The sequence below is a fragment of the Ictalurus furcatus genome, chromosome 29 (assembly GCF_023375685.1).
Source record: "Ictalurus furcatus strain D&B chromosome 29, Billie_1.0, whole genome shotgun sequence".
NCBI classification, from domain to species: domain Eukaryota; kingdom Metazoa; phylum Chordata; class Actinopteri; order Siluriformes; family Ictaluridae; genus Ictalurus; species Ictalurus furcatus.
In genome coordinates, this window is record NC_071283.1 from 7,537,433 (window position 1) to 7,609,521 (window position 72,089).

At 41.8% G+C, this 72,089-nt stretch overlaps 1 protein-coding gene and 1 pseudogene across 2 annotated transcripts; one reads left to right on the forward strand and one right to left on the reverse strand.

Moving 5' to 3' along the window:
• The first annotated feature begins 4,148 nt into the window (after positions 1 to 4,148).
• On the forward strand, positions 4,149 to 23,913 carry LOC128604020 (leucine-rich glioma-inactivated protein 1-like; annotated as a pseudogene).
• Positions 23,914 to 24,002: 89 nt separating this feature from the next.
• Positions 24,003 to 36,121, reverse strand: LOC128604353 (serine/threonine-protein kinase ICK-like). 2 transcript variants are annotated; one of them, XM_053619443.1, is made up of 10 exons: positions 35,999 to 36,121; positions 33,689 to 33,920; positions 32,005 to 32,059; positions 29,365 to 29,486; positions 29,172 to 29,251; positions 28,773 to 28,905; positions 28,369 to 28,540; positions 28,011 to 28,178; positions 26,559 to 26,818; positions 24,003 to 24,434 (listed from the first exon to the last, which is right to left on the reverse strand). In XM_053619443.1, the coding sequence occupies exons 2-10, from the start codon at positions 33,787 to 33,789 to the stop codon at positions 24,416 to 24,418; spliced, it is 1,110 nt and encodes a 369-aa protein (XP_053475418.1). In that variant the 5' UTR covers positions 33,790 to 33,920; positions 35,999 to 36,121; the 3' UTR covers positions 24,003 to 24,415. The 2 variants fall into 2 exon arrangements, with proteins under 2 accessions (XP_053475418.1, XP_053475417.1); XM_053619442.1 differs by lacking the exons at positions 33,689 to 33,920; positions 35,999 to 36,121 and adding an exon at positions 32,163 to 33,636.
• Positions 36,122 to 72,089: the final 35,968 nt, after the last annotated feature.

The following is a 72,089-nucleotide window of genomic DNA, read 5'->3' on the forward strand; positions in this document are numbered from 1 at the left end:
AAGGTTCGGAGGAACCGTATGACCTCCTGGTTAGCCCGGGGGTGGTACCCGGACGTGAGGTTAACGGAGACCCCCAGCTTCTCCATAAAACTGGCCCAGACGCGAGACGTGAATTGTGGACCCCTATCAGTCACAATCTCCTCTGGGATGCCAAAGTAGCGAAACACATGTTGGAACAGGAGTTCAGCTGTGGTAAAGGCGGCGGGAATGGCTGCTAGTGGAATGAGGTGCAGGGACTTCAAGAACCGATCAACGATCACTTGTATCACCGTATTACCCTGCGACTCAGGCAAGTCCGTTATGAAGTCCAGGGCCAGGTGGGACCACGGGCAGTCAGGCGTGAGTAGCGGTACCAACCTCCTGGCAGGTAGAGCGCGCGGCACCTTGGACTGAGCGCACGTAGAGCATAGTAGAGGATACAATGCGCTGTACCTCCCTAGGCATATGGGGCCACCAATACTTCTCTGCCGACAGATGGTAAGTGCGACAGGCTCCCAGATGACCCGTCGTTAGTGTCATGTGGGCCCATGTGATGAGTTCCTGACGGTACCTCTTCGTGACGAACTGCTTCCCGGGAGGACAGCCTGCCGGGATACTTGACCTGGGTATGCGGTCTAAGGCTCGATCTAGGGTCCACTCCAGGGCCCCAATGATACAGGACGGGGGCAAGCTATACCCTTCCTGGTCCTCCCGCCCCTCTGGGGAGTGGATGCGAGATAGGGCGTCGGCTTTTACGTTCTTTGTTCCGGGCCAATAGGACAGAGTAAACTGGAACCTGGAGAAGAACAGGGACCAGTGAGCCTGGCGGGGTGTGAGACATTTGGTGGTTCTCAGACACTCTAATTCTTGTGGTCGGTGTAGATAACAAATGGGTGTGCGGCTCCCTCCAGCCTAGGGCTAACTTAACAGCCAGAAGTTCTCGGTTCCCCACGTCATAGTTGCGTTCAGCGGATGACAACTTCTGAGAAAAGAATGCTACGGGATGCAACTTTGGCTTGTCTCCAAATCTCTGAGACAGGATGGCCCCCACTCCCATCTCAGATGCATCAACCTCTACGACGAACAGTCTGGAGGGATCTGGGTGCTTGAGGATGGGGGCTGTGGTAAAGGCCCGCTTAAGCTTCTCTAGAGCCTCCTGGGCACTTGGGGTCCAAAGGAGACACCAGGGTTTACCTCTCAGGAGGGATGTCAGGGGTTGTGCCACCTTACTAAAATTCCGGATAAATCGTCAGTAAAAATTTGCGAAGCCAAGAAAATGCTGCAACTCCCTCACGGTTCGAGGAGTGGGCCATTCCACGACTGCTTGAGTTTTGCGCTGGTCCATGGCGACTCCCTTCGGGCTAATGATATAACCGTGAAATGAGATCGTGTGTTGGTGGAATTCACACTTCTCGGCTTTCACGTAGAGCTGGTATCGCAATAGACAATGCAAGACCTGCCTTACATGCTCGATGTGCTTCTCTAGGGACATCGAATATACCAGAATGTCGTCGATATACGCGATGATGAACCTCCCCAGCATGTCCCTCAGGACATCATTGATTACATTCTGGAACACTGAGGGAGCGTTAACGAGCCGATACGGCATGACCAAGTATTCATAGTGTCCGGAGGTGGTACCAAAGGCTGTTTTCCACTCGTCCCCCTCCCTAATACGGATCAGGTTATATGTGCTACGCAAGTCCAGCTTCATAAAAATGATCGCAGACCGTAGCTGTTACAGGGCTGAGGGAACGAGAGGCAGGGGATACCTGTATTTCACTGTCACCTGGTTGAGACCCCGATAATCGATTCATGGGCGAAGGCCCCCTCCTTTCTTCTCTACAAAGAAGAAGCCGGCCGACGCGGGAGACCTGGAGGGTTGAATGTACCCCTGCTGGAGAGCTTCCTGGATGTATTCCTCCATGGCCCGCTGTTCAGCTTGAGAGAGGGGGTACACACGGCCCCGAGGTGGACTGGCCCCGGGTAGGATGTCGATTGCACAGTCGTAGGGTCTGTGAGGTGGTAAGTTACTGGCTCTCTCTTTACTGAACACCTCTTGGAGGTCACTATATTCAGGAGGGTCTTTAACCGGTACATGGGACAGGGGACTCTCCACCGTCGTCATGGCCACAGGGACCGTAGGACCCCTCAGACAATTGTGCAAGCAATACGGGGACCAGTGGGTAATTTGTTGGTCCGTCCAAGAAATTTGGGGATTGTGCAGTGCTAGCCAGGGTAGGCTGAGAATGACGGAATGACTGGTGGAAACAGTGAGGTATAAAACGATGGTTTCGTGGTGGAGGGCGCTGATTTGGATGTTGATCTGCCACGTGCTGTGGGATATCACTCCTCCACCGATGGGGGACCCGTCTATGGATTGCAGTTCTCGAGATCGGAGCAGGGGACATACGGGGAGGCCAAGCTTCTGCGCAATCCTCTCATCTATAAAGTTTTCGGCCGCTCCGGAGTCAACTAGTGCTGAAAGAACAAAAGACCGGCCTGACTGCTCTAGCACAATAGATAACGCAAATGTCTGAAAAGAATATGACTGGTTTAGACTCACCCGGTGACGCAGAGGTTGGCTGTCCTTACTCCCTTAGGTCGCTCGAGGCCTCTTGTGGGGGCACTAACGAATGATGTGGGTGTCCTTGCCACAGTAGAAGCACCATGATTCACGCCGGCGTCTCTCCCTCTCCTCCTCGCGAGTCCGGGCACGCCCCAGCTGCATGGGTTCGGCTGGCAGAACCGGCTCTATAGGCAGTGGATGGCCCAGCGTGTAGAGGTTGGTACAGCGGAGACGGTCCAGCCGTATTGCTAGCTCTATGAGCTCATCGAGTGTCATCTGTTCACCCCGACAGGCTAATTCTCGCACCAATTCAGGGTTCAGTCCCTGCTGGAAAGCAGTCTTAAGTGCTGGTTCATTCCAACTGCTCCGTGCAGCGATGGTGCAAAACTCTAGGGCATAATCCACCGCATCACGTGAGCCCTGCTTAATATGCAGGAGATCCTGGCCGGTCTCCCACCCATCAGGGGAATGGTCAAAGGCTCGCTGGAAACGGGAGAGGAGTTCAGTTAGCGAGGGTCTGACATCGCCTCCTCGCTCCCACTCCACCATAGCCAATGCCAGAGCGCGTCCGGTGAGCAACTCCATGAAATGCGTCAGCTTGCTGGCTTCCGGCATGTCCTGGTGACTCTGAAAGAACAGGGAGCACTGTAGTAGGAAGCCCTTACATCACTCCGGCTCCCCAGCATATCTCTCTGGTGTAGGCAGCGGTGGGTGATGCGCTGAGCCAGACTGACCCACTGATACAGGTTACCCCCACCCCTGTCATAAATTAGCTTACCTGCAGAAACATTGTCCAGGGAAGGACAGGGGCCATAAATCAGCACACACTACTTTGATTGACAGTTTGACAGAAAGATTATGATATAACTACTTATGTCTATTGGATACTATTAAGGACCAATAATGGTAATGGTTTTAATGGTTAGCTGATGGATTGAATGGTATTCGTTGTGGAAACCATTAGAATTTTTGTGATGGTTTCTTCTGTTTTTTTTCCCCAGCAGAAGGGAACAGTATCCAGCTGAGACTGTGCACAGACAGTGTTACATCCACAAAGACATGTTGGACACTGTTTATGAGCTTTCCATATGAGCTCCCACCAGTGTGGAGCAGAGGGTGGCAGTGCAGCGACTCATTTTGCAGTCCCCCGGTCACGCAGCCTAAAATGTGTTGAGAACAAAAACAACACAAAATCCCGGTGAATGCTTTATGTGCTGTAAGGACCGTCCCTTTCCTTACTGTCCTCCATTCCTCTGGAGAACCGTCTCAGAGCATCATTTGGACAGGTCTGTGCGTTACGCAGCAAACCCCCACCACGCAGGAGGGAACCCATTGTTAAATGCAAGGCGTGGCTGCGGGGGGGGTCAACAACTGTATCGAGGTCCACGCGCGCAAGGCTTTTTTTCTTCCATTTCATGAACAGGGATATCGTGCGCGCTTGTCGGAAGCTGGCTGACTCATTAACATGGATGTGGTTAGCGCGCGAACCACATCGAACCTCTCGCCCCTGCCCCGACGTTATCTCACTGTAAGTCCCTCACGAAAACATGGCTAGCTTTAGCTTTTTTTCTTTTTCTTCTCACTGAGGAAACATCAAATAATGAGATCTAGCAGGTAATAACGCATTTATTGGACCGTTTTGTTTTCACTTAAAGACATGAAGACTGACTGTACCCTGATAACAACCTCACTTTATCTGTTAAATGTGTATAAGAATAAGAATAAGAAGAATTCATGCTCATTTTTAATGACACTCGCTTTTAGGCTGTTGTTTAACATGTTTTTTTCTCTCTTATGCAATCCTTCATCTTTCCTAATTAATCAAATTATTTATTTCTTATTATTTTCAAGATCCTTTGTGAAGTCCAGCTTCAGTGAAATCCCCAAGGAGAGCTTCATTCACACCCCAGCACTCCACCTCCTGTAAGATCAATAATAATAATAATAATAATAATAATAATAATAATAACAATAATAATAATAATAATAACAACAATGTGTAATTAAAGTAAAAAAGAAAAATCATGTTAATTTCAATATCTTAAAGTGCATTCAGTCTTATGTAAATTGTACCCAAACAGTCCTACAGATTAGTGTAACAGTTGCCATGTTGTAGTAGGGACCCTACATGTGTTGGTAGGGACAATTCTGCCCTCCCAAAATATTGGTAGGGACATGTCCCTACCGTCCATATGCAAACCTACACCCTTGGTGTCCCCTGTCCCCTCCCTTGTTTCCCAAGTATACTGGGATAGGCTCCAGGCTCCCCTGTGAAGGATAAGTGAAACAGATAATGTATGGATGGATTAGATTTCAGTTTGCAGTTTGTAGAGATTTCCAGGTAAAAGATACACACTAAAGGTACAGCAGATGTACCATTGGGTGCACCACCCCAGTGACAAGAAAATTTACAGTTTATTAAAAATTGTTTTCTTTTTTCCTGACACTGCACAGGAATATACAAGGTATAATAAAAGCTGGGACATATAACTTATCAAACCTCAATTACTGAAAAACAATTACACATATACAGTTGGAATCAAAATTATTCAACCCCCATTGCAAATCAGGTTTATTGTAAAAATTTACAGACTTTCAGCTGTTTGCAATGAACAAATCAAACAAGCAATTCAAATAGTTCAACACAATGAATGCTTCAAGCGGTTTCCCCAAATTCAACTGAAAATGCAATTTATAATGACTTCTCCAGTTTCAAAATTATTCGACTCCTTCATGGCAAACATCTTTAGTACTTATTAGAGTACACTTTTGCTGTTATGACCTGCTACAAATAAGATTCATAACTTCTAGCAGCATTCCCGAGGAATGTTCTCCCTTTCGTCGTGAGCAATGACCTCCAGTTCAGTAATATTCTTGGGTTTGCATGCTGCAAGTGCCTTCTTCAAATCCCACCAGAGATCTTCTATAGGGTTCAAGTCAGAACTCTGTGATGGCCCTGTAGAATCTTCCAGGACTTTTTCTGCAACCAAGTCTTGGTGGAATTTGAGATATGCTTGGGATCATTGTCCTCTTGGAAGATGATGCCCAAGCTTCAGCTTCCTCACAGACGGCATGACGTTTTCTCCTAGGATTTCCTGATCCTTCAGTGAATCCATCTTGCCTTCCACACACTGCAGGTTTCCAGTGCCAGAGGATGCAAAGCAGCCCCTGAGCATCACCGAGCCACCACCATGCTTGACTGTGGACAGAGTGTTCGTTCTTCATTCTTCTTCCTCCAGACATACTGCTGATCCATCGTACTGAAAAGTTTTGTTTCATCGCTCACAGAACAGAATCCCAAAACTTACATGGCTTATTTATATGATTTTGAGCTGACTTTTCTTGTGCTTTTGGGTCAATAGTGGTGTACGTCTTAGAGTTCTGGCATGGAAACCTTCTGCATTTAGTACATGCCATTCTGTCACTGAAACCTCAGCCATCAAGTCTTGCTGCAGGTCGTGTGCGGTCACTCGAGGGTTTATCACACCCTGCCTTCTCAGAAATCTGGTGGGAGCTGTTGATGGCTTCCTTTTTTTGCCCGTCCAGGTATTTCATGAATTTTCTGTCTCTAGCCAGTTCAGGTATTTCATGTGTTCCAGCTCAAGCACACCTGGTGCAACTAATGAAGCCCTTGATTAGTTCCATCAGGTATGCTTGAGACAAAATCTGTTTTGCATATTTGTGCTGTTGTGAGGGTTTCTATTCAGGGAGTTGAACAATTTTGAAACTGGAGAAATCATTATAAGTAGGGATGTACCGAAATGAAAATTCTTGGCCGAAGCCGAAGCCAAATATAATGAAAAATTTGGCCGAAGGCCGAATACCGAACACATTTTTACACGTTTTTCAATTTATTTTTACCATTTTTTTCACCACTGCATAAATTAAATAGTAAATGTGCTTTTTACTATTTTGTCTTGCTTTTCAAAGAAAAAAAATCAATTACAAAAACTACAATTTCAAAATATTTATTTAACACTGAACATTTTTTTTCATTCCAGCAGGCATAGGCTACCAACAAGGCACAAATTAACTTTAAATAAATAAATTAGTAAAATAAAAATATTTTTATGTGGTCATATTTGAGCCCCCCTTGAATAGCCTATGTTAGGCCTATAACTGACTGCTGAAAGAATGTAACACTCTGAAGCCTACAACAAAAAAGTGCATTAAAAAGTGCATTGACAAGAGTGCAAAAAATCGTTATATTCGGGATATATACCGCTCGCGTCCCTGTACACCTTGCGGAGTATTATAGTAGATATAGTATAGTTATATACGTTGTTAGTAATGTTCCTTGATAGATTTAGTTAGTTTAAACTGTAGATTAGTTCATTTAGTCCCTGCTGGTTTTTCCGCTCCCAGTCCATAGTACTAGTTCATGTTTCTTGTTTTGTGTTTTGACCCTGTTTTCTGTGACCGTGACTTTGATTCCTGCTTTGCCCCGGTTATGCCTGTGATCGCCCGACCCTTTGCCTGTCTTGACTACATTTTTTGGATTACGATTTGAATTTGTCTGCCTGCCCTTAAATAAATAAGTCTTTACCTGCACCTGCTGCCATACTCTACTCCCTTATGTCTCGCGACGTGACAGAATACTCCGGAACAGAAACAAAACAAACGCACGTGTCCACAGTAAACAATGTCACGGTTGTCAACATACGACGAGCGTGTGCTTGCTGAGCACTCGTGCACCTAGATTGTGCCTGCGCGAGTCCCCTCTTCTCTCTGAGTGCGCTGCCAGAAGTGGAGGTTAGCGCGTCTCACTCTGGTTGCTAGGCTATTTGGTCGCGTCATCAAACACGTCATTGTTTGGTCAAATTTATTCGGCCTTTTCACTTATTCGGCCGAACACTGAAAGTGCTTTTTTTGCTATTTTCGGCCGAATAATTTCGGTTGCGGAACATTCGGTGCATCCCTAATTATAAGCTGCATTTTCAGTTGAATTTGGGAAAACCACTTGAAGCATTCATTGTGTTGAACTGTTTCAATTACTTTAGTTTTATTTGTTCATTGCAAACAGCTTAAAGTCTGTTAAATTTGCCAATAAACCTGATTTGCAATAGGGGTTGAATAATTTTGCTGGCAACTGTAAATAATGCCAACTTGGACCTAAAGTTCTGGCATAGAAACCATTGTAGTCCTAATAAATATACAAAATATTATTCTACACAAGTAAATGTGTACTGAGAGTGAATATATTTTACCTTTAATACATTCCTCAAGAGTTCTTTGGAGGTTTACAGTTCTTATTTCTTAATTTCCTACTTGGAACCATTTCCAATGATGGAACATATAAGGGTTTCCCAAGAAAGACAAACTGAGATGGACCTTTTTTTCCACCCCAAGTGTGTATATTTATATAAAATACAGTTAACACAGTATTGACTGTGCTCGGTTATACAGACTGAAATTTGTTTTGGATTATTTTAATGAAAGATGCACCGATGTATCGGCCAATAATCGTTATCAGTTAAACGCAATTTTTCATGCCATCAGCCATCAGCCGAAAGTTTAAAAACATCCCATGATCAGGGCCGATTATATCCCGTCAATCAAAAGAGGGCGGGAAAACACATGGAATTTGTGCTGTGTGTAAAGAAGATGTCTCTTGTGTGGAATTACTTTGAATTGGGTGACAATGACGACAAAACTGCAGTCTGTAAGCTCTGCGCTGCTAAAATTTTACACTGAACACTGCAGCAGTGAAGCAGGCGTTTCGGTGTCGAGTAAATTTTTTTTTGCTGCGCTGCTCGAGCTGCTCATGCTGAATTAAAGCACCAGTACACCGCTGAAAGATTTAAATGAAGATGAGTTGACAAAAAAGTATATATTGCACAGAAAAATATATTTGTAGAGTAGCATATTTCATATCCAGTTAATGTTAATATGAATTAATATCATCAAAAAAAAAGTTTATATTATATATTACCAGTTTGATGTTCAGTGATGAAGTAGAAATGTTTTTGTTTGTGGTGAGTGAATGTAAGACTATCAGGAGGTTTTTAGAATTCAGTCAATGTTAATATGAATTAATAACATTCAATAAGTTAAGAAATCTTACTTTAATCTTCAGAATTTAGTTCATGTGTTAATGTTAATGTGAGTAATGTGTTTTCTGTTTATGATACGTTACTGTGAAACAACTTGTGAAATGGAGAGAATAAAGTTTTTATTTGCATTTGCTTCAAAGTTGTGGGATTTATTATTATTCATTTAAAAGAAGGCATAAAAGGCAGAACTATCGGTCTCTGCTATCGGTATCAGCTGAGAAATTTTGTATCGGTGCATCTTTGATTTTAACCAAACATATGTTTATTATATTTATTTATTAAAACTAAGCTCTTTACACCATGTCTTTTGGTAAATGACATACTGCATATTGGTACTGCCAATGTTGGTATGTAGATGAATAGATGAACTAGATGAATAGAAAGACAATTACTAATGCACTAAAATACAAGGAAGTGAAATTTGTACATACCAAAAAACAAAACAAAACAAAACAAAAAAATAAATAAAATACCCACAAGCATGGTCTGAGCCAAATTTGAACTGGCTATTTAACTGCTGTAGCTTGTCATGACAAAGCCTGAGGAACTTTTACATTAAATGTATTTTGTAAATGATTCTACAGTGTCTGAAGCAACTTACAAGCATCAAACTAAACAGTAGTGGTTTAAAGGTCTTGTGTCTCTGTGGCAGTAACAGCCCTGGGATTTGATTTCACAAACTTACAGTTTAATACAGAATCTTAAAATGCTTTCAAACAGGAGGTTTAAAGCTCCTAAAGATGGCCATGTCAAATCTTTAATAGTGTTTGTCATTTCCGTTGTGTAAGACTTTTCACAGCCAACATGTTCAAATCCATAAATGAGGACGCCTTCCTTGGTCTTCCATAGTTGGAAGTGTTACTTGGTTTTGATTTGAAAGACTTTAGAAGTATTCTTTGGGATGCATGTTTGTATTCTGCTATCCAAATGTCCAGTGAGGTTATGTTTTGCTTCTTCTTTTACAGGTTTATTGAAAATAATCAAATCAAGTCTATATCACCTTTTGCCTATGGAGGTCTTAAGTCCTTAACACACTTGTGAGTATTGAAATGTGTATGAAGTAACTGTAAGCTCTTTTTTTCCTTTGAGGATTTTTATGGTTTTATTTCCAGAAATAACTGACAAGAGTGCTTAATTCGTTCCTGAGATGGTTTGAGATGAATTCTGTGGTCAGTTTTCATTTTCACAACTGAAACCGTAAGGCACAATAACAAGGCTTTTAATGCTTCCTAAGACGTTATGTAACCCAGGGGTAAAAGTTGGATATAAATACATTACATAAATAAATAAGTCAGAGTGAATATTAGTATCGTCCAATACGAGGTCAGGGTGCTGTTAGGACATCAGCCTGTAGGAGTGAGAGTTGCTACATTCCAGCCAATGGGATGGCTGAGCCCGCCTCTCAGCTAGCGAGGGAGATAGGAAGACATGCCATTAGTAACTGAGTCATCGTAGCGGTATGTTGATGCTGCTGTTACGGGTGTAAATTACTAACAGTGTAGAGTGCCACGAATGAGTCTAAGTTGGAAGGCACGCTAGAGTAATGTGCCGTTCTCTTGCACTGATGTTGATTGACCGCAGATACGGTGGAGTCCGACCCGTCTGCGAAGATTCTGGATAACCTCAGAGAAAATGTTCCATTAATGGATGGCGAGCCAACCCCACTTGGCCTAGAACCTGATTGCAGCTAGGAGGTTGCAATTTCAGCACACTACATCTGAGAGCTTTGATTTATTTTTCCCTTGGCCCAAGGGATCAAGTAGAACTGTGTGCACATTGATACTTGTTTCCCTTGGAGGAGGACACTCAGACTACACTGACTCGGTACTCGGTGAACCAAGGGACTGTGAACTCTTTCTCACCAAGACTCGAGTTTAGTTAAGTTAGTAGTTCAGTGTGATCTGATTTGAATACCACTTTGTTTGAAAGATGTTGTGTTAACTTAATAATTGTGCAGTGTAAATATACTGTGTTCTTCTGAAAATTGTTCTGATATAAGTTTGGGATTCTAATTTATTATTTCTATTATTTATTTTATTTCCTTACTGTTATATTTGTTCCTATTGGTTATTTTATACAATATACAAAGTTAACTTAATTTGTGTGTCTGGCGTATTACTTCACTGTCGTCATCCAAATCGTGGCTCCAGCGAGTGAATCTATATTCTTTTGATCTGGCCCAATTCCGACCATCTAGGTATCTCGACTACTCATTACGGTCATCACACGCTGTAATACCCCGGTAAGTGACCTGCCCTCGACGAGCGGGTTACATAGTAAATTGTGGCGAGCCCAGCCAGGAGCAAATAAGACATTGGATTACGACTGTGGAACGCCATACCTTGTGTCTTTTGATAATTTTCCATGTAACTTTCCACTGTTGCTGCATTATGGAGATAGTGGATAGGCTAGGGGTTAAGGTGCCCAATGCGGTAATAGTGAGTGGGTTAACTGGGTTAGATAAAGATGAGTCTATTGTTAGCAATCTAAAACAGTACGGTTCGATCGCTAGGTCTTTCATAAGAATTTCATAAGAGCCTCATAGTAGAGTACACCTCGGGAATAGCCCTACAAACTCTAGGACCTCTGTGCCCGTATGTTCATACTCTATCTGATGATCCCGAGTCTAAGTGTTGCGTACAGACATTAGCTGATATCTATGCACAGAAAGTAGGGGCCAATGCCACTGAACATTACTTAAATGAGATAAAGGGAGTAGCTAAGCTGAGTGGGAAGGACTTTGGGGAAGTGCTTAGAGAAGTTATGTCAAAGATAGTGGTCTCCCTCGATGCCATGGAGGCAAACACACTCTCCAGCCCTCTCCGGCTCGAAGCTTCCAACTCAACAGAGAAACCCTTTCGCGATGTTGACTCCCTGCAATCTGCAGGCGAGCGTTCTTTCCCTACCCGAGCTATTTTACTTGACACCGATCCCAAGTTGATGCTTCTCACCTCAATGCCAGAGAAGCCACAGACATTACAGCCCTGTGATCTCAATCCAAAAGAGTTGCAAAGGGTTGTAGTAGAACACATTGTTAAGAGCGAAGACAAGGGCAAGCATGCTCATTCCGCTATAAGACTAAGATCTTTTTCTGGGAAGACACCCAGACCGTACAGCGAAACTGAATTTGACACTTGGCCTTCTCATGTGGACTTGCTTATGCAAGACGATTCAATCTCTGATCTCGATAAGACAAGGAAAATACTAGAAAGTCTTCTTGCTCCAGCATCTGATCTTGTCATGCATCTTGATCCTGCCTCTCCATCTACAGATTACTTGTTATTGCTGGACTCTGCTTTCGGAACTATGGCTGATGGGGAGGAACTGTTTGTCGGTTTCATGAATACTTTACAGGATCATGGGAAGAAGCCTTCTGCTTATCTGCACCGGCTTCAGGTGGCCTTGAACCTCACTGTACGGAGAGGGGGAGTGCCAAGGGGTGAGGTGGACCGACATCTCCTTAAACAATTCTGCCGGGGTTGTTGGGACGAGGGTCTGCTCACTGATCTCCAGCTAGAGCGCAAGAAACTCAACCCTCCATCATTTGCAGGGCTGCTGATGCTGCTCCAGGCCGCAGAGGAATGACAAGAAACTAAAACCAACAGGATGTGGCGTAATCTGTCACTAGGCAAAACCTGTCACCCAAGCACAATCTGTACGTGAAGTCTGCGAACTCCATACCAGTCAGGATTCCAGAGAAATGAGTGTATTGAGAAAGCAAGTAGTTGACTTAAAGGATCAGATAGCCATGCTAGCAGGAGTTAGAAAACCTTTTATCAAAAGGGACTTACAGAGAAAGCCTGAATTTAAAAAACCTGACCAGGCAAACACAGTGATTACCACACCAACCACAGGTGACAATCTCACCCCAAAGCCAAAGCCTTGGTATTGTTTCCGATGCAGGGAGAATGGTCATCTGGCGGCCACGTGCGGGTCCGTTCCTAATTCCGATCTGGTAGATGCAAAAAGAAAAGAGCTTAGATTGCGACGCCAGAGGTGAGAAAGGCAAAACAGTAGTATAGTGCATTTAAACTGAAATCAGTTCCCATCGAGGGGCTGACAGGAACTGTAGCGAGTTGTAAATGAACCTATATTTAAGTTAACGGCCAAGAGACAAGCCTTACTAAAGACTCATACTAAAGTAAATTCCTTTAGATTACCAAGGGGATTGGTAGGTGCAAAGAGTACCGCTCAGATCAAAATAGGAGGGGAGAATGTCCATTGTTTATTAGATACAGGCTTCCAAGTCACTACAGTGCCCCAATCATTTTACCAGTCATTTGGCGAAGCATGAGATTAAACCACACTTCGAGTTGCTAGAGGTCGAAGGAGCATATGGGCAATCCGTGCCTTACCTTGGGTACATTGAGCTCAGTGTCAGTTTTCCAAGGGAGTTCCTGGGGGTAGAAGCTGAAGTGCCAACCCTTGCTCTAGTAGTTCCAGATATGAGTGCAGCTTCGCAGCCCCTGATGTTCAATTCAATTCAATTCAATTCAATTTTATTTGTATAGCGCTTTTTACAATAGACATTGTCTAAAAGCAGCTTTACAGAAATATCAACACGGTATACAGATATTAAAGGTGCGAATTTATCCCAACTGAGCAAGCCACTGTGTGGCGACAGTGGCAAGGAAAAACTCCCTAGGATGTTTTAAGAGGAAGAAACCTTGAGAGGAACCAGACTCAGAAGGGAACCCATCCTCATCTGGGTAACAACAGATATTGTGAAAAAGTTCATTATTGACTTATATGAAGTCTGTATGGCCTTAGAAGCAGCCGTAGTCCCAGTAGTCCGGAATTGGAGCAGATTAGAGCTCCATCCAGAGGCAGGACATCCAAAACGGATCAGGCAGGTCCAGAGATCAGAAAGTATCAGGATATCTAGTATCTCCATAAAATCGCGTGTGGCTCGGCAGAAGGAGAGAGGGAGAGAAAAGATTATTAGGACTGGGAATTAGCATAATAGAAAGTCTAGTTAGGGTAGGCTTGAGTAAACAAATATGTTTTAAGTCTAGACTTAAACACTGAGACTGTGTCTGAGTCCCGAACACTAATTGGAACACTGTTCCATAACAGTGGGGCTCTATAAGTGAAAGCTCTTCCCCCTGCTGTAGCCTTCACTATTCAAGGTACCGTCAAATAGCCTGCATCTTTTGATCTAAGTAGGCGTGGCGGATCATAGAAAACCAAAAGGTCACTTAGATACTGTGGTGCGAGACCGTTTAGTGCTTTATAGGTTAATAAAAGTATTTTATAATCAATGCGAGATTTCACTGGGAGCCAATGCAGTGTTGATAAGATTGGGGTAATATGGTCATATCTTCTGGTTCGAGTTAGGACTCTAGCAGCTGCATTCTGGACTAACTGGAATTTGTTTATGTTCCTACTGGAACATCCAGACAGTAAGGCATTACAGTAATCTAATCTAGAGGTGACGAATGCATGAACTAGTATTTCTGCATCATGTAGTGACAATATATTTCTTATCTTAGAAATATTTCTGAGATGAAAGAAGGCTGTCCTAGTAATATTATCTACACGAGCATCAAATGATAGGCTGGAGTCAATAATCACTCCAAGGTCTTTTACTGCTGTACATGATGAAACAGAAAGTCCATCCAGAGTAACCATGTGATCAGAAAGCTTATTTCTAGCTACACGTGATCCTAATAAAAGTATTTCTGTTTTATCAGAATTAAGTAAAAGGAAGTTAGTTAACATACAACATCTAATGTCCTTTACACAGTCCTCAACTTTACTAAGCTGCTGTCTGTCCTCTGGCTTCGCTGAAACATACAACTGTGTATCATCAGCATAACAGTGGAAGCTAATTCCATGTTTACAAATAATTTGACCTAGAGGTAGCATATATAAAGTAAAAAGCAGTGGGCCTAAAACAGAACCCTGTGGAACTCCAAAGGTAACCTCGGTATGCGTGGAGAAGTCTCCATTTACATCTACGACCTGATAACGATCGGTCAGATAAGACCTGAGCCAGGAGAGGACTGTTCCCTTAATGCCAACAACATTTTCTAATCTATCAAGGAGAATAGTATGATCTATAGTATCAAAAGCTGCACTAAGGTCGAGTTACACAAGCAGCGAGACACAACCCTGATCAGAGGCCAGTAGTAGGTCATTTACTACTTTAACTAATGCTGTCTCTGTGCTATGATGAGGTCTAAATTCTGACTGATACATTTCATGAATGTTATTCCTATGTAAGTACGAGCATAACTGCTTTGCTACAACCTTTTCTAAGATCTTAGAAATGAAGGGGAGATTTGATATAGGTCTATAGCTGGACAGTTGAGAGGGGTCAAGGTCAGGTTTTTTAATCAGGGGTTTAATAACTGCTAATTTAAGAGATTTAGGTATATAGCCAGTGCTAAGGGAAGAATTGATTATATTTAAAAGTGGTTCAATTACTCCATGACAAATCTGTTTAAAGAAACATGTAGGCACAGGATCTAGTATTCAAGTTGATGAATTGGCTGAAGAGATTAATGAAACTAGTTCGGTCTCTCTAAGCGGAGCAAAACACTCTAAACATTGATCTGATATTGCTACATTATCATCTAATGGGTTTGTTACAATACTGTCTGGTTTTAATTTAATAGCCTGAATTTCACATCTAATATTTTCAACCTTACCAATGAAAAATTTCATGAAATCTTCACTGCTATGTAATGATTGAGTGTTTCTCAATTGTTAATTGGAACTAACACCCTGGATGTATTGTATGAAACCTATACTGGAAGCACTGCTGAGGTGCAGCCGTCGACATCACATGGCTACAAAGCAGTACTGAAAGTTCTTGAACTGAGACATCATCAAGATAGATAGGGTAGAACTGGATGGGTTATCATGCATGAAAAGAATTCCCTCCTTGTTCCGGCTGGTCAGACAGTGGTGGTAGATGGTTCTGTTTCTGCACCTGGACTGCTGTCAGAGAAAACTGCTCTGCTTGAACATCCATCCATGTCAGCTTTGCCGAGCGGATTACTTATGAAGACCTGTTTCATTGACGTACCACCTAAAGCATTCCGTAAGATTCTAGTAGTACTTACCAATGAAACCGATCACGACGTCACGATTCCTCAGAAATGTATCATCGGGGAAGTCAGTACCTTCCAGAGAGTTCTTTCACAAAAACAGAGTGTGAATACACAGATACCCAGCACTAGTTTTAAGTCTACCTTGAACTTCAACTTTGACGGTTCTCCAATTGATGCGGAGTGGAAGGAAAGAATTGTGCAACAGTTCCATAGTATGCCAGAGGTCTTTGCACAGAATGACCTTGACTTCGGGAGAACTGATAAAGTGAAACACCAGATTAAACTTTCCGATGAAACACCTTTCAAACACAGAGCTAGACCTATCCATCCTAATGACCTGGAAGCAGTCCGTAAGCACCTGCTAGAGCTGCAACAAGTAGGAGTCATTTGTGAGTCTTCTTCACCCTTTTCTTCACCTATTGTGGTAGTGAGGAAGAGGAATGGGGGTGTTCGTCTCTGCACTGGTTACAGGAAACTTAACCGCCAGACTATTAAGGATGCTTATGTGCTCCCAAATCTGGAAGAGACATTTTCCAATTTGAATGGATCCAAATGGTTTTCAGTCCTTGATCTAAAGTCTGGATATTACCAGATTGAGGTTGACGAATCAGATAAACCCAAGACCTCTTTTGTCTGCCCCATGTGCTTTTGGGAGTTTAACCGTATGCCACAAGGTATTACAAATGCTCCGAGCACCTTCCAGCAGTTTATGGAAAAGTGCATGGGGGACATGAATCTTAAGGAGGTCATTGTGTTCCTTGACGATATTATTGTGTTCTCCAAGATGCTTGAAGAGCATGAAGCTAGGCTACTGAAGGTCTTGAACCATTTGAAAGAGTACGGGCTGAAAATTTCACCAGAGTAATGTGTATTTTTCCAAACTTCAGTGAAGTACTTAGGCCATATAGTGTCGAAGAATGGAGTAGAGACAGACCCTGACAAAGTGGAAGCTCTAAAAACTTGGCCAGTACTCCGTGACCTAAAATCACTGAGGATTTTCTTTGGTACGTCTGGATACTATAGACGTTTTATCAAAGACTATTCTAGCATTGTGAAACCTCTTACTGGCCTTACCACAGGGTATCCGCCTCTGTGCAAGAGTAATAACCCTAAGACAAAACCTCAGAACTACCATGATCCCAAGAAACCCTTCAGTGAGCGGTGGACACCTGCATGTGAGCGCGCTTTTAAGGCAATCATAGAGAAGCTCACTACTGCTCCCATACTGGGCTTTGCTGAACCTAAGTTATTGTACACTCTGCATACTGATGCCAGTACAACAGGGTTAGGGGCACCGCTATATCAGGAACAGCAAGGTCAAATGCAAGTACTTGCTTATGCTAGTAGAGGGTTATCTAGGAGTGAGTCACGGTACCCAGCCCACAAACTAGAGTTCCTTGCCTTGAAGTGGGCCGTGACTGAGAAATGCAGTGACTACTTGTACGTGACTAAGTTCACTGTCGTCACTGACAGTAACCCCCTGACATACATCTTGACCACAGCAAAAATGGATGCTATGAGTTACCGGTGGCTGGCGGCGCTATCCACTTTCAACTTCCGACTTCAGTATCGAGCAGGGAAGTTAAACTCTGATGTGGATGGTCTTTCTAGGCGACCACATGGAGGACTGAGCAGACACCATATCCCAGAAGGAGCAAGATCGTATCCGCCAATTTGCACAAACTCACTTGAGTGAGTCATTACCCTGCCTTGACCCAGATGTCGTGAGTGCCATCTGCGAGAAACATCTAGTTCATAAACGAGCAGATACTGACTCAGGTAGCGAGGATGTTTTGACACTGGTGCAGTCATTAGCAATGTCTGCAGAAGCTTTACCTTCTGCGTTTATGAATGAAGGTCAGGGTGGTGGTCAGATTCTCTAAAGAACCCGTCACAAAGGTGCCCAAAGGACTTACCAACTCATTCTTCCCGAGATGACTAGGCCTGTCGTTTTGCAAAGTCTGCATGATGACATGGGTCATCTTGGTACTGAGCGTACTCTTGATCTTATCAGAACTCAGTTCTATTGGCGAGACACATAAAGACTTGTAATAGGTGTGTTAGGAGAAAAACAGCTCCAGAGCGAGCGGCTCCGTTGGTGAATATCAAGACTACCAGACCGCTTGAACTTGTGTGCATGGACTTCTTCTCCATTGAACTGGATAAAGGTAACACCAAAGATGTGCTTGTCTTGACCGATCATTTCACTAAGTATGCTATTGCTGTGCCAACGTCAAACCAGAAAGCCCAAACTGTTGCAAAGTGTCTATGCGACAGCTTCCTAGTGCATTATGATATTCCAGAGCGATTGCACAGTGACCAAGGCCCTGACTTCAAATCACATGTTATAAAAGAGTTGTGTAAGATGATGGGTATCCGCAAAGTTCGTACCACACCTTACCATCCCAGTAGTAACCCGGTAGAACGATTCAACCGAACCCTTCTGAGCGTGCTCGGGATGTTAACAGCAGAAGACAAGACACAGTGGCATAAATTTGGCAAACCTTTGGTGCATGCGTATAACTGCACGAGGAATGATGTGACAGGGTTTTCACCCTATGAGCTAATGTTTGGCCGTCAACCGAGAGTACCGGTCGACTTAGCGTTTGGCTTACCATTGAAGAGGAGTGACAGCAAGACGCACTCACAGTATGTTCAGAAATTGAAGTCACACCTGGAAGATAGCTATCGAATAGCATCCCAAAATACTAGGAAGATAGCAGATAGGAACAAAGCTAAGTTTGACAGATGTGTTACTCCTTCTATTCTTGAGGTTGGGAACCGAGTGTTAGTTAGAGCAGTTCACCTCAGGGGTAAACACAAACTTGCCGATAAATGGGAGACGGATATCCATGTACTAATGAAGCGAGCTGGGAATCTCCCTGTGTACACTATATGGCCAGAAACTAAGGAAGGACCGTTGAGAACAGTCTATCGTGTCCTTCTGCTACCGTGTGGTTTTCTCCTGGTCTCTGCAGTGATGGACCGGTGGGTGCAGCCAACACCACGTAAACCCACAACCAGGCAGTCTGTAGATCCTGATCCTGAGGAGGATATTTTTACCTATTCTGATGCAGAGAATAACTCTGTTAGTTGGTCCCCAGGCCCATCTATACGAGAGACATTCACAGTAAATAAGCTGTATGAAGTTCCAAGCCATAGGCATGACACTAACAACCACCCACATGTTGATGAGTTGGCGGATGAAGCTGTTGACCAACCAGTGAGTGATCCTGATTTACCAGCAGATACAACCGACCTGCCTGATAGTTCACCAGTTGGGGATACCCCGTTAGAGCTTAGTCCAGTGAATGACGAGAGTCACAATGCTGATGCTCCAGTGAGCGGAGCAGATGAATTGCCGGATTTGGACCTTATCTCAGGGTCTGGAGGTGACATACTTGTGGCTGAGAGTGATCTTGTACTGGAAAAGGTGGCCGGGCATGTGTCAGAGCATTGCACTGATGCTAGAGAAGCAGAGCAGGTTGAACCTGATGGAGTAGATGTTCTCCGGCGATCAGAAAGACACCAAGTTCCCCCTGAGAGACTACAGTACACATGGCCGGGTGGGCCTTTGTTAGCTATTGTGCAGTCTCTGTTCCAGGGCTTGAGTTTAGCTTTCACTGATGCACTACAAGAGACTAGCATTACTGAACCCTACTCAGGAACCCTTCATTCTTCCAAAGTTGTTTTCAAGCAGCCGCACCCATACACAGGGACGTGCATGGAGTCAAGGGGGGAGGGTGTATCCCAGGGGTAAAACTTGGATATAAATACATTACATAAATAAATAAGTCACAGTGAATATGAGTATCATCCCATATGAGGTCAGGATGCTGTTAGGACATCAGCCTGTAGGAGTGAGAGTTGCTACATTCCAGCCAATGGGATGGCTGAGCCCGCCTCTCAGCTAGTGAGGGAGATAGGAAGATATGCCATTAGTAACTGAGTCATCGTAGCGGTATGTTGATGCTGCTGTTACAGGTGTAAATTACTAACAGTGTAGAGTGCCACGAAAGAGTCTAAGTTGGAAGGCATGGTAGAGTAATGTGCCGTTCTCTTGCACTGATGTTGATTGACCATGGATACGGTGGAGTCCGACCCGTCTGCGAAGATTCTGGATAACCTCGGAGAAAATGTTCCATTAATGGATGGCGAGCCAACCCCACTTGACCTAGAACCTGATTGAAGCTAGGAGGTTGCAATTTCAGCATACTGCGTCCGAGAGCTTTGATTTATTTTTCCCTTGGCCCAAGGGATCAGGTAGAACTGTGTGCACATTGACACTTGTTTCCTTTGGAGGAGGACACTCAGACTGCACTGACTCGGTAGTCGGTGAACTGAGGGACTGTGAACTCTCTCTCACCAAGACCCGAGTTTAGTTAAGTTAGTAGTTCAGTGTGATCTGATTTAAGTACCACTTTGTATGAAAGATGTTGTGTTAACTTAATAATTGTGTAGTGTACATATACTGTGTTCTTCTGATAATTGTTAAGTGTATAAGTTTGGGATTCTAATTTGTTATTTCTATTATTTATTTTTATTTCCTTACTGTTATATTTGTTCCTATTGGTTATTTTATACAATATACAAAGTTAACTTAATTTGTGTGTCTGGCGTATTACTTCACTGTCGTCATCCAACTCGTGGCTAAAGCGAGTGAATCTATAGTCTTTTGATCTGGCCCAATTCCGACCATCTAGGTATCTCGACTACTCATTATGGTCATCACACACTGTAATACCCTGGTAAGTGACCTGCCCTCGATGAGCGGGTTACAGTTACTCCCACCAAGGCTGCTTTATTCATTCACCCTGGCAACAAGTGAAAGCCCTAGCAGATTAGGTTCGTTTCCGGTCCTCATAAAGAATCACAGCTTTTCAAAAAATCTCTTTTATCCTGGCTGACACATCATTCAATAAATTACTTGCAAGAGAGAGAAGCTTCATGTGATTGGGGTCTCAACAGTGAATTAAACAATCCCAGATTGTTCCTTATGTCCCTTGGGGTTGGGGTGAGGAGCTCTGGTGAGGACATTCTGCTCAAACTGGGCTGAGCTTCCCAAAAGCAGTAGGAAGCAATCATCATCTGAGTCATTTCAATGTTCTACAATTCTGACAGTGAAATAATACTCCAGTTCTGGGAAGCCACGTGACAGTAGCATTTTCACATTCAACTTGAATGGACTTGTCTTTTAAAATCCCTGATTTAACTTGACTTTAAGGCTAAGTTGCATCACAAAATGCTCCCTGATCACTCCATATAATCACAGTAACATTCTGTGATAAAATAATAATAACAAAAACAAAACAAACAAACAAAACAGCTAAAATCAATAGTCTTCCAATACATGGCACTGGAAATTTATGGCAACTAAATTCATAGAACTGAGGTGTAACTTCTCTTCAAATCTAATGTAGAGTCTGATACAAAATAAAAAGCAAAAGTTTGAGGTTGTAATTCTCTGTGATTTTTAATATATATTTCCTAATGGATTTCTAGAAACAGCATATATTTTGAGACAGAAAGACGATTAGTGCATAGCCATGACACGCTGATCAGGTAGGCAGGTACTTCACTTTCATCTCCTCAATACCAATCCATTTGATCTATGTATCAAATAGGGTGGTGTGATACCGAGGGCTGTTAACACACTGAAGGGGATTATTTTCCAACAACAGCACATCCTGAAGGGTTTTAATCCTCTTATACCACAGCAATTTGTCAATTAAAGGACGATTTTTATTGATTTATAGTTATGTTTAATGTTGTGATTCACAAAATAAGGTCATTGTTGTTATCCTGTAATCATGTTAAAGCAGCTTTAAACAGTGTTCACTCACTAGCCTCTCTATTTTTCTCTTAATACATCACGTTACCAAGAAACCGTCCTGAAGACTTCTTTTCTATGTCAAAAACCATAAGAAACAGCCTGGAGACTCCTTCGGAAAATGCTAAATAAATAAAATCTCACAGAAAACTTCACCACACCAACAATTACACGAAGTGGTTAATCCATTTATGAGTAGCATCCACCATACAAGTGCCTGTGTAAATTCTTACTGTAGAAATAGATGTGTTAGAATGACCACATCATAATATAAACCTGTGACTTGCTTTGAATCCAAAACTTTTCCAAGCTGTGTTGTTACGGAAAATTTATCAACACCAATCCATCCATCCATTTTCTGTACTGCTTATCCTGCACAGGGTCATGGGGGAGCCTAGAGCCTATCCCAGGGAACTCAGGGCACAAGGCAGGGGACACTCTGGACGAGGTGCTAACCCATTGCAGGCACAATCACACACTACAGACAATCTGAAAATGCTTACAATGCATGTCTTTGGTCTGGGGGAGGAAAACAGTATCTGGAGGAAACCCCTGAAGCACAGGGAGATCATGCCAGCTCCACTCACACAGAGCGGAGGCAGGATTCAAACCCCCACCCCCAGAGGTGCAGGGCAGATGTGCTAACCATTAATCCACTATTAGTACTAGTGTGCCTTCCAGTTTTGACCAGTCTCATCCTACTGTTATTCAATTCAATTTTATTTGTATAGCGCTTTTAACAATAGACATTGTCCCAAAGCAGCTTTACAGAAATATATAAATTCAGGATATAGATTCTAAATGTGTGAATTTATCCCTAATGAGAAAACCAGGTGGTGATTATGTGTCATGTAGAAATTCTTAGAAAGAAGGTTGAAGGTTTATGGCATGCTCTTCTTACAGTTCAGCGTGAGACAAACAGCTGTTCAAGAACAGAGAGTTGGCCCTCCTGTCTGATTTGATCTGTAGCATTTTAAAGCACAACCTAACGTGTCCCAACTGACAGTTTAGCTCAAAAGTCTGGAAACAATAGAGGCACATTCATTAACTGCACAATGGTTCAACATGTGGTTGTAATTATCCAGTAAGAATCAGCGGAAGTTTGGGACTTCATTCAGTTGGACAGCAAAGGTGTCATTGTTGAATGTTTTTAGCATTACCTGTGGCTAATGACTGCATGAAAACAACAGTTACATTTATTGCTTAACTATTAATGATTAGTTTCTATCTATAAATAGGACAGCAGTATGACATGGTCATGTTTTGTTTCATAGTGTTCACACTACCACTTTTGACAAGCACCATGGATGCTGAGATAGCAGTTTTGAACTTCAAGTAGAGAATATATGCATACTTTTCTGTCTATTCATTTTTAAACATTCTGTTTCTGTCATCAACTTAAAAAAAAATACAAACCATATTTTTAGTTCTGTGAAAACCTGTCCCTTTCTCAGATAATGTCTCCAGCCCTGTAGCTAGTCTTTGGTCTGATAAGCTGCCTTTAGATAATTGACATAAATACATGTAATTGGAAAAACTGCAACAAATGTCGAAAATGTGACGGGAGATATGGTGCAGTAATAATATAGTTATGATTATATGCTCTTAAATGCCATTTTCACTATCAAGGTGAACCAAAAGATCATTCAGGTAAATTTAGTTGTCTGTCAAATGCATTTAATGTAAATCTCAAATTAAAGACAAACATGTGCGTGAACAAACCTTCATGGAATAAAATGATTTTTACTAAAATGTCCCCACAGGAGCCTTGCCTTCGACAATCTGGAGTCTCTGCCAAAAGATCTCTTTAAAGGGATGGACACTTTGACAAAAGTGTATGTATTAATTTAACATCCAGCAATACTATGGACTGGTTATTGGATGAGCTGATGGTAATACTGTTCACTACTGTGTGCTGTCCACTGACTTGCGTGGAAATCTGTTCACCTGTGATTGCAAACTGAAGTGGCTGGTGGACTGGATTTACCACACGAACGCAACCGTAGACCAGATAAACTACAACAGCCCTCCAGCCTATCAAGGAAAGAAAATCAACGATCTTACTACGCAGTCATTTGACTGCATAACAGCGGCCAGTTTATTGTTGTATGTGGTGTTCGTAATAGTCATGAACTATGTATCCCATGATTTGGGATTCATATTGCAACATTAATCTAGCTTTTGTTGCAGATTTTTCCCTGAAGTCTCTCGAGTTCCAGTCCATTTCAGTGGAGACATTTACTTTTGGTGGTGACCAGTATGTGGTGTTTGCCCAGCCTTTTATTGGAAGATGTAGCTTTATGGAACGGGACCATGTTCAAATGGAATTTCGGAATTTTGACAATATTACGAGTACATGTTTTATATTGTAATTAGCCATGCATGTCATTTTATTAAATGTAATGTACAGTCCCCTCCAAAACTATTGGAACGGCAAGGCTAATTCATTCATGTTTGTGCTGCACACCAATTACATTTGGGTTTGAGATCAAAAGATGGAAATGAGACGAGAGTTTAGGATTTCAGATTTTATTTCCTGGTATTTACATCTAGACGTGTTAAACAACATAAAACATTACCTTTTGTATCAGACCACCCAATTTTTAGGTGAGCAAAAGAATAGGAACACATAAGTCTTGAAGTAAATTAAAGTAAATAACACTTAATATTTGGTTGCATATCCCTTTCTTGCAATAACTGCATCAAACCTGTGACTCAGTGACATCACCAAACTGTTGGTTTCTTATTTTGTGATGATTTTCCAGGATTTTACCACGGCCTCTTTCAATTGTTGTTTGTTTCCCTTCAGTCTCCGCTTCAGGAGGTGAAATGCTGCTTGGTAGGGTTAAGGTCTCATGATTGACTTGGCCAGTTTAAACAGTATGTTTTGGATCATTGTCTTGCTGCATGATGAAGTTCCTCCTGATTAATTTGGATGCATTTCTCTGTAAATTGGCAGACAATCATCAATAAAGATTAGTGAGAACCTGTTCCAGAAGCAGCCATGCAAACCCAAACCATGACACTACCACCATATGTTTCACAGATGAGCGTATACAGTGCCCTCCACTAATATTGGAACCCTTGGTAAATATGAGCAAAGAAGGCTGTGAAAAATTGTGTTTATTGTTTAACCTTTTGATCTTTTGTTCAAAAAATTCACAAAAAATAATTGCTCTCATTGATATCAAACAACTGCAAACACAACACCGGTATATATAAAAGAAAAACTATATCTTTGCTAAATGTAGGCGTGCAACAATTATTGGCACCCCTATGAATTCATATGAGAAAAATAAATTTCAAGTATATTCCCAGTGATATTTAAAAAAAAAAAAAAAATTGTACACTTGGGTGACTAGGAACAGGAAATTGTTCAACCATGACTTCCTGTTTCACAGGGGTATAAATATGAGGTAACACATAGGCCAGATTCCTTTAGTCATTCATAAAAATGGGTAAGACTAAGGAATATAGCTGTGATGTGCGGCAAAAGGTTGTTGAGCTTCACAAAATGGGAAGTGGCTATAAGAAAATAACAAGCATTGAAAATGCCCACTTACACCATCAGGGCAATAATTAGGAAGTTCCAGTCAACTGGAAATGTTATGAATCAACCTGGAATTGGACGTGTGTCAATTTTGTCTCAACGCACTGTGAAGAGGATGGTTCGAGTGGCCAAAAAATCTCCAAGAAACACAGCTGGAGAATTGCAGAAGTCAGCTGCGTCTTGGGGTCAGAAAGTCTCCAAAACTACAATCCGAAGTCACCTTCATCACTACAAGATGTTTGGAATGGTTTCAATAAAAAGTCCTCTACTCTCATCCAAAAACAAACTCAAGCATCTTCAGTTTGCCAGACACTACTGGAACTTCAAATGGGATCGGGTTCTATGGTCAAAATAGAGCTTTTTGGAAATAAACACCAGTGGTGGTTTTGGTGTACACAAAGTCCAACCTCATCAGGCATAATAGGAGAAGACTCAGAGCTGTTATCTTGGCAAAGGGAGGTAGCACAAAGTATTGACTAAAAGGGTGCCAATAATTGTTGCACACCTATAGATTAAAAAATAAAAACAATTTTTCCACAGCCTTCTGTGCTCATATTTACCAAGGGTGCCAATATTAGAGGAGGGCACTGTATATGATTGTGCAGCATATTGTGTTTGGGCCCTTAACAAAAGTCAACGTGGTTCTCTGTCCTGGCATTGCACGTAAAAGCTACTAATCAAGTCTGGTTTCCATCTTCATTTTTCCATTATTCATTAATTATTCTTATGATTGAAACAATTTCTAAGAGATTATATATTTTGATCATACACTCACTGACCACTTTATTAGGAACACCCATACACCTACTCATTCAAGCAATTATCCAATCAGCCAATCATGTAGGCAGCTGCACAACTGCATAAAATCATGCAACAGCTTCAGGCTACAGTGGCCAGGTGAAGATTGTAAAAAGACAAAGTGATGCATTTCCAATCTTCAACTCACCAGTTTGGCTGAGCCCACTGAGCTGAGTGCCCACCGTACCCTCAGATTCCTGTTCTTGGCTGACAGGACTGGAACCCAATGTAATCTTCTACTGTTGTAGCCAGTCTGCCGTAAGGTCAAACAATGTTTGATGTTTTGTGCATAGTGAGATGCTTTTCTGCTCGCCATGGTTCTAAAGAGTGTTTATTTGAGCTACCAAAGCCTTTCTTGTCAGCTTGTCAGATTGGTATCCGGCCAAAAGAACTGCTGATGGGTTTTTTTGTTTTTCACACCATTGTGTTTAAACCCTAGAGATTGTTGTGTGTGAAAATCCCAGATGATCAACAGTTTTACAGTGCTTTTAGGCCCTGCACTGCTGCCACATGATTGCCTGTCTGGATAATAGCATGACTAGCATGGGACATGTGTTCCTATTAAATTGGCCAGTAAGTGTAGGTGGTGTTAAATTTTGAAAAAAAAAATTTTTTTTCACGTTTCCAAAATATTTTGACTAACATGATAATGTAAAAAAAAAAAAAAAATTGGGTGCCCTATGAGATAGAACTAACACACCAACACAGTGGCATTGCTCACCTTGCTTTTGTCATGCCTTTGTCATGTATTAGAGGAAAGCGTCTCTGCACTGCCCTGTCCATCTTGACCTCTGCCTTTTCTGGCCTTTTAGGAGGCTCTGGAAGGTGCTGTGGTTGATGGGCTGTATGAGGTAAGGTGAGCGGTGGGATCTGAGGAAGAGGTTCAGGCCTGAGTTGCAGAGGCTGTGTTTGTCCTTGGTCCTGAATCTGCTGTGGTGTGCCTAGGACTTGACCCACCTGAAAGTAGGGATAGCGCAGGGCCTGGAATTCGAACAGCATCATGAGCCATGGTTAGAAGATGAGGAACTGTGATTTTAGTGTTTACATCTGATAAGACTGTGTACCAACATTTTGGTACATCATGATATCACTTTTCGTAGGGCTGGCGGTTCAATTCCCGGCCCATGTGACTCCACATGCGAAGTGTCCTTGGGCAAGACACTGAACCCCAAGTTGCTCCCGATGGCAAGCTACCGTTGGTGTGTGAGTGTGTAAATGGGTGAATGAGACACAGTGTAAAGTGCTTTGGAACCGCTAAGGATAAAAAAGCGCTATATAAGTGCAGACCATTTACCATTTTCAATGTCACATTTTCCTAGAGGATGATATTATAGAACACTGCAGTGGTGGTGTGCAGTATAATAATTCAGACCTGCCAACCATGAAGAAGAAGAATAATGTCAAACTGAGTTCTTCTCAATGAGGGAATTGAGTAAATGTAAAAACACATTGCACAGAATAAAACAGCACATTTTCCATACAGTCCTTTTACAAACCTCTTGTCTAATGTACCTTGTACAAGCCTTGTAGAGTGCTGCTTGGACTCATCCGAGTACTTTAAATTATTTGCAAAAAACATTAGATTTGACACTTCGCTGTACCCTATTTAACTGTTTTGGTCAAAATTTTCCTGGATGAATGCGATTGAAAATGCATTTTGAATTCTAGTGTATCCGTAATAAGTATAGTTATATATTTATAACAATAATGTTAGCTTCTCATAATCATTTCTAATAATAATAATAATAATAATAATAATGTTAGCCATGTTAAACATACAATGATAGATTTTGTTCCATATTAATGAATTCAAAACATTCTCCATTTACTGTGACAGAAAGCATCATTGCATCGATCGAGTGGGAAAACTGAGTCGAAGCGAGGCGAATGCACCGGCCTACACATTACTAATGTGAGACAAGGGAAGGGGAGCAGCTTCCAGGGGGCGTCAGTTAATATCGGAGAGTTCAAACAACCCAGGCAACTGTCAATCATTCCAGATTCATATGTCGATTGGCTCATCTGCTGGAATGTAACAGTGAGAAAAGACTGCTCTTTTGCCGCAGTAACTAGTACCAGCATACTCCGAAATGCAGAGCTCCTATAGAAAAGGTTGTAAGGTTGCCTGGTTTGAATACTTGTAAAAAAAAAAGTATTTTAAACTTTGCGTTACCTGGCAGGCTGCTGGCCGTTTTTTAGGGTCCCACTGTAACAGGTCTCTCATCAGCTGAATAGCTTCGGAGCCGGCGCTGGGGATCAGGGTGGCTAGACTGGTGGGCACGCACTGCGGCCAGCGGAAACTCATGGAGGCAGCCAGCTGGCATCCTTCAGGCCAGTCATTCTACATGGCCAAAGGTACACATCAAATGCTCACAAAATTGCACAACTAAAGAATAAATCATTTAATAAATTTAGCTTGAAATTAAAATCATTTTCAAATATTTTATATTTGACTAGTCCTGGAGTATAATATTTCATCAAGTATCAAGTATCATATCTAAGTATTTTATCAAGTATCATTTGCTTACTACCTTTTTCGGAGTTCCCAAAACCTGGCAGATCTTGAAAATAGTGTCCACCTCACTGGAGCCAGGAAACAGAGGTCTGAGCGTGTAGAGTTCAGCCATGATACAGCCTACGGCCCACTGGTCTATAGGAGAGCTGTAGCTTGTGGACCTGAGAAGCAATTCTGGAGCTCGGTACCTAAATTCATGAAAAATAAAAAAAATTGGGGGACAAAAAAAGATAAAAAGATAAGTAAAGATAAATGTGTGTATTGTGTCTAAGAAAATGCAACCCGAAATAAATGTTGAATAATACTGCTTTCAGTCAGCAATTCTACATTGTACAGCCAGTGCTGTTACATATTCATGATATCATAGTCACCTAAATGATCACAAGAGATTTCTAAGAGCAAAAAAAGAGCAAAAGTTACCATCTTGTCCCCACATAGTCAGTGTAAGGAGGACGAGATCGTATCTCTTGAGCTAGTCCAAAGTCAGCAATTTTCACGAGCTCAGGACCCATGCACAAAAGATTCTCTGGCTTCATGTCTCTATGAAAAAAGCCTAAAGGCAAGGCAAAACAGTTTAATAGGCAATATGTGATTATTACAGACAAAGCTAGGAATGGCAAATTCTTAGGAAAAAATGTTCAGCATCAGATCTTTAGTATTAACAGTGTTTCTTACCACAAAGGCTTCTGAAATATTTCAGTTCTGATGAACACTTCTTATTTTTGATTCAGGGAAGTTGCACTTAATATTTAATTTATTTGTTCTCTGAATTCTGTTTGGCAGGTTATTAAAAGAGAAAGCTTTGTTTGTGAAACACACCATGTTTATGAATGAAGGCAAGTCCCTGTAGAATCTGAAACATGATATTCCTCACTGCAGACTCAGGAAACATGCGTGTTCTGGAAAAATAAGTGGGAAAAAAAACACAGCTGAGTAGAATACTTTACGTCTATTTTGAGAATGTTATGAAACCTGTACTCTGTAGTCTACAGCTCCTCATTTTATTGGATACCTTTTTTTCATGAGCTGATAGAGGTTCTCAGTCATATACTCAAACACAAAGTAGAGCTGATCATTTTCCCGGATGACCTCCTTCAGCTTGATCACATTGGCATGGTTGAGTTTCTTCAGGGACTGGGAATGAAAGAAATCACTGGTTTAACCATCGATATCACACACTCAACAAACCCCTGAATCTGAACATTTCAAATAAAAAAGGAGGTTATTATAGACAGGCCAGGGAAATAAAACAAGGTGCTGATGATGCCAAGTGAACTGTTTATAGGGTTTTATCAAATATAATTGTCCATTGCAGCCTAAACCCAAGTGAGATCTGAAATTAATATAAGCAGCATACACACATCAGCCACTTTATTAGGAACACCATACTAATACTATATGCACTATGCTGCTGCTACATGATTGGCTGACAGAATAATTGCATGAATAGGCAGGCATTCCTAATAAAGTGGCCAGTGTATTCTTAGGGTAAAAGAATAATCTGTAAGTAGACCTGTGCTGATATGTGACTATGCAATATACGGAGACAACACTAAACACAGTACAGACAAAATATCTTGGAATCTGTTCTTATATTTATGTAGTTCAGCTTTAATCAGTGAGACCTGTGCTATTTTAATGACCTTTATAATTAAATGATATTGCAAACCAATAATAAAAAACAGAATTGTACATCAGCACATGCCTATTTATAAGCTGTGTAATTCCATGCATTGGAAAGGATTCATCATCTAGTAATTGTACTTGATAGGCTGCCTGCTTGATCACATGCCCTTTTATAGGATTAATACAGGGACAAGTGGAGTTAGAAGCACTGCAATTTCAAGACACACAGACATGCTTCACTGTGCAGCTGCAGAAATTTGTTTTAAATTTGTTTGTTTTTTTGGTATGCCAGCAACAAAAAACAAAAACAAACAAGTGACAAAACATAATCATAAGAAATGTAAGAACATTTATTCCCCACACCTTCAGAGCAGCTGAAGCCAAACATTACAGCATGAGAAATTATTTGTAGAGTGGTGCTTGAAAGTCTCTTTAGAATTTTCTATATTTCTGCATATATATATATATGACCTAAAACATCATTACATTTTCACACAAGACCTAAAAACAACAAGAACCCAATTAATCATATGAGAGAAAAATATTATACTTGGTCATTTATTTATTGAGGGAAATGATCCAATATTACATATCTGTGAGTGGCAAAAGTATGTGACCCTTTAGAATTAGCAGTTCATTTGAAGGTGAAATTAGAGTCAAGTGTTTTCAATCAGTGGGATGAAAATCAGGAGAGTGAGTGCCCTGTTTTAATGATCAGGGATCTATCATAATCTGATCTTCACAACACATGTGCGTGGAAGTATATCATGGCACGAACAAAGGAGATTTCTGAGGACCTCAGAAAAAGAGTTGTTGATGCTCATCAGGCTGGAAAGGGTTACAAAACCATCTCTAAAGAGTTTGGACTTCACCAATCCACAGTCAGAAAAAATTGTGTACAAATGTAAGAAAATTAAAGATCATCGTTACCCTCCCCAGGAGTGGTCTGATAGTCCACGAGGCCACAAAGGAACCTAGAGTAACTTCTAAGCAACTAAAGGCCTCTCTCACATCGGCTAATGTTAATGTTCATGAGTCCACCATCAGGAGAACACTGAACAACAATGATGTGCATGGCAGGGCTGCAAGGAGAAAACAACTGCTCTCCAAAAACAACATTACTGCCTTACTGCAGTTTGCTAAAGATCATGTGGACAAACCAAAATGTTAAAATATAACTTTTTGATTTAAATGAGAAGGGTTATGTTTGGAGAAAGGAAAACACTGCATTCCAACATAAGATCCTTATTCGATCTGTGAAACATGGTGGTGGTAGTATCATGGTTTGGGTCTGTTTTGCTGCATCTGGACTTGGACGGCTTGCCATCAATGATGGAACAATGAATTTGGAATTATACCAGCAAATTATAAAGGAAAATGTCAGGACATCTGTCTGTGGACTGAATCTCAAGAGAAAATTGGTCATGCAGCAAGACAATTACCCTAAACACATGAGTTGTTCTATCAAAGAATGGTTAAAGAAGAATAAAGTTAATGTTTTGGAATGGCCAAGTCAAAGTCCTGACCTTAATCCAACAGAAATATCGTGGAGGGACCTGAAGCAAGCAGTTCATGTGAGGAAATCCACCAACATCCCAGAGTTGAAGCTGTTCTGTACTGAGGAACGGGCTAAAATTCCCCCAAGCCAATGTGCAGGACTGATCAACAATTACCAGAAACTTTTATTTGCAGTTATTGCTGCACATGGGGGTCATACCAGATACTCAAAGCAAAGGTTCACATACTTTTGCCACTCACAGATATTTAATATTGGATCATTTCCCTCAATAAATAAATGACAAAGTATAATATTTTTGTCTCATTTGTTTAATTGGGTTCTCTTTATCTCAAATGTGAAAATCTGAATGTGAAAATCTGATGATGTTTTAGGTCATATTTATGCAGATATATAGACAATTCCAAAGGGTTCGCAAACTTTCACGCACCACCCTATGTGGGAGTGCATTCAGAGAGATGAATGCATGACATAACTTTTTGTTTGCATCTTGACAACAATTGTACTTACCTTGACCTCACTGAGATTCATGCACTCTTCCCAGGAATAGAATTTCCTTTTCATTCTGCATAATGAAATAAAATACATAACATACACATACTAATTCATGAACACTGATGATAAAAAAAAAAATACAACAGTAACACACTAACCATGAGCATACACACCTGCAAAAAGAAGCCCTGCTGGACAAAAGGACTAAAAGAATACAAATTACAATCTTGTTTTCCTTGTGCATCCCCCTGTGTTGAATCATGAACTTCACAGCTGTTTGGCAGTCCATGATTTAGCATTCTTTTGACATGAAAAGTATCAGGCAACCAGAAGAACATCAACAGTTGATCAAAGTGTGCTAAATATAGTACAAAAACCCCACATTATTCTGATGACCTAATTACAATTTTGATGACCTGATCATGGATGCATTTGGCAGAGCAGTATTTTTTCATCACATTAATTCATTTCAGATTAGTCGACTATGTAATCCTGTGCTGCCAACCAAAATGCCTTAAAAAGTAAATACTCCATTGAGTTAAATCAGTGGAACACTCCAGTGCTACTGTTCCATGTCCCTTCTCCCATAATAACATCCTGTTCAAGTTAAAAATAGAGCAAACCCTAAACTGTGGCTTTCAGAAGCCTGACAGATAGCTACATAATCACCAAAATGGGAGGCTTTAAACCCTGGATTCCTCCACATCTGAAGCGCCAGTTATCATCTTAACTGCGTTCGCTACTTGACTGGTTAGAAGATACACTGGTACATTTTTATACTCAAGCTTACTTAAAATGCACTGGCAATCACTAGCTGCCAGCTTCAAAACACAGAAAGCTTCAAATGCCAAGAGTTTGCAAAACCTCTCAAGATACCACAATGGCCTCATTCTGGTGCTTAGACAGGCTAGATAAGGGGCTCTGTGCTTTGTCAGTCTTGGTGTGTTTCTCTACGCTCTGCTAATTTGGGTCCAAGTTGCTGTGTTCAACTTGTCTTGGTCTGGAGCTCTGCACCCAGCTAGACTTGGTCCTGTACTCAGCCTTTCTCGGTCTGTGGCTCTGTACTCAGCCTTTCTCGGTCTGGTGCAGCTCTGTGCTCGCCTAGTCTCGGTCTGGTGCGGCTCTGTGCTCGCCTAGTCCCAGTCTGGTCCGGCCGTGTGCTCGCCTAGTCCCGGTCTGGTGCGGCTGTGTGCTCGCCTAGTCCCGGTCTGGTGCGGCTCTGTGCTCGCCTAGTCCCGGTCTGGTGAGGCTCTGTGCTCTCCTAGTCCCGGTCTGGTGCGGCTCTGTGCTCACCTAGTCTTGGTCTGGTGTGGCTCTGTGCTCGCCTAGTCCCGGTCTGGTGTGGCTCTGTGCTCGCCTAGTCTCGGTCTGGTGCGGCTCTGTGCTCGCCTAGTCTCGGTCTGGTGCTCACCTAGTCTCGGTCTGGTGCGGCTCTGTGCTCGCCTAGTCTCAGTCTGGTGTGGCTCTGTGCTCGCCTAGTCTCGGTCTGGTGTGGCTCTGTGCTCGCCTAGTCTCGGTCTGGTGCGGCTCTGTGCTCGCCTAGTCTCGGTCTGTGGCTCTGTGCTCGCCTAGTCTCAGAGCCACAGCTGAGAGTTTCTTCAGTGAGCTACATGTTATACAAGATTATTTGTGAATGTGGCCCTGATCCTCATACCAACTCAGCAACTAAGACAGAAAACATTACAACAGCTCGACTTACTTCTTGATGGCGACAAGCTCACCAGACTCCAGGCAGCGGCTCAGTGTGACTGAGCCAAAGGTGCCATCACCAAGCTGTTGGAGGGCAGCATATCGGTTCATAGTGCTGCTTTCTTTCTCAGCATGACATGCAGTTGTACCTGGCACCTGTTTGATGGCCGCTAAAATGCAGCCAGGGTCTGTGGTTTGAGTGACACGCCTTGAAGTCAAGATGTTCGTGTGCACACCACCACCTGCAAAGTAACAGACTGACAGGGTCAACAGACAATTTGAGGATGGTCTGAGGAGTGGATACGCACACAGTAACTTTTTAATGAAGTTGAAACCAGTTTTAGACTGAAATTAAGATGATCCCAAAAATATTGTGATTATATAATTAAAAAGATTAGATGATGACACACCTGCGATTAAAGAAAATGGATGCAGACTTTAATGGGGTGAAGGAGAGGAATTTCGTTTATTTTGCTTTACCTTTGCTTTAGGCCTCAGTGCTCGCACAACTGAATTTCTCTCATACACAACAGTTTATCTACACACCCCGAATATCTTTGTGTATGTGCAGACATTTTTACTGACCACCCTCTCTTTTACTGGGATCATCTTACGCAGTCACATAACATGTTCCTTTTACATTGCTAACATTAAAGGTGCAATCCTGCCTTAACTTTTCTATTAACCTTTATGTGATTATGTGATGAATCCACAATGCCACTTGACTGCCTGATAATACTAATGCCAGTGGGATTTAACCCTTACATCATCTCTACTTAAAGAGAGTGATGCAGCAGCGCTTTATTATGTTAGTCTGTCCTGCTTTCTCACCTCCACATTTGTACATTCTGCTTAAACAGAGCAGGTTCTAAAGCTTCAACTTTCAAGCTAACACCACTATCAACAGCATCACGCTCGTCATCTCGTAGATCTCTCACTCACCTGTACTCTGCTGTAACTCTGCACAACCTTGTCATACTTGTCAACTTTTATTATCGCCCCTGCTGCTACACTGAATTGCTCATTAATACCATACTGAGCTGCGAGTGAGAAAAGAAGCTCTTATCCCTCATGTCTAAGATGTCTGTTGAAATGTTTTCTGCTGTTAAGCGCCATCAGCCATATCTGGACAGGATTACATTTACATGGGGTTCTGGGGTAATTTCCTGTTTTACAGATGCTCCAGTGTCATCTGATTTCCAACCAGTTCGGCCATATTGGTGTTTTTCTCGTCCTCTGAGAAAATTACAGTCTGAATTACTTACTATTTTTCGCCAAACTCAGTGGTTGTCTGATAATTTTAGTCCCGTCTGAATCAAGGTTATAATCGTAAACGAACGAAATAACGAAAACTAGGTGTGAAAAAACATTGTCGTTAACTAAAATCGAAATAAAAACGAGGCATTACAAAAAAAAAGATAACTAACTAAAACTGTATTGTCTGTTTGCAAAACTAACTAAAATAAAATACAATTCTAGAGTAAATGTCCTTAGTTTTAGTCTTTGTCAATGTCTTTCATAGAGCAAATATCTTTCAGAGTTGACATTTCCGACTGGGAACCCGGAAATTACGACATTCCATGTCAAATAGAACACTGCATAGTCCATGCTCCTCGCCTGGCATCATGGACCGACCGAAAGTCGGAATAAAGCGACATAGTCCTATTTGGGGCTACTTTGAATATAACTGTGTGTCAGATAAAAGCGTGTCTTGCAGTGGAAAGTGGTGAAATATGTGGACAATTTTTTAAAGGGAAAAATCCCACGAATTTGTAAGTACATTTGAAAAGTGCGCACAAGGAGGTTAACCTAGCTTACCTTAATAAGGTAAAAGAGAACGCTAAGCCCCGCCTCCTGAATTACAATTGGGTAGGCCTTGCTATACGAATTTACTATTAGCCAATCCAACCGCAGGGACAGGACGGTATTAGCCAATCATATAGTAGGATTTATATACGTCTAGACTTCAGGTGGGAAAAGGATAAGTAAGGAAAGAGGACGGCTGCGTTCCAAACTGTGTACTACCGCACTAGAATAAGTACACTACATACCGTTTCTGGCATACTGTTAATTTTAGTGCGTAGTATTGCAGATTGGGACGTGGCCATTAACAGGCTTCCAGCAATTTTAAGTTATAGGGAGTAAGTAGTAACTGTAGTGACTTGTGACTGATAACATTTAAAGTCAAAGTAGCACGCGCAATGTCAGATTAGTATTGACCCAGGTAAATACAGCACTGAAAATATCGCGTGTTTAGGAATCAAAATCTTTTGCAACACTCTACATAAAGCTCGAAAACATACTTCTGTTTAACACTCACCTTATAACAGAAAAGTTTTCTTCTGAATAGTTGAAACGGAGAATCACTGACTGTTGCTCTGCACTAACGAAGCAGCTCTAAAGAATGATTAATATTCTGCTGAACCACTGTATTGTAAAAGGTGACACAAATGTTGTGACTACGTCACGTGAACACGTCACGGATTCCATTCGATTCATTTAAGAGGCCATGCGATGCTCAGGATGTTCGCTATTCCACAATTCCAAACTTCCACACAGTGGAGAGAATATTGTTTAATCGGAGTGATGAGAAATGTATGATTAATCATTTGTGTAATGACATGACAACAACATGCTGTTACATTGTATGACCGCTAGATAGCAGTCGATGCGCACAAACGAGTTCATCATTCATCCTTTCATTCATTCAGGGCCGTTTCTGAACATTTCTCAGGACCCCCCAACGATAATAATCACATTATTTTATATACAATAATGAACAGAATTAATACTTTATTATCTTGGATGAAGTTTATTAAACAGTTTTATAAACAATAAAAATAAAAACCTCAGAACAAGGTCTAGGAGGAATGATGGTTTAGTGGTTAGCACGTTTGCCTCACATCTCTGGGCTTGGGGGTTCAATTCCCACATGTTCTCACCATCCTTTGGGGGTTTCGTCCAGGTACACCAATTTCCTCCCCATCATGCGTTGTAGGCTGATTGGCATTTCCAATGGGTGTGCTATTGCTATTGATAGACCCTTTTCACACGACATGACACAACTTACATTCTGACTCAAAGCGGTGTATGGTTACTTCCGCCAGCATAGTGGAACTATGGAGTTTACCCAGTCCCTTTTACATCTGCCAGAAATACGTCTAGATGATGTGTAGCGACTTGTAATTTTCACTTATGACACGTTCTAATCTTGAAAAAGGATACAGATTCTTCATTGAGCAGAACCTGTTTGATTATGAAGCTAAGCATTTTTGTATTGTTCAGCCCAGCTTACGTTAGTGGAGGAGTTAGGATAACGGTAGTTGTTAGCTTTCTCTTCTGCAAATAGAAAGTGTTTAATTCCTTATTCTTGATTAATTTACTGTAATACAGACCGCAAACTCTTGCTCCGATCGTGTTTCCATATTACTGATGTTAGCTATAAATTGTGTATTGTTAGAAAAAAGTCAGTAATGTATAACCTTAGCTTAGCTTAGGATCTTTAAAATAAAATATAAATGTATTAATTAAATAAATAATAATGAAATGGGCATTGTAATTAAATAATTATTTTGAAAATATTGTCTCTTGAACTCAAATAAGTTCTTTATGATCGTACATTTGGCAGAAGTAATAACTGTAAGTAGAAGACCATTTAATCGAACACTTATCTGTGTGATGTGCTTGAGCTCTTACTAATGTGTATATTCTGTTTTGCAGTACTTCGTTTGTGGTATTCTCTACATACAGTCAGAACGCAACACCACAAAAAAGATGATGAGTGCTCTAAGTTTAAGTTTTATGATATAGTCTTGACCCCTTAAACTTCCAGGACATGTCAATGGATCTGGAGTTACATTCCTCCCTCTCATAATTAAAAAGCATTTCTATTAGTTTCACTGTAGTTACTGAATATCAAGAGATATTATAATCATATATAATTATAATATAATCAAGAGACTGTTTACTTAAACCCCTCGCGGTGCTGCGTACATTGCGCGGCATTAAGACATGAAAGTGTTAAAGTGGCCACGCCACGCCACACCACGCCGAGAAGACGATGGAATGTATAATGGTGCCAGGTTGTGATGTTGCCATGCTCTGTCTGTTTTCCTGTTACTTAGTTTAACCCTGTTGTAGTTGAGTGTTTGTATCCTATCGTAGTCAAGAAAGTTTAAATCCTGTCATAGATAAGAATGTTGATGACATGCCCTAGATAAGAGTGTTATGTTACGCTATAGTTAAATGAGATGTTCCTGTTCTAGTCAAACGAGATGTTCTAGTCAAACGAGATGTTCATGCTTTAGTCAAATGTGTTACTGCCATTGTTAGAGGATTGTTTCCTGTCTTGTTTATAGTTAAAGAAGAACTGTTTCAGTTAAGTTTAACACTCTTTGCTTGAGTTAGAGTTTTATGTTTAGATCTGGTTTCCTGCCTCCTTGTGTGATTATTTAAGTGGCACAGTAAAGACTGCTCTCCTGCGCTTACTTCCTGTCTCCATGTCCTGTTACGTAACAAAATCAGAGTCAAACCAGAACGGACTAACAAAAAAACAAGGTGATCTTGTGCTTGTTCATGTGACTATTTTCAGAATTCACTGAAGATTGTGGGAAACATTGTTTGCTCCACTGTTTCAGTGGAAGTGGGTAGACCTGCTGATCTGACAGAATATATTATATATTCTGTTTTAGACCAAAATATATATACAAAAGTTCAAACTTAAAATTCCAAAGTCTCCATATACTGTAAAGTTAATAATATCTTTGTATTAATTTATCTTTAGAGAAGGCTAGTCTAGAAAAAAAATACTGTTTCAGGTACAATAATTTCCATATAACATACGCTATGCCTGTAGGTACCCCAAGAAGGGATAAAAGTGTGTGATATGACATTTTTTAATGATTTTAATCAAGGCTGTTATTATTGTAAAGAAGCAAACAATATAGATCCATATTGTCTTTGAGAAAGTAAAAAAAAATGTATATGCTTAAAATGATGTAAAAATTAAACTGCAGATTTTGTGGCTCTGTTTTAATCAACAAAACAGCCATCTAAAAAAAAGTTGGGACAGTATGGGAAAGGCAAAAAAAAAGTCATTTGAAAATTCAGTTCACCGTGTACTATATTGAAAACACATTAACACACTATTTGATGTCATACTTTGTGAATTTAATTTATTTTTGAAAATATACACTCATTTCAAATCTGATGACTGCAACACATGGGCGTTTATAGAGTTTGATCACTACTGGGGCACAGGCCCCCAAGAATTTGATAAAAGTACTTAAAAATGTATAGGGGGTTCCAGGGGCATGCCTGCACACCCCCAGGGAAGAATTTTTTTTGCAAAAAAGCATTAAACTCTGGTGACTTTGAGTGGTATTTGTTTATATTTTCTTTAATCGTATTATGTAACAAACATTAATGTAAGTATGGGCTTCAGAGTATTGCATTAGAATTTAAATTTACTGTAAAGGGCTATGCTGAATGCAAATCTTCAAAAATAATGGTTCCATTAAAAAAATACTCACCCACAGCCCAGTTGGAATATCTTAAACTTAAGTGTGAAAGGGTTAATGCTTTGACATTTTTACCATATCTGGGTAATTTGTTGATTTTGTGATTGTAGATTAAGGTCCATGTTATAAAATATTTAATTGAGGGGTAGAGAAATTAAATTCTGCAATGTAGATCATTCAAATGCAACGTTTGTACCTGCTGTCTGCCAGGAATGGACCTGGCCTGGGTGTTTGGGGCCCTGAAGATTTTTTCTTTAGCCCTGAATAATTGTAGCGGTTTGTCACTACGCAACAAAGTCAATAAAAGAAGACGGCAGTGTTGTAATTTTGTATCTTCAGTGAAGGGACGGAAGACCAATCAGATAGGGTTTACAGGAAAATACATGGAAATAATTGTCTTATTGGCTGACAGCTCTCATTTCTGCCAAACGCTAGCTCACAGTCAGTTGATGTGAGGGAAAAATGGATATACACCAATTTATTACCAGTAAAGGGTTGAAACTGAAACACTAACTTACTCTCGAGTTTTGTGCACAGCAAGAGGCGTATGACTGAACCTCCATTCGCTGAGAATAAAATACAACACTCCATATACTGAAGATAAAATACAATAAGATACAAAATTCAATAACATACAAAATTACAACACTGCCAACCTGTTTTACTGACATTCAGTTACGTAGTAACAAGTTAATAATTTATCAGGAAACATTTTAATGAGGCACAGCAAAATTTTACTGGGGCTTGTGCAAAGGGACGAGTGACGCCCCTGCTGCAACACACTCCAATAAAGTTGGGACAGTCGACCGTTTACCACCGTGGAACATCACCTTTTCTTTTAATAACACTTATTAAGCGTTTGGTTGCTGAAGACACCAGTTGGTTAATTTTAGCAAGCAGAATTTTCCCCCATTCATCCATTATGCATTTCTTCAGCTGTGCAACTATATGGGGCCTGCGTTGCCTTAGTTTGCACTTCATAATGCGCCTCACATTCTCAATCGGAGACAGGTCAGGACTGTAGGCAGGACATGCTAGCACCCGCACTCTCTGATTACGCAAACATGCGCTTGTAATCCAGATAGAATGTGGTTTGGTGTTGTCCTGCTCTGGATGCCAGCATATGTCACTCCAAAATGTGTAACTTGAAGAGCTAATCTAGGATTTGTTGATCTGGGTTTTATTTTAAATCGAGTTGTGTTTTAAACTGTGCTTAATTTAATCCTTATTGGTGCAACCCACTCTTAATTCCGTTGCACAAAACTTTAAAGCTTGTTTAAATATAAGCAGGCTTACATTTAAACCATCACTTTAATCTTGGATTTGATTTCACAATAAACCGGGATTAACTATAATCTTGTTCCTCCATCACTTTAAACTCAGATTTAAATTTCAGTTAGGGATTAAATTTAAACTTGCTATTGAGGAGGTTTAAATTGTCAAAATGGCAACACTTATTTGGTGGATTGGAGAAAATGAAAGAGTTCCTCACAGAAAAATAAGGGACTGTCTCAACCCTGTTGAGTTTATGATGATGCTGAACAAGGTTATTATAGTTTTGCATTTTTCATTAGTTTTTATTTTTATTTTGTTTTGACTTTGTTTTCAAATTCAGTTTAGTTTTAATTAGTTTTTAGTTTGCTAGTTTAGTTGAACAGCATGTATACATGAACAGCATGTATTCAACTCATTTGTGAGCCACACATGACATTGCTTAAGAGCCAGGAGTGTCAGGGAGCTCAATCTGAGAAAAGAACATGAAACAAATAAATAAATAAATCAATAAACTCTAGAGGGTCAATTATTTTAGACCATCTCAAAATTAACTAGGCTACTCAATGAATTGGACTGCCCAGCATTAGATGCATGTGCTGCAGCATTATGGCAAATCATTGCAGTGGCATAGCAATACAATATCACATCATTAATTAACAGTGAATATTTTGGACACTTCAAGTACACATGTACCTGGTAGTACACTGAGAGCCAGACAGCTGGCAAGATACTGCTCCATCTCAGGTGGAAGCTGATGTGGTTTGCTTTTCTATGTTTACATAGACATTGCAAACAAAAAAATGTAAGTCCCTTGCATGTTTCAAATACAGCTTTTCAATATTTCAAGTGTGTGCTTGAGTGTGCATGGATGTGTGGGTGAGAAAGACAGAGATGGCTTTGGGTCAAGTAAAGTGGTGAACTTTTTGAAGGCAATCGACTCACACAGTTGTGTAGACATCCCAGTATCAATAAACATAGTAACCAACGCTTCCACCCGCTTGTGGTGTTCCTGCGTATTTATTAACCAGCAGCTATCGGGTCGCCGGTGAAAGCACTTCTGTAATGTTTTCCATCCTACGGTAGTCTCCGTCATGCTGCCTAGCCCTGTACCGGGGTTAGCTTCTGTTTCGGGGGAGGGGGGCTTGGCGTTCTCTTTTACCTTATTAAGGTAAGCTAGGTTAGCCTCCTTGTGCGCACTTCTCAAATGTACTTTCAAATTCGTGGGATTTTTCCCTTTAAAAAATTGTCCACATATTTCACCACCTTCCACTGCAAGACACTTGCTTTTATCTGACACACAGTTATATTCAAAGTAACCCCAAATAGGACTCTGCCGCTTTCTTCCGACTCTCGGTATCGCCATGATGCCAGGCGCGGAGCATGGACTATGCAGTGTTCAATTTGACATGGAATGTCGTAATTTCCGGGTTCCCAGTCGGAAATGTCAACTCTGAAAGATATTTGCTCTATGAAAGACATTGACAAAGATGAAAACTAAGGACATTTACTCTAGAATTGTATTTTATTTTAGCTAGTATTGCAAACAGACAATACAGTTTTAGTTTGTTATCATTTTTTTTGTAATGCCTCGTTTTTATTTCGACAATGTTTTTTCACACCTAGTTTTTGTTATTTTGTTTGTTTTCATTTACGATTATAACCTTGGTGCTGAACAGCTACCGATTCAGCAAGGAAACTGTAATTAGATGAAATAAATTTTTTTTTACCTAGAATTAGACATGGCAGTGACTGGAATGCAGCCATGCCACCCATGCCCCAGCTTTTAATAGCCTTGCACTTTTACACTACTGGTTGTTTCCGAATAGTAAATGGGGACCTCTTTGGAGTACATGAATCAACTGTGAGCAAAATTGTTGGAAGAACATCGGGGGCAATTGTGGCCTTCCTGCCCCAACAGGAGAAACATCTGCTGGATTTTATAGAAGAGCTATAGGAGTTATAGGAGCATTTGACTGTACTCGCATTGCCATTCCAAACCCAGGTGGAGAAAATGGAGAGCTGTGTGGCAACACGTTGAGATATGTGTCCCTACATAAAACACATTTCAGCATATTTATAAGTGTATTTCTGTCCATGCCTGTGGGCAAATGGGCACCTTCTTGTGCGACATAGTTTCCATACTTAAATACTCATTTTCCCTGTAAACCTCTGCTTGAGCACTATTCATCATACTTATATTTAGTGGATTCCTCAGTTAAAGTGGTATGCCTTGTGCTGTGAAAAAGTAAACAGATAACCTACAGTAATCCACTTAAATATAGATTTGAGATGGCGCAGCTGCTCCTTTATGGTGCTCCTTTACTCGAACTCCTGGAGCTTCCCACTGCAGAGGAATTGCACCACGCTGCCCAGCTTGGAACCGAAGACTAGTCCAGAACTTTTTTTTTGGGGGGGGGGGGGCAATGGGGACAGCGGCGCTCCAGCCAGAGGCCTACGGCGAGGTCTCGGCTGTGGAGCTCCCTCCGGAGGTCAACCCGGCGACCTCGGAGCTCCAGCCAGAGGCCTACGGCGAGGTCTCGGCTGTGGAGCTCCCCCCGGAGGACAACCCAGCGACCTCGGAGCTCCAGCCAGAGGCCTATGGGGAGGTCTTGGCTGTGGAGCTCCTGCACGCCGAAGAAGCCGTCCCGCTGCCCTGCCCAGCCGAGGAAGCTGTCCTGCTGTCCAGCCCAGCCGAGGAGGCTGTCCTGCTGCCCTGCCCAGCCAAGGAAGCTGTCCTGTTGTCCAGCTCAGCCGAGGAGGCTGTCCTGCTGCCCTGTACAGCCGAGGAAGCTGTCCTGCTGTCCAGCCCAGCTGAGGAGGCCATCCCGCTGCCCTGCACAGCCGAGGAGGCTGTCCTGCTGTCCAGCCCAGCTGAGGAGGCCATCCCGCTGCCCTGCCAGGCCGAGGCAGCTGCCCTGAGCTCCAGCCCTGCTGAGGACGTCCCTCAGCCTTCCAGCCTTTGGAGGGGGGTTCTGTTACGCCACGGCCAGCAGATGGCACTGTGGCACGGCTTCTGACTGGTCACGTGACTTTTTTGTTTTCGTTCGCTTCCCACTTGGACATTGAATTAAGTTTGATCATGTCTCTGATTTGCCCCAGGTGTCCATGTTTTGGTTTGATTACGTTAGCTATTTAAACCCCTCGTGTGACTGCGCACTTTGCGCAGTATTATAGTTGGGATAGTATGTATGGTTTGTACCAAACGTCTGATGTGTTTCCGGTTTGTGTTTGATTATGATAGTGAATGCATTAGCATGCTGAGCGGTCTGGTTTCATGCCACGATACCAGTTTCTCGTTTTCCTGGTGAAGACCGCGTTTCCTGTGTTTGTTGGTCTACTGTTAATAAAGACTTTGACCTGCACCTGCATCCGCCTCCAGTCCCGATTCGTAACATATTTAGGCTCCCCTAGTTGTTTGTTCCATTTGGGAAGCCGCAGCAGCACCTGATCTCCTGGAACAAAAGGATGTGTGGGATTCTGTGAGGGTAAAGGTAATTTTAGCATGAACACACTCATGTTTTTCCTGCAACACGTCAAGCAATTTAGACACGTAATCATCTAGATGAATACTGACACTACTTCCTGCAGACTGAGAAAGGTTAGTGAATACCTTTCCATGGGGAAAGGTCGACTGAATAACACCTCAAAGGGTGAAAGGCCTGTGGTTTTAGATGGCTTCATTCGAATTTCAGTAAGAACGGCAGGTAAAGGTCAGGCCAGGCAGTACTCCTTCGCCAAAATCCTGACGACAGTTTTAGCATTTCCCTCATACACGGAAAAGCCTCAACAAATTTAGAGAAAAGGTCTACAATGACCAACAACATTCTATGCGGTCCAACAGTTGGCATATGGGTAAAATTGACCTGCAGACATTCAAAAGGCATCAAATGGCCCCTGCTTTACAGCAGAACCAGTGGCGTTGTTTTGTAGACATATCAAACATCGTGAGAGATGTGTCTTTATGTGAGTACATAAGTCACGGATACAAAATTTGGAGGTCATATCAGACAACACTCGTATCTCTACAGTGTTGCCAGTTAGATGCGCCTTTGTTTTGACGATCGCGAGAGCTGTTGGTTTAGCACATGAAGAGATTAGATTGTCGACTAGAGTGCAATGTGAGATTGGCGGGCTTAGAACATGATCCGTCTACAAAAAAATACTTACTATTGAACAAAGGAGTATCAGACAGATCGGATCGAATGCTACACGAAGAAACAATTTCTTTTAAACAATCATGATTTTCAGGTAAAGGAATGGTGTCATCCTGTGAATTTAGCAGATGGTGTAAAGCATGAGCAATAGAGCTGTGGAACATTTAATGGTCAAATTTGCGGTAGCACAGAGAATAGTTTTATAAACACTTCTGCGCTGAGTCGTCATGTGTTGTGTTCAATGTTGGATAATACCTGTTTCACCAGATGGGCCGTGTGCAACACCAAAGTGTGTGACAACCAATCGTTCTACATCTGTTACCAACAGAGCACTCCCAGCCACTGCACACAGACAGCCAGGGAGTCCAGCAGCCACGGAATCCAGTGTTTTAGAGAGATAAGCACAGGGATGAAAACCACCCCCATGTTCCTGTGCTAGAACGCCTAGAAGGCCACTCCAGAGTGTTAATGAGTGTACAGATGGAAAGGTTTCGTGTAGTCGGGCAGCTGAGATGTCATCACAACCGCTATCCGGGCGTCTGACAGCCTTCTCTGTCCTTTTGATAAGAGAAAACCCAAACATTTGACTTCTGTTTTACATAGTTGCAATTTTGTACATGAAACCTTGAATCCATTGTGAGCCAGATGTTCTGGCAGTCTCAAGTTTGCAGTCCAGCAGCTTCTGACTCAGCAGTGATAAGGAGATTGTCCTTGTATTTCAGAACACGGGCGTCGTCAGTGACATGGAGATCTTGCAAGGAGTCAAAGTAGCTGGCATCCCCTATGCGTGAATGTGAACAATGGCTGGGTCTCTTCAGCAACAGTAACACTGAAAAAGGCAGAACACAAATCCACCACGCTAAACCACGCATGGTGTGAAGGTATTAATGTAATAATAGAAGGCACATCAGGACAATAGGAGAAATCAGTATTACAACTTGATCCGCCTGAGGTCCTGTGTAAATGGCCATGTGCCATCAGGCCTGGGAACAGGATTAAAAGGAGTGTTATACGGGCCTACACAGGGCTTCAAAACGCCTTGCTGTAACAGAAAATTAACAATAACATCTTTCACAGGGTTTCGATTCAGATAAGGGATATTGTTTTACATATACAGGATGAGAATGTTTTGCCTTAGCCTGATAAGGAACACATTGCACATGTCCCACTTCGTCCTTGTGGTCTGCCCACAGAGAGTTAGGCAGAGTCTGTAACCTGGGGTCTGAGCATTCAGTGTGAGAGAACAGGGAGAGTGAGACACATTAAACAGCTGATTTTGGATGATTTACTGCCGTTTCCGCAAGCAGAGGTGTGGACACCACCAATTTAGAGCCCAAGAATGCAGGCGTGAGATGCAGTTTGCTCATTAAGTCGTGATCTAACAGATTAAACGGACACTCCGGCATGTTTACGAATTCATGCGTGAAAATTAATTCAGGATCCAAACATGGAAACACACGCAAAGATGGTGTAAGATACTGTTCAGTCACAACCCCTTCTATTCCCACAGAGCTCACAGACTTTGGGGTTAACGGCCCAGTGTACAATTTTCCAATCGAAGACATAGTAGCGCCGGTATCTAAAAGAAAAGCATACACAACATCAGCAACGCTTAATTCAATCATGGGTAATTTCTTGATCTGAGGAGAATTAAAAGCTACATTTAAGTATGATCGGCACACTGGCTCACAAGAGCTCTGTGGGCATCCCTATTGATTGTGGTAATAATAATCCTGCTGTGTGTCATATCTCAGCCTAGCCATTTCCCGAGAAGCAACACCCACTTCTAACATGGCCACTGAGGACTACACTTCCCACACACGCATGCGCTCACCTTCCCCGGAGTTCTGATCACACACACCTGCAGCCAATCACTTCGCCCTCTCACCACACCTTTAAAGAGACTTTGGATGCAGACATACTTTGTGAAGTAAACGTTCAGCTGACTACTTTCTCTGTCGTTATCCAAGCCTTCTACTGTGTTTATTGCAAAGTGACTTTGTCCAGTGTTTACGTTCCCGACCTTTGTTTACGTTTCTGCCTTGCCCCGTTTGTTTTGTTTGCATGATCGCCTGACCCCTGCCTGTTTCTTGACTACGAACTTTGTTTACTCCTCTGGATTATACTGCCTGAATCTGCTGCCCACATCTGCTTCCGTATTGCCCACGGTTTGTGACAGATTACTTCACTTCCAAATGGAAGCAGCGGGGGATCCGCAGTGGCATCAAGCCGTTGAAGGCCACGGTCGGATTATTAGCGACTAGAGACAACAGCTAGCCAAGCTGACTGAGCAGGTAGCTAGGCTAGCTCAAGCCGCGCCGGTCGCTACACCGATGACTGCGCATTTTCCTCCCATATCGGCTCCGGAGAAATATGACGGAGATCCGGCACGCTGCCGGGGTTTCCTCCTCCAGTGCTCCCTGTTTTTCTCCAGCTAACCAGGCATACCCAGAGATGGAAAATTATCCATTTCATGGAGCTATTGACCGGGAGAGCTCTGCTCTGGGCCATGGCGGAATGGGAACAGGTAGACAGCACCATCACTACCAACTGACGGAGCGATTTCAGATCGTCTTTGATCACTCTCCAGACAACAGGGAGACCGGGGAGGAATTACTGACCCTGAAACAAGGGACACGCTGCATTGCGGATTATGCTTTAGAATTTCGTACTGTCGCGGCCAGGAGCAGATGGAACCAACCCGCCCTCAAGACTATGTTTCGCCAGGGATTGAATACAGAGATAGTGACAGAACTGGCATGTCGTGATGATCAGCTAACTTTTTGACTCACTTATTAGCCTGGTTAATAGAGCCGCCGCCCAGTATGCAGCGAGGCGGATGTTGCGGTGCAAAGTCTCCCTGCTGAACCCATGCAGCTGGGTCGGGCGCGGGTTAGCACTGAGGAGAGAGAGAGACGGCGTTGGGAGCTTCGTTGCTTCTAATGCGGTGAGGAGAAGCACTTCGTCCAACAATGCCCTCTCAAGGCAAAATCATGACGTAGGAGACAACGGAGCCGCTAAGCTACCTCAGCCAGATGTGAGTTTGGGTCCTTTAACCCAGAGTGCATTTCAATCTGCATTCTTGCTGCCGGTCATAGTAGAATACTCAGGAATATGTTGTACTTTAGAAGTGCTGATTGACTCAGGAGCGGCGGGGAATTTCATCGACAAGACCACCATACAGCAGCACAACATCCCGTTCACCCACTAATCACACCACGCTGGATCCAAGCCATTGGTGGGGCCCCCACTGGGGGCGGGGGGGTTCATCACGCATTGTATTGAACCACTCATCCTCCGGACCATCGCAATCCATCAGGAGAGCATGGTGTTCTACGTCACAGTGTCCGCCAGACATCCAGTGGTCCTGGGCCTCCCCTGGTTAGAACACCACAACCCGGGTATTTCCTGGAACCACAAGGAATGGGGGAACCACTGGTCCCCCCATTGCATCAAACATTGTCTTCAGACACCAGTGATCATGCTAGCGACCACCTCCATCGAGAGCCCAAACCAGACTACCACAGTCCACATTCCCACTGAATACCAGGACCTCAGTGAGGTGTTTAGCAAAGAAAAGGCCAGTGGATTACCACCTCATCAGCCCTACGACTGCGCCATCGATCTGCTTCCGTGCACTACACCTTCCCGAGGAAGGATTTATCCACTATCACAGACTGAACAGAGAGCTATGGAGGAATACCCCCCTCATGTATTATCGGTGCCCTACAGTGGGAGCTGGATCAAGCGCTAGAGAACATTCCCCAGTCACAAGTTGCAGAAACCTGCCCTTCGGGAAGACGATTCGTGCCTGAACGGTACCGACAGGAACTCGTCGTCTGGGCCCACACGGTGGTTGGCACAGGTCACCCAGGGGCACAACGCACCTACCATCTGTTACGGATGAAGTACTGGTGGCCTAATATGGAGAGGGAGATACACAGAGTGGTGGCGTCATGTTCATCTTGTGCACAGAGTAAGGTACCATGGACACTTCCTGCTGGCAAGCTCCAACCCCTACCCGTACCAGAACGCCCATGGTCACATATATCTATTGACTTTGTTACAGATCTACCCAAGTCCCAAGGTAACACAACCATTCTGGTAACGGTGGACCACTTTTCAAAGTCAGTAAGGCTCGTTCCACTACACGCCCTGCCCACCGCATTCATGACAGCTGAATTACTATTTAAGCATGTATTCAGGTACTTCGGCATCCTGGAGGAAATAGTCTGTGATCGAGGACCTCAATTCACATCCAGGGTATGGTCCAGTTTTATGGAAAAAATGGGGATCACAGTCAATCTCACATCTGGTTATCATCCACAAGCTAACGGCCAAATGGAACGAGTCAACCAGGAACTAGGCCGGTTCCTTTAGGACATTCTGTGCCTCTAACCCCGATGATTGGAGCAGATTCCTTCCGTGGGCTGAATATGCTCAAAATTCACTACGACACTCAGCCATGGGCCTCACACCATTTCAGTGCATACTAGGCTTCCAACCCCCACTGTTTCCTTGGAATGCGACTCCCACGGAATCACCAGCAGTGGATCAGTGGTTCCAGATGAGCGAACAAGTTTGGTCCAACATATACCAGCGCCTGAGACAGACGGCACAGTGAGCGTCCACGTTACCAGCCCGGTGATAGGGTTTGGTTATCCACAAGGGACTTGAGACAACCACATGGCTGCAAAAAACTCACCCCTAGATACACGGGGCCATTCAAGATCCTCAAACAAATCAATGAGGTTACCTACCGTCTGGAATTACCTCGACACAGCCGCATAGCCCCCTCCCTCCACGTGTCACAACTTAAGCCCGTCATCACAGGACCTCTAGCCATGGAGGTGCCCTCCGAAACCCCTCCTGTACCACTGGAGATCGATGGGCAACCTGCATACCTGATCAAGAATATCCTCAACTCTAGGCGCAGGAGGGGTAAGATGGAATATTTAGACGAGTGGGAGGGCTACGGACCGGAAGAACAGTGCTGGATTCCGACACAAGACATACTGGACCCACAGCTCAGCAAGGACTTCCATGCAGCTCACCCTGAACTTCCAGGTCCACGACCCCGGGGGAGACCCAGAAAGAACTCTGCTCCGGGAGTGAGCCCTTTGGTGGGGGTTCTGTCATATCTCAGCCCAGCCATGACTTGGTTTCCCGAGAAGCAACACCTACTTCTAACATGGCCGCTGAGGACTACACTTCCCACACATGTATGCGCTTACCTTCCCCGGAGTTCTGATCACACACACCTGCAGCCAATCACTTCGCCCTCTCACCACAGCTTTAGTTTCTCTGTCGTTATCCAAGCCTTCTACCGTGTTTATTGCAATGTGACTTTGACCAATGTTTATGTTCCCGACCTCTGCATTATACTGCCTGAATCTGCCGCCCGCATCTGCTTCCGTATTCCCCATGGTTCGTGACACTGTGATTGTACAGGAGGAGGTGGTGGTGGAAACGTATCTGATTGATGGTTTGGTTGGGACCTCACCCTCCTTGCAGCAGCGGGGACGGGAGGTGGGCCATTGTAACCCAGCCAAGGTTATACAATTATAGAATTATTCTGGAAATTATTTAATTTGACACGTAGGGCAATTATTATGATTACTTTATTATTATTATTCCTTATTGTATTTTGGTTTATTTGTATTTTTTCATTATTATGGTCTTGACGTTGTTGATTGAGATTTGAGCCAATTGGAAGGCAAGGGGGAGCAGAAGTCCTATATTACTCAGATTATGGGTAAATGTATTTGTGAAAATTGAAATGGGTACTAAACAGTTGTACAACATTTAGAAATATAGTCTTTACAACATGATTAGGCTTAATGACTAATAATCTATTTTTTTGTGAATAATCCTATGCGGATGTTTAGTTCTTTAAGAAGAACAGAGTAATGACCAGTATAGTGTTGAGACTAATAGAATGTAAGCAATGTCCTGTTTCTTTTAATAAGTGAACAGGCCAGGTTTTTTTGTGTGGATGAACAGTCTACTGCAGAGGATTGACACCAGACAGAGGAGACACCAGCAGAGTTCATGGAACCCCTCTTCCTTGAAATACTTGATCAAGATTTCCCTAACCAGGGAATGGCGAGCCACCCAAACAATTGCATGCAGAAGATTTGAACACCTCCCTCAGGATACCCGCCTATGCAGCAGGACTGATACAACTTGTGGGTAGGATTTGAAACAGAAAGAACCCTTTTGTAAGAAAACCAGAAAACTGTTAATTCATTTGATTCGTTTCCATTTTATTGTTACTCTGTATTTTACTTTTAAATCAATAGTTCATAAGTAAAGCCAGCAAGTTAACTGTACCTGCCTTATCCACTGGTCTCAATCCATTTGTTTATTTATCAATACACCTCCCTCGGAATCTAATACTGGTCCTATACCTATAATATATATATATATATATATATATATATATGGTTAACTGGTATCATGCCTGTTACACCAGACATATGGGGAGCGGGCTGATATTGACCAGGATGATAATATGGCACAGATTGTGCAGGAAAATACTGCACGCCACCTCTTACCATAAAACCACGACCATGGCCACCTTGACCTCTCCCGCTCCCTTGCTGCTGATCTTGTTTTTTAGCATAACAGTCACGAGCCCAGTGGCCAGGTTCTTACAATAATGACATGTGCCTTTTACTCCGGACCCACTGGCTCCCTCAGGTTTCCCTGAGGTTTCAGAGACAGCGGACACATTAACCTCAGCGTCATCAGTAGGTTCACTCATCATGGCTGCGACATTCTTTAAACAGGCGTCACTCAATAAACCATCAGCTTGCAACTGTCGAACTTTAGTGGCGAATTCTGCGACAGATATTTTAGCACCGTCAGTACAATGCATTTTAAGTGCCTGCTGAACACGTGGTGGACAGCAGGACAGGAAAGTATTAACAAATGGCACATTAGCATGCCTGAATTGTAATTCATAACCGCTACTTGTCACCACTGGGTTGTGAACTCTTCTAAGAATTTTGGTACTGTCTCACCTTTTCACATTGTGAGAGCAGTGACTTGTGTCAGATCTTGCGCAGCAGAGCTTAATTTAGCGAGATATTGCAAGAGGTCATTCTTAAACTCTATGACATTGTCTCTCTCAGCCCAGTATAAGGTTTGTCTAGGTTTTGTCTTTTTTATTTTAGTGGTACTAGTCACTTTATTCTCATCTGCACCTGAGGTGGTTGTCTGAGTTTCATTGTTGCTATCCCCTCCTGTGAGATCGATTCCTACGTTATCGTTTCGAATATGAAGGGCAGGTACTTCCTCTACTAATCCCTCCTCATCATATTCGTCTTTTAACGCGCTGCGAATAAGGGAACGTCAATTGGAGATGAGCACTACAGGACATGAGAGTGTTTACCCATTTAACAGGTTCCCTTTTTGGATCATGCACGTTAATAGCCTGAGCACAGAAAGTCAAATCAGCTAGGGAAACTGGGGACACATAAAAGCCTCCTTTCCCTTTCGCTTGGAATGCCATGGCAAAATTAGTTGGCTGTAAGAGCTCGGGCGGGGGAGCAGGTAATTCTGCTCCACTAACACTAACAGGCGGAAAGTCTGGCTGAATTTCTCAAATTCCCCGAATTCCTCCATCATCGGTATCTGGTTCTCCCTCGGGAGTAGCAGTGGCTAACGCTAGCACTTGGTGTGTGGGCGGGTTAGCATGAGTGGGTTTTTGCTTCAAAATTGGAGCAGCGGCGGCGATGAAATCACATGAAGGCGGAACTTTAGTTCTACGTGGTGATGCGTGAGGTGTCTTATCATTCACATGGAACGCCTTAGGTAGTTTGTCCTTTAAATTATAATGATTATTCCATAAGGGAAACAGGCAAAGCCATTCCATAAAACATTTTGACATATATTCATAATCCCAATCCGGATCACCTTCCCCGTCATAAATCATTCGTTTAATCTGAGCAAATACACGCGGCTCAAAGGAGCCACAGAGTGAAATGATTTGGAGCTGCCGCAAGCATGCAACTGACCAGCCGTGTAAACAATCTAAATATGGAACCGTACCCAGTCTCTGGGTGTCATTCCAGGAGACGGGAGTGCCGTGGTGGACGGAGACCCTCCCATACTTGGAAAACAACACGCACAATAACACAATAAACAACAATACTAAATAATACTACTATAACACTCTTAGGTAAACCACACAGACAGTCGCAAATTCTTATTAGGCATGCATGACGTTACAGAGGATCATAGACCAGAGTACAGATTATTGACAGACAGAGATAATAACTCAATTCAACTACAACGGTTTGGAATACACCGCACCAGGGAAGAAAGAAAAACACATACCCTGGTCCGGAGTACACTCGCTTCTGACACCAAATTGTTAGATTTCCATGTATCTCAGGAATCTCAGATTATGTCTTTCAGTCCACCGTCAGCCCTTTCAGCCTTATTATTTCTTTTAACTCTTAGTTCTATGCTATGAGCTAGAAAGTGTGGTTTTCCTCAGAGCGTTTCAGATCTGGGGAGTCTAAATGAACACACACTGACACGTGCATGCTCACAGAGACGTCCAGTTTATTTCGTCTAGAACAGGAGTATTTATACATATTGATAACAGCATTGCTTAGTAGGCGGGTTTCAACTTCTGCAGGTGCTAGACAGATTTAGACAAAACACACAGCACACAGGGTCATACTACAAAATAAGTCTACATGTGTCAGCTATAATAAAGGATGGCAGTTGATCAGCTTATTTAAAGAGGTAATTAAATGAATACATTCATCATAGGTATTTGATAGTACAGAGACACACAAACAGAAACTATAACCCAGTATCCCCTGTATCCAAGGTGTCTTAATTCAGTTCATAATATAAGAGAATACATGATATAAGAGAATTTCCTTTCAGGTACTGTGGCTATTTAATGGTAGGGCTTAGGCTATCCACTAAATAATGTTAACAGCAAGGTTTTGACTTGCATTCATTGGAATCATTTGCTTATACGTGTGAAAGTTGCAGTGGTGCTTGCAAGTTTGTGAAACCTTTAGAATTTTCTGCATTTCTGCATAAATATGACCTAAAATATAATCAGATTTTCACACAAGACTTCAAAGTAGATAAAGAGAACCAAATTAAACAAATGAGACAAACATATTATACTTAGTCATTTATTTATTGAGGAAAAGGATCCAATATTACATATCTGTGAGTGGCAAAAGTATGTGAACCTTTGCTTTCGGTATCTGTTGTGACCCCCTTGTGCAGCAATAACTGCAAATTAATGTTTCTGGTAACTGTTGATCAGTCCTGCACATCGGCTTGGGGGAATTTTAGCCCGTTCCTCAGTACAGAACAGCGTCAACTCTGGGATGTGGTTGGGTTTCCTCACATGAACTGCTTGCTTCAGGTCCTTCCACAACATTTCTACTGGATTAAGGTCAGGACTTTGACTTGGCCATTCCAAAACATTAACTTTATTCTTCTTTAGCCATTCTTTGGTAGAACGACTTGTGTGTTTATTTGTAAGTCGCATTGGATAAAAGCGTCTGCTAAATGAATAAATGTAAATGTTTAGGGTCATTGTCTTGCTGCATGACAAACTTTCTCTTGAGATTCAGTTCATGAACAGATGTCCTGACATTTTCCTTCAGAATTCACTGGTATAAATTAGAATATATCGTTCCATCAATGATGGCATGTTGTCCTGGCCCAGATGCACCACTCCTGGAGAACAATGGTCTTGAATTTAATCAATTTGTACACAATCTGTCTGACTGTGGAGTCCAAACTCTTTAGAGATGGTACTGTAACCTTTTCCAGCCTCATGAGCATCACACCATCCGGGTATTTCTTGCATACAGTTTCTCACCTACAAAGAATTCGGACATAATACCCCTCTGGAGTACTGCTTTTTGTAGGGTATTACGCGATTTCAGACACAGCCAAGGTCTTAAATAGGGTTATTAATTAGGGAGAAGACAAAACATATGCAAATGATTATAAGTCGTGATTTATGAGACTGCAGGGAAATTGAGTTCTTGTTGGCTATTTTGTAGCTGAAATCAACACTGACATGACAAAGGAAAAAAAATCTCTTACTTTTCACCAGTTTGTCTGAGTAGAACCAATATTTAAACATTTCAATTCTTATACTCCAACCTCAATATTATGTTTCTAAACTGGTAAAACACAAAATAATGAAAAACTGGTTAATTCAGTTTGTGGGAGGGGGGCCATCTTTAAGCACCTGCTGTGCAGTGTATTGGGAGTCATGGATAAATAGCAGGTAACAAGTGATTGTGTGCACCTGTCTGTAGTTTACAGCAGAATATTTAGGTGCTTTTTTCCTCCACAGTAGGCTGACAGACACCAGATAGAGGGAAAGGTGACTGTACCTGGCTTGACCTGAGCTGAACTGAAATGAAGCTGAACAGTGTGATAATGTTAGCCCATTAATGTAAAGGAACAACTCCGCTCTCTCCATCCCCTGCCTCCTGTGTCCTCATTCCCCACCCTATTAACCAGGCTTGTCGTCTTATAGTTTTATCTAATATTAAAACAACATACTAATACATTAAATGAAATCACTCAATATCCAAAACACTTACTGTTAGCCTAATAATATAATGTTGTACATTTACAACATTTAGCAGACTCTGGTATCCAGAGCGATTTACATAATTGCATTGAAATCTCTACTGAAAAACAAGCAAACAGTAAACTGTGTATATTTAGTGCTCAGTTAAGTGTTTAATCAATTAAGTGTTGTATCAGTGACAAAGATGCTAGGATAGCCTGGAACCTAGGTGCTGGCAATAGAAAAGAGTCTTGTTGCAGGTCTTCCTTTTATCATGAGGATGGTGGCTCAAGTCAAGCTGTGCTTGTGGCTTGAAGGGAACATGGTACCAACCAGGCTTTGATGAGTGATTGCAGGGCTGTTTTGTTTTTTGGCTTTACAGGCAAAATCAGTGATTTAAACCTGATGCAGGCGGCTACAGGGAGTCTGTTGAGGGAACACAGCAATGGAGTGACAAGGAAGAACCTGAAGAGGTTGAAGCCATGCAGCTGTATTCTGGATCAGTTTCAGGGGTCTGGTGCAGGGGTGTTAGCTGGACTGTTAATCATCCCAGGGCTGAGCCCAAATTGTTCTCCATCAAAAAACATTTAAAAACGTACTTCTAAATAGACTGTTTCCATGAGGGTTTTTTTTCTTGCATGTGAGGGCTAATTGCTTTAAAAAAGTGGATTTGATTCACCATATAATCTCAAAATCCTCAAAACCCATGATACCAATGACAATTTCATGAATTAGAGTTGAAAACGGTTAAGTACTCAAAGTGACTGGTAAACTTTAATAATCTGGTTGTAAAATAATTGCTAATGGACCTACTTGATATGAACCACAATTGACATGATACGATCAGATAAAAATTTGGATTTATCATAAAACTTGCCTCGGGTATTATCACTGTTAGCAGGACTACCAGACTGATAAAATATAAAACATTTTGGTTATCTAACACGAGACTAAGGTAGTTTGGTTCGTTAGCCAAGGGGAGGCACAACTAAGCTGTTATTGTATGGGTTTAGCTGCTATAGTGCCATGCAAAGTATATTATCTTTCCTTATGCTCTGCTCATATCATGGTCAAGTAACTTGGAACTCGTAGACATTTACGCACCTCGTTTTCCTGCTCAGCATCAGAAGATGTTAGTGTTTCAATTTCAACTCCTTAAAAATAATAATAATAAATCCATTTTCCCCTCACACTGACTGTATGAGCTAGTGTTTGGCAGAATTGACACCTGTCAGCCAATTAGACATGACTGTTTCCACATAAACCCTGTCTGTGTGGTGTTGCCTCCGTTCACTGAAGTTTACCTTCAATACAACACTTCACTGGAGATACAAAATTACAACTCTGCCGTCTTCTTTAATTGACGTTCAGTTATGTAGTGACAAACCTGCCAGTAGATTAAAGCTGCCAGTGGATAGTAGATTAACCAAAACATTTGCAACAGCTTTGGCTCAGGTGGTAGAGTGGGTTGTCCACTAACTGCAGGGTTGGTGGTTCGATCCTCAGCCCATGTGCCGAAGCATCCTTGGGCAAGTCACTGAACCCCAGGTTGCTCCTGATGCCAGGCTAGCACCTTGCATTGGTGTGTGTGTGTGTGTGTGTGCGTGCGCGCGTGCGCGCGCGTGCGTGCGTGCATGCATGAATGGGTAAATGAGAAACAGTGTAAAGTGCTTTGTAGGACCGCTAAGGTTAAAAGGCATTATATTAGGTATTTACCATTTTCTATTTATTGATTAATTATGTGAGTGCCCATGTGAATTATTTGCTATATAGATATAATAATGTATTAGAATAAGTCACATTATAAGTTACACTACTGTTACATCTGAAAACTGGTAAGATTCTTTTATAGTAATCTATTATACACAAAATGATATGCATAAGATGTATGTGTATGTATGTAGGCAGATTTCCCCTATAGGACCCTCTGTAGACTTTAGATTTGTTGAATAAAGTTTCTGATTCTGCCACTGGCATCTTCTGTGGTCTCAAGTGCATTTGGCTTGAACTCAGAGCTATAATGTTTGCCATAAAGTGGAACTTTTTTGCTTGGTGGACATGCAGGAGATTGCCGGTAATGAGCACAGTGTTTTTGGGGCATGTCAGGATGCGGGACACAGCAGTTCCTTGGCACATTACTCATTCTTCAGTTTGGCTCCTGACAAAACTTCCTCTCTCTCTCTCTCTTCCTTTTTTACTTAAACTGTCAGGTTTTCCTCATAATGATGAATACATCATGAAGATACAATCTTCAAAAACAATTCTCTGTCTTTTCTTCAGCTTCTATCATCCAAAGATCCCTTTCTCAAAAAGGAGTATTTCAACATTTTTGGGAATTCAGAAGTTTCTGTATGGATTCTTTTTCTGTGTTAATTGGCACTACTGTATGTTGTGGTGATGGGAATAAGGACAGGGTTTTGCTGGCTATTGTCACGTTAGGATGTTGAGACGGATCCAAGCGCAGAATATCAAAGTTTTAATAAAGAAACAAACATACAAAAGACACTATAACTAACACTATACACTAGACACTATAACAGTGGGAGGGGAAGCGACAGAGGGGGAACAGAGGGGGGAGAGACATACCCCATGACGCTAGAAGGGAGAGTGCCGCGTTCCACAACATTAAATGTAATTATACACATAAAAAAGTGTGACATATGGAATAAAACACTTGGGGACGTGCTAATGTAGGTTTAAATTAATAAACTTCATTGTGGTATCAGTAACTTTGCTTCATCACTGATTATTTTACTTTAACAACGACACACAGTGTTTATTAACTATTTGCACAAGTTGATATTTATTTTAATTTATTTTGGAAGTGTAATATTCCCATTCTTGTCCTCTGGCCGCTGCACATTTCAGTTGTAATATTTGTTGTATTTGTTAAAGGTTGTATATTTCTGCACAGTCAGAAATTTTAATGGAACTTAATCCTGAAATCTCCACATCACAGGAGAGAGTTAATGTTGTTGTGTGATCTGGAGTGTGTTCACTGTAAGATTCCAGTACCAGGAACTGTGTGTGTATAAAACACAATATAAGGGAAGTGTGTACACTATCAGAGGAACTGTTTATGCTAAAATAAAATATTTTGCTCATATATCCACAAGGTGGCAGCAGTGACACCGCGCTGTTGACTCTCAAAGCAGCCGGAGAAAAAACGGAGAGTGTAAACTCATTTCTGGCTGAAGTGGTCGCACAGACCTCCTGTTTCTCTCTCTCTTTTTTAAATTTTTTTTTCATTATTTCTTCTTCCTCTAGTAACTACAAAAGAAGCAGCGTATCTTTCTCCTCTACTATTTTCCGTGTTGTTGTAATTCTTCTTCTTTGGCGTCCTTCACACCAGAAGACCTGCTTTACTGCTCTGTACTGACTCTTATAGGCCAAGAGGGGTAGTGCAAGTTGTCGCAATGCGCATGCGTCGGCCGCCTGTGTACGCGTACATGTCAAATGGAGTTTACTTTGAAAGGCTATGCGTACCCCTGTGCGTATACGCTAACGTACGCGTAAAAAAAAAAAAAAAGTATTCGACCTTTAGACAGCAGTGCAGGTTTTGTGTGAAGCAGGGGGGGTAATATCCGGGCATATATATATATATATATATATTATATATATATATATATATATATATATATATATATATATATATATATATATATATATATATATATATATATATATATATATATATGTAACAGTGCAATGTGGCCGTTATCCGATCGGCTTGAGTAGACGGTGGGTGGAGTCCACCTATTTGTGGATTTGTTTGCACATCTTGATGCTATGAATGTTTCTAAATCCACAAATATACAGGAAGAGATCCACAAATGAATGGCAGACAAAAATGAATGTTTGTAACATGTAAACATATTTGGATTTTTTTTAAATGAGCAAATCTCATTTTATTTATTTGGGAATGTAATTCATTTTCTGTGAAATCCTAACATATATTTGTGTTCATAATCTATTTATTTGGAAATATGAAACAATTCTACCACACACACACACACACACACACACACACACACATTATTGTACAATCTATTCTGTTACAGTGATATCTATTCTGATCCTTTAAAACCAACCAGCCAACAACATCCATGTTGTTGTTGGCAACATCCATGTCAAGAGGCAATAACTAATCTCCCAGAGCTTTTAACAGGATCTACAGCTGACATTTCCTTTAAAATGTTATATTGAATCTTAATTATTGAATTAACATTAATTATGAAAGTCTATCAACTCTTATGTGAGTGACTACTTATAGACCAGTGCTATTGGTAAGCTAAAGGGTATTAAATAATTAGTTTGGAAAATTATTTTAGCAAAGTTGCAAGGAAGAAATAAACACAGACCAGTGAGAAAGTAAATGGAGAATCCACAATTTTTATTAATCTGCCACTTCACAACTTAAAATACTTCATGACCAGTATTCTCATTTATAGAATTCACTGTGTGTGAGTCCTAGGGCTTCACAGTGATGCAGGCAACTCAAACATAAATAATCTTCTTTAAGCCATATCTGAAAACTTATCATTGAGGTCTTACATAAAATGAACAGAAAATAATTTGGGCCATATCAGTGTTAACCTGCAGTCATGAGTTTTTGTCTCTCTGTGGAATATCTGCTTCAGCTTTCACAGCATGGAGTGAGTGAAGGGGAACCAGTGACGATTACTGAGCACAAAATATTGAATAATTTGTTTGTACAACAACCTAAAATGTTTGTGCTTACTGCATTCTCAAACTTTACAGGTCCCCCTCCCAGTCTAAAAAAATTCTACTGACCTCCAAATGATCACAGCACAATAATGTAGTTATGTATAAACCATCTATTCAAACAGAGCCATTAGAAAAGCGTAACAGGTTACACTATACTAAAATGTCAAATTGTTTTGAACATTTTTCTATTCTATTCATTAAGATTAAAAGTAAGAAGTAAATAACTATGAAATCGCTAAATAACTTTAAAGTGTTTATTTTCGATAGAACACGAATATAATCCTTTCACTTAAAATATGACTCCCCGCTGCAGCCCCTCACTCTCTCGCTATTCACTTACTCATTTAGACAGAGACAGCTCTGGTCCACGTTTCAGACACCTTTAGCCATTTAAAAAACTAGTTTTTATTTTCCAAAAAACACCTAGCGACAAATCTAGCGACTTTTTCCGGCAAACCTTAGCTACTTTCCATAGAAAAGAGTGGCCAGTACTGCTGGACACTGTTTTTACAGTATTTTTTATTTTGGAATTTAAAAAGAAGAAATAAAGAATATGTTTGAATGACATCTCTTGTATAGTTCTTGAAAACAAAAACAAATAGTGCTTGAAAAGTTCTTGAAATTCCTGGAATTTCATTATGAAGCATCTGTAGGGAACCCTGAAGAGAGCTACCAAACACCCTAATGTCTTGGATTTGTTAATGTTTATACTTGAAAATGTTTCCTGGTGATTAACACACCGGAAATTAACTAGGAAATTCCCAAATACTTTAAAACCTCTTGATTGTAAAATCAAGAAATCTTTGGATTGATAAATAAGTGAAGCCCTATCTGGACAGTATTACGTTGAATGGGTGACATTTAAATCATGTCAAATGTAGTGTAAAGGTACTTATTATTGATATAGTACCATCACATCAAAATATTATTGAGAATTAACTCTCATCACATATTACTGAGGTTCAGACTGCATCCCGGTGGGTGGCAGTAGCATGTGTCTTAGTGAGAGGAGATTTGATAGTAAAACCCTGCAGTCTCTAAACAAATTAAATACAGCAGCTTTGCTGTAATGTTTGTTATTGAGAATGTATTGTACGATTCACCTGCTGTAAAATGGACGACTGCACATCAGGATCAAGCACATTCCCATCAGACTTCATCTGCAGTTTCAATATCTGCTGTTGCCTCACTGGTGGAGCTGTGGAACACACACACACACACACACACACACACACACACACACACACACAGAGACAGACAGAGCATATAATTCAGAATTTTATGACAAGTTAATTTTATACATTAATGTTCAAATACTAGATAAAATGTACCATAGTTCCTCTGTTCATCATTAATTGAATTGACATCTTGGCACGTGATTGGCACTATACCTGTTGACAATAGTGTAATATTTTATACAAACAGCACTTAAGTGAAGATGAGAGTTTCTTGATTGAGTCAGTCAAAGTAAACCAAAAGTATACAGTGCAAATCAGTTTTTTCAGCCGTGTCTTTTCGTACTCTTTTTACTGTGCTCTAGTTGATGACATGAAAGAACAAGTGATGAGACTCTCACTGAATATCTGACTAATTTCAAACATTGAGACGATTTTGCAAAGGAAAGTCTAGTCCATCATTTGCCTTAAAATGTTACTTTGATGCCAAACTAAACCTTAGAATTATTTTAAAGAGATTAAAATGTGTAATGTGGACAATGTTTTCTAAGAGTTGTGCCCAAGAAGAGCATCGTGTCTCAAACACATGTGCAGAACAAACATGCAGATACTAGTGGTGAAAATAAAAGCTTTATAATGTTATTACTCTTGTATTTAACAGATTATTACAATGATATTAACCCACCTCCTTTAATATTAGGGAACTTTTGGTCAGTATAAGAGAGAAATAGTTTGTATATATTGTAACCTTATTTTTGACAGGTCTAGGTCAAAGGTCAAAAAGATACATATTCTTACTCTCTATATCTAGGTCAAAGGTCATGATCATAAAATATATTTATAGTTATGTTAAATCCAGATCACATACATTCCAGACACAAATGTTACCATACACGGTGTGGGCATGTGTATTCCAGACACCCACACACGTTGCACATGTTCTTTCTAACACTCTGAGGTAGGTCATAAAAATATATATAGTTATGTTAAATCCGGATCACATACATTCCTGACACAAATGTTACCATACATGGTACGGCCATATGTATTCCAGACACCCACACACGTTGCACACATGTTCTTTCTAACACTCTGAGGTAGGTCATAAAATATATATATATATATAGTTATGTTAAATCCAGATCACATCCATTCCTGACACAAATGTTACCATACATGGTATGGCCATGTGTATTACACATCCAAACAAAAATATGACACACACACACACACACACATCCAAACAAAAATATGACACACACAAACACACTTTCTTTTCACATTATTTAAAAGGAATTTAAGTGTTATGTACTAAATTACCATGATTATGAACACAAGTTGTTAAGTTGACAATCATTTTTAAAATTACATTGCTCCATTTAGATTGTCTGCAGTAGAATGCTTTTAAAGTCTTTTAAACCAGGAAAAATGACTGCCTTTAAGTTGTATAACAATAGTAAGTAAAATACAGTGTGATTTACATTACAAATCTCATACATAACATCTCTGCAGGATCTATAGACGTTCAAGCACTGAATGAAATGAGCAATATAGACAAAAAAGAAACACTCTGTGTCTACTACTTTTATCTCTCTCATAGAACTATCCACAGTCCAAAGGCTGTGGAGCTAGAAGGTTACATGTGCGAATGACAAAAGATTTAAAAAATAAAATAAAAAATTTATCAATACATGAAATTAGATTACACAATGTAGTTGAGGTTTACATGAATAAGCAGAAATGTAATCATGCTTATCTTTCCTATAGCACAAATGAAAAGCCCTCTCTAGATGAGCAGATTTGTCAAATGAAACTTTTTTCGTTCTTATCCATTGCTACCGTAAACTAAAGAGTAGCTATTCAAATTACACTGCTAAATATGACTAGCATTAGCTACGTGTAGTAGTGCAAAATAGTCCATCAAATGTATTACCGGGTGTAGCTTATACACGAGTCCACTATTGGTCATATTACAATTGAGAATATGCCCCAAATTCATTGCTTTAGTAGAATTTAATTGTAAGTGAAACGATACTCACATTGTAATGTCCTTAGTATTTGTTCAGTCTACAGGTCCTCTAACACTCTGTTAAATGAATAAATGTAAATGTACTACAACGTAAATTTTGTTTTAAATCAATTAATGCAGAAATTACACACAATATTAAGTTGATGTAATTATCAACATTGTTATGTCAACACAACTCATCAAAATAATGTGTACAACTTTAAATATTTAATTAATTCAATAAATTAGAATTTTTATCTTGCAACCACACATTTTAGATTTAGATTGTGGGGGTTTGTTTTGTACCCTGTCCAGGGTGTACCCCGCCTTGTGCCCGATGCTCCCTGGGATAGGCTCCAGGTTCCCCGTGACCCTGAAAAGGAGTAAGCGGTAGAAGATGGCTGGATGGATGGATGGATGGGTTTGTTTTGTGTAACTCCGCTGTTAGAAAATACATGATGGTTGAATGTGAACATAAATGAGCAGAATGTAAGTTTGTGAAATAAATGAAATTTTATTGATTAAATTTTTGAGAAAATTGCATGACTTTGAATAAAAATTTACTGAAATAAACACTCTAAAACATTGATATACCCGAAGAAATGTTAAAAAAAAAAAAAAAAGAAAAGAAAAAAAAGTTTTTACATACCTTCTAAATAGGTCCCTTTAGGAGGTAAACGTTTTAAAGACGGTGTTTTATAAGAAACGCGCGTATTACAAGCCTTCTAAACATAACCCTTTAGGATGTAAAATGTTTAAAGTCTTACTTACACAGAACTGTCGCTGAATACATAAGCTTTTGTCTATGCTTTGACATCCCATGTCCCCGCTGGTTGATAATCGAGTCGTGTACATTTATGACCTCTGGTGACCGTGTGTGTGTGTGTGTGTGTGTGTGTGTGTGTGTGTGTGTGTGTGTGTGTGTGAGTGAGAGAGAGAGAGAGAGAGAGAGAGAGAGAGGTGTTCTTTTGGGGGTTTTGCTGACCAGAATTCTTACAAATGTGTTTATGTTAACGAATTAAGGGGAGTCGTGTGTCTCAGTGTTTAAATAATGGTTAAGACTTTGTATTTAAAATACAGAAGAAACTCTGCAACTATCTGTTACAAGAAATCCTAATACCCTTAGAAGATTGCTGTGTATTCACAAACAAGTGGACCTGTTGAAATGAGAGAGGACCTGACTTTTGCTCCAAGAAAAAAAAAAGGAAAACAAACAAACAAAAAAACCCCCCAAGATGTTAGTTTGACAATTTATTCATGAAGGTAATGTAAAGACGTTGTTGTTTAACCCTGAGCAGGGCGTCAACAACTCCAAAGATCGTGTCTTAAGTCCGAGGGTTTAGTTAGGAGGTAGAAAAACATTTAAAGATGGTGTTTTAAAAGAAACGAGTGTTTCATCCATAATGGTAAAAAAAGAAAAATGGCTGTACTCTAATATGAAATAAATCGGTGGAGACACACTGAGTACATTTCTGTTCCACAGTCTATAAGGATCCCCACCCTTCGTGTAGTGTGAAAAATATATACACCCTCCGTGACTACGTTACTTAAGGTTTAAACATTTTTATTTTGTGATGGCAGCAAGACAAAACGGTTGTGCATTTGGTATCTGGTGATTTTAGAATTAGGCCCCAACTGACAAATATGTTTTGTGTATGGCTTAATCAGGCAAAGATCACGATGGTATGGAAAGAGTATACAAGAGTAATTGGGGTGATCTAATGCTTAGGAGTTGTACAGTACTTCAACTCGGGAACATCCCACCATGGCCCTCAGAGAGGCATTATCTAAAGTACATGCATATATAATATAGATCAGATCACCAGTCTGTCTTTACCCACTCCTGATCTGCAGTCAAAATTATTACTGTTTATTTCTTTGTAGGGTTTATAACAGGGAGCAGTCATATACACTACAAGCCAAAGTTATAGAAGCAGTCGAGTTATTTTAAAAGGTTCGGGGGAAATATAACAGTTCTGTCACGAACCTCGAATCGGCACGGAAGCAGGAGCGGGCGGCAGGTGTAGAGCGTGGTATCGGGAAGTACAAGAAACGTAATCGTAAGACAGGCAAAGGTCAAGCGATCGGACAAACAACACAAATGGGGTCAGGCAGTGAGCGTAGTCGAAACCGGAAACAAGGGTCGAGGATCACAAGAAGATAAACTAACTAGAACGGCTTGGTATCGCAGAGAAACGAGTTGACTGAGCGTATACTTCGCATCGATTCTGGGTGAATGACTTCCCTAAGTACTAGTGGTGAGAGTGTGTGTGTGTGATTGGTGCCAGGTGTGTCTGATCAGAACTCCGGGGATGGTGAGCGCATGCGTGCATGAGAAGTGAGTGTTGTATCTTGGGAATTTGAGTTCTGATCTGACTGAGCTGTGACAGAACCCCCACCCCCCCCCCCCCCAAAAGGGCTCACTCCGGTAGCCGAGTTCTTTCTTGGCCTCCCCCGGGGTCGTGGACCAGGGAGATCAGGATAAGTTGCGTGAAAGTCTTTAGTAAGCTGTGGATCCAGTATATCCTGCTTGGGAACCCAGCATTGTTCCTCAGGTCCATAACCCTCCCACTCGACCAAATACTCCAGCTTGCCTCTCCTGTGTCTGGATTTGAGGATGTTCTTGACACGGTAAGCAGGTTGTCCATCAATTTCCAGAGGGGACGGAGGAGTTTCAGATGGTACTTCGGTGGCTAATGGACCGTTGATGACAGGTTTGAGACGTGATACGTGGAATGAGGGGGAGATGCGGCTGTGTCGTGGCAGTTCCAGACGGTAAGTGACTTCATTGACTCGCTTGAGGATCTTGAATGGTCCAGTGTATCTTGGCGTTAGTTTTTTACAGCTATGAGCTTGTCTTAAGTCCTTTGTGGACAACCACACCCTATCGCCTGGTTGGTAATTAGGGTGTTCTTTGCGGCGGCGATCTGCTTTGCGCTTGTATGTGTCTGTGGTCTCTTTCAGGCGTCGGTGGGTGTCGGCCCAGACACGCTCGCTACGTTCAAACCGTTGGTCAATGGCAGGAGCTGCGGTGGGAGTCGTGTTCCACGGGAACAGTGGAGGTTGGTAACCTAGTACGCACTGGAAAGGAGTGAGATTGGTAGCCGAATGACGTAGTGAGTTCTGGGCGTACTCGGCCCATGGCAAAAACTTGCTCCAATCCTCTGGGTTATGGGCACAGAAAGTATGGAGGAATCACCCTAGTTCCTGATTGATTCGTTCAACTTGTCCATTGGCTTGTGGGTGATATCCGGAGGTGAGATTCACTGTTACTCCCATCTTGGTCATGAAGCTGGACCACACTCTGGAAGTAAACTGCGGGCCCCTGTCACTGACAATCTCCTCCGGAATGCCGAAATATCTGAACACATGCTGGAATAGAAGTTCGGCTGTCACGAAGGCGGTGGGGAGAGCAGGTAATGGAATGAAATGTACGGACTTGGAAAACCGGTCCACTGTGACTAGAAGTGTTGTATTTCCTTGGGATCTTGGCAAATCCGTTATGAAGTCTACGGATATGTGTGACCATGGGCGTTCGCGTATGGGTAAAGGCTTGAGCCTCCCAGCTGGGAGGGTCCGAGGTACCTTATTCTGTGCGCAAGATGAACAGGATGTCACCACCTTGTGTATATCTCTCTCCATATTGGACCACCAGTACTTCTCCTTTAGGAGATGGTATGTGCGCTGTGCCCCTGGATGCCCTGTACCGAGTACCGTGTGTGCCCAGATGATGAGTTCTTGGCGGTACTCTTCGGGTACAAATAGTTTGTTCGGGGGACACTTTATGGGTACTTGTGACTGGGGAATCTGCTCTAGCTCCTGGTCCAGTTCCCACTCTAGCGCATTGATAATACATGATGGATGGATGATATACTCTTCATGCTCGTTGACACGTTCTGTGGGGTCGAGACGAGACAGGGCGTCAGCTTTTATGTTCTTGGACCCTGGTCTGTAGGATAACGTGAAGTGAAATCTGGTGAAGAACAGGGCCCATCGGGCCTGGCGGGGTGTGAGTCGCTTTGCAGTGCGAAGGTACTCCAGGTTCTTATGGTCTGTGAAGATGACAAAGGGATGAGTAGCCCCCTCTAACCAGTGCCTCCACTCCTCAAGCGCTAACTTAATTGCCAAGAGTTCACGATTTCCCACATCGTAGTTTCTCTCAGCGGGGGAAAGCTTTCGCGAGAAGAACGCCACCGGATGGAGCTTTGGCTTCTCTCCGAATCGCTGGGATAAAATGGCTCCTACCCCGGTTTCTGACGCGTCCCCCTCCACTATAAATGGTCTGGATGGGTCCGGATGTTTGATGATGGGTGCAGTAGTGAAGGCTTTCTTGAGCTTGTCAAATGCGGTTTGGGCGGTTGGATTCCATGATAGACGTTTGGGTTTCCCCTTTAGCAGGGACGTGAGGGGGTTGGCGATGGCACTGAAATTTTGAATAAACCTTCGGTAGAAGTTCGCAAACCCCAGAAACCTCTGTAGTTCCTTAATCGTCGTGGGTGGGGGCCAGTTTACTACTGCCTGGACCTTTTCTTGGTCCATGGAGATCCCCTCAGGGCTGATGACATATCCCAGAAACGCAATGGTGGTTTTATGAAATTCACATTTCTCAGCTTTGACATATAACTGATGACGGAGCAGTCGTTGTAGAACTTGGCGAACGTGGTGAACATGTTCCTCCCAGGAGTCAGAATATATTAGAATGTCGTCTATGTAGGCGATCACATGGCGTCCCAGCATGTCACATAACACGTCGTTGATTAGACATTGGAAGACCGAGGGAGCGTTAGAAAGCCCATACGGCATGACCTGATACTCATTGTGACCTGAAGTTGTGCTGAACCCAGTCTTCCATTCATCTCCTTCTCGAATCCGCACCAAGTTGTATGCACTGCGTAAGTCCAGCTTCGTGAAGATGGTGGCGCTGCGCAATTGTTCCAGAGCGGCTGGTACTAGAGGTAGTGGGTAACGGTACTTGACGCAACACCGGTTTAGTCCTCGGTGGTCGATACATGGTCGTAAACCTCCTCCCTTTTTCTCTATGAAGAAAAACCCCGCGGATGCTGGAGAAGTAGATGGCCGTATATAACCTTGGTGCAACGCTTCCTGAATATACTCCTCCATGGCTTTTTGTTCAGTTACTGTTAACGGATAGACTCTCCCTCGTGGTGGTGTAGTGCCTGGAAGCAAATCGATTGCGCAGTCGTAATCTCGATGAGGAGGTAGTCCACTAGCCTTCTTCTTACTGAATACTTCCATGAGGTCGTGGTAAACACTGGGGATCAGAACGTTGTCCGCCTTGTCAGGGCTCTCAACGGATGTGGATGCTATGGAGATCACAGGGACTTGGAGACAGTGATTAATGCAGTGAGCTGACCAGCGAGTGATCTCCCTTTGATTCCATGAAATTTGTGGGTTGTGATGTTCGAGCCAAGGAAGACCGAGAACCACTGGATGCCGTGCCGTCACAATGACATGGAACATAATTTTCTCCTGATGAAGGGCACTGGTTCGGAGGTTAATGGGTTCGGTGCATTGGGTGATTAAACCATCTCCAATGGGGGCTCAATCTATGGCTTGGACATGGCGGGGGGTGCTGAGCGGACGAACGGGGATGTTATATTGGAGTACGGTCTCTTGGTCAATGAAGTTCCCCGCCGCTCCAGAATCGATCAGCGCCTCCAGAACAAAGGAAACGCTTGAGTATTCTAATATCACTGGTAATACGAATGCAGACTGAACTGAGTACTGGGCAGTGGGTTCTAAACTCACCCCTGGCTGAGGTTGTTTGGCAGTTTTGGTTTCCCCTCGGGTAGAGCACTGTTTGAGAGGGCATTGTTGCACGAAGTGGCCCCTCTCGCCGCAGTAGAAACAACAATATTCACGGCACCGTCGTTCTCTCTCCTGCATGCTCACCCGAGTCTGTCCCAGCTGCATGGGTTCGCTAGGGCTCTCAGATGCTGGTGCTTCCGCCTCGCTGCGTATGGAGCGGCGGCTCCGTAGTAAACGATCCAGGCGTATAGCTACGTTGATGAGTGAATCGAGAGTCAGCTGATCATCGCGGCACGCCAGCTCTGTTACGATATCGGCATTTAATCCCTGGCGAAACATTGTCTTTAGAGCGGGTTGATTCCATCCGCTCCTAGCGGCCACAGTACGAAATTCAAGAGCGTAATCCGCCACACAACGTGATCCCTGCGTCAAGGATAATAATTCCTCCCCAGTCTCCCGGTTGTCTGGAGAATGATCGAATACAGTGCGGAAACGTGATGTCAGCTGATCATACGTGCTGATGACGTTCCCTTCCTGTTCCCATTCCGCGGTGGCCCAGAGGACAGCTCTCCCGGTTAAGAGTTCTATGAAGTGGATTATTTTCCGATTCTCCGTCATGTCTGGTACGTGGAAAAAAACAGGAAGCACTGGAGTAAAAAACCTCGGCAACGTGCCGGATCTCCGTCGTACTTCTCCGGCGCTGGAGTGGGAGGTAAGCGTGTGTTCGGTGCCGTAGAAAGCTGCGCGGCTTGGTTTAGCCGAGCTACCTGCTCAGTCAGGTTTGCGAGACGGTGATCATGGTCACTAATCATCCGGCCATGTCCCTCGATGGCTTGCGGCCAACGGGGATCTCCCGCTGCTTCCATTGGAAGGCGAAGTATTCTGTCACGAACCTCGAATCGGCACAGAAGCAGTCTAAGGAAAATCTAAGGAAAATCTAAGGAACCCTTAACCTTCAGACTAATGATTTGCAATGTCTGAAAACGATGCTTGAAAAGAAACATGTATAATTAACTTGAAAAGGTAGAGAGGGGTTCTATGAATTAGTTAATGGGTATCTCTCTCTCTCTTTATATCGCTATTACAGTAGTGCTTAAACAGATACATAACAGACAAATATACATAGACATTTTTATTTTGTACATGCATACCAAGGATCAAAATATTATACCAGTAGTTTGGCACTGTGACTCAAAAAGTTGTTTTATATCTGACATCTGAAAGCTAACTACTGTCCCAACTGTCGTACAATACTGATCATGCTCTTACACTTAAGAGGGCTGAATGGCAGACCTTGTTAAATAATATTTTATGTTTCTTCCTCATAATGTGTTATATTTTATAAATATATTCTTATATATCTTATATTACTTTTTGCCTTTTCTTATACGTTGACATGGGAGAAGAGGGGATCAGTGCTGGTGCGAAGGTAATCCTGAACAAGGACATGTCTTTGTAACTGTAAGTGACGAGTCAACTTAATCCTTCACATGGTATTCATAAGGTGTCATACATTTCTGCTACTCTATGGATCATGCTGAAGTTTGAATAAAATGGTTTGACTTAATATCTGCAGCAGTAGTGTACAAGTCATTTCTTCCTAATTTGTTTATTAACTTTTATTGTATGCCTAAATGCAATAAAAGTTATTTGCCAGATTCAGATGCTCCTAAACAAATTGTTATAAAGTATGACTTGGTAACTGATCAACAAAGATTGTACTATCATTTCTAATATAATGCATTAAATATGGACCAATATTTTCACTAAAATATTTCAGAGAATTTTTTTTACACTAGTTTACACTAAATGTCTAATATTCTGTTCTGTTGGAAATATGCCTGAACTGTTATTTTTCCCCCGAACCTTTTAAAATAACTCGACTGCTTCTATAACTTTGGCTTGTAGTGTATATGACTGCTCCCTGTTATAAACCCCTACAAAGAAATAAACAGTAATAATTTTGACTGCAGATCAGGAGTGGGTAAAGACAGACTGGTGATCTGATCTATATTATATATGCATGTACTTTAGATAATGCCTCTCTGAGGGCCATGGTGGGATGTTCCCGAGTTGAAGTACTGTACAACTCCTAAGCATTAGATCACCCCAATTACTCTTGTATACTCTTTCCATACCATCGTGATCTTTGCCTGATGAAGCCATACACAAAACATATTTGTCAGTTGGGGCCTAATTCTAAAATCACCAGATACCAAATGCACAACCGTTTTGTCTTGCTGCCATCACAAAATAAAAATGTTTAAACCTTAAGTAACGTAGTCACGGAGGGTGTATATATTTTTCACACTACACGAAGGGTGGGGATCCTTATAGACTGTGGAACAGAAATGTACTCAGTGTGTCTCCACCGATTTATTTCATATTAGAGTACAGCCATTTTTCTTTTTTTACCATTATGGATGAAACACTCGTTTCTTTTAAAACACCATCTTTAAATGTTTTTCTACCTCCTAACTAAACCCTCGGACTTAAGACACGATCTTTGGAGTTGTTGACGCCCTGCTCAGGGTTAAACAACAACGTCTTTACATTACCTTCATGAATAAATTGTCAAACTAACATCTTGGGGGGTTTTTTTGTTTGTTTGTTTTCCTTTTTTTTTTCTTGGAGCAAAAGTCAGGTCCTCTCTCATTTCAACAGGTCCACTTGTTTGTGAATACACAGCAATCTTCTAAGGGTATTAGGATTTCTTGTAACAGATAGTTGCAGAGTTTCTTCTGTATTTTAAATACAAAGTCTTAACCATTATTTAAACACTGAGACACACGACTCCCCTTAATTCGTTAACATAAACACATTTGTAAGAATTCTGGTCAGCAAAACCCCCAAAAGAACACCTCTCTCTCTCTCTCTCTCTCTCTCTCTCACTCACACACACACACACACACACACACACACACACACACGGTCACCAGAGGTCATAAATGTACACGACTCGTATATCAACCAGCGGGGACATGGGATGTCAAAGCATAGACAAAAGCTTATGTATTTAGCGACAGTTCTGTGTAAGTATCCTCGTTGGCGAACCATTTTCCGAAATCTTGTTTATAGTTTAAACAAAACGCACGATTCTTTCAAAACACCATCTGTTTAGAAGGTATGCTATGTAATACATATTTTCATTTTCTTCAGACATATTGTCACTTCAGTCTCAACAACGAATAACACCGATGGTTTTGG

Coding starts and splice junctions, on each gene's coding strand:
- LOC128604353 (XM_053619442.1), bottom strand. CDS start 32,278: ATGGACTGCCAAACAGCTGTGAAGTTCATGATTCAACACAGGGGGATG. Junction 28,541..28,772: donor GACTATGTGGGGACAAGATG/GTAACTTTTGCT, acceptor TCATGAATTTAG/GTACCGAGCTCCAGAATTGC. Junction 26,819..28,010: donor AACGGCCAGCAGCCTGCCAG/GTAACGCAAAGT, acceptor TTCGAATTCCAG/GCCCTGCGCTATCCCTACTT.